The sequence below is a fragment of the Carcharhinus amblyrhynchos genome, chromosome 5, assembly GCF_965287045.1.
Source record: "Carcharhinus amblyrhynchos chromosome 5, sCarAmb.v2.hapA, whole genome shotgun sequence".
Classification (NCBI taxonomy): Eukaryota; Metazoa; Chordata; class Chondrichthyes; order Carcharhiniformes; family Carcharhinidae; genus Carcharhinus; species Carcharhinus amblyrhynchos.
The window spans coordinates 26916116-26988204 of record NC_137328.1 but is presented as its reverse complement, the minus strand read 5'-3'; positions in this window follow the sequence as shown (position 1 = coordinate 26988204).

Genomic DNA, 72089 nt, shown 5'->3' with positions numbered 1-72089 from the left:
CAATGAACTTGAGAGTGGGAAGGGAAGAATCCAATTGTTATGGAGTTCATGGGTACCAATAACACAGATAGAACTAAAGAGGAGGTTCTCTTGAGTTAGTATGATGAATTAGGGTCAAAATTTCAAAAAACAGAACCACAAAGGTAATAATCTCTGGTCACTATATGAAGTATTGGCAAATTGACAGAGCTGAAAGTTTGGTAGATTGGTAGATTTTGATTCTTGGGGCATTGGCATTAGTGCTGAACAAAGTGGAAGCTGTATCATAGAGATATGTTCTTCACCAGAACTACATTGTGACCAGTGCTCTGGCAAATCATATAATTAGGGCAGTAGTGAGGGTTTAAATTAAATAGCGGGGGAGGGGGAAGGGAGAAAGCGCTCACATAAAGTAATTTGGAAAGTTACAAAGATAGGATAATGCATTAGTGCAATTTAATGATATCCATTACTGTCTTATCAACAGTGGTGCAGCTGCCATGGTGCCCCACCAACTCCAGGGTATCTTACCCCATGGAGTGAGAATGTGAAATTACAGCATTGTTCTGCTAACCTGGCCCTTTGATGTTGAACAATGTATTCTCTGGCAACTAAAAGAAGAAAAGTTGGCATTTTAGCCACTGAGACAAGCACAACATCTATACCAGTGCCACCTGCAAACAATAACTCTTGAGGGTTATTATGCAGATTAGCAAATAGAGATGGGAATCCTTCATTGAGAAGCAGCTATGCCTCTGACAGGGTATGCTGCCTGGCTTCATTGCCACCTACTAGGCAGCCACTCCCTCAGTCTCAAGTAAACTCTCTTATGTTTCCACATATAAGTCCCAAGAGGCACAAGTGATGGAGTATTGACCTTGTCAGGCAAATGAGGGCATTGCCATAATCAGGGCAACCATGGAGCTGCTGCCATCCTATGCAATCTCTGTCCAGCTTAGCACATTCAGTTGGAGTCTCTCCTTCTGTCATTCATTTTTTGATTGTTTGTTTGTTGAAATCTTCAAAAGTGGGAAAGGCAGCAGCTAACCTCACCATCTTTGTCCCAATTTCAGGTCTAGGATTGGCTTGCCAGTGTGTCTTCTGTTGTGTTATTGGCTGGCTTGCAAGATCGCATGCATTTGGCTGCTTGGTAATTAAATAGAAACAGCACTTGCTTCCAATGCCACCAGTGTGACCTTTGCCTTGTGAGAGAATTCAGCCCATAATTTGTAGGAATATTGTCAAATGGATTGATAGCTGCCTGAAAACACAAAACATGGAGATGGAAAAAAAAGTTGCGTTTTTCGATTATCTGATGTGGGGAGTAAGAACAATTTGTTCTACTGTAGCCTCTTACCCTCATGAATTATCAAAATACATCAAAACCAACGACTCAATTTTAAACCACTATGTTATCTATAATATTTTTCCTCAATGCAAATAAACCTTGCAAACTGTGCATGGTTTGTCTCTCTGGGACTTTACTGAAATCTCCATATCTATCAATAGAAAATTGGGAGCATTGTGATTCCAAAATACAACTGTTTGGTTCATGCTGGGTCACTTGGCGAATCAGACAATTAGGAGCCATTCAAAATGTATTATTTAATTGGTCAATTTGGGATGATCTTTCAGAATATCTTGCTGCTTCTCCCAGGTTGAAATGTTGCTCTGTTCCTTGTGTTGGTACCAGCAAAGTAACTGATACATGGAAAAACACAGTTATAATGAGAGTCCTGCCAGTAGGTGGATTTTCACTGAGTGTACAGTTGAAACTTGAAACACGACTTCAGATATCTGGAACCATTAGAGGAGGCTTCGCCAACAGGCTTTCAAAATCCTCAGTGCATGCTGCACAACATGTCTCAAAAAAAAGCTTCACCATAGAGAATGAAAATGAGAGGCTATATGCAATTCAAACTGATACCTTGACATGCACATTCTGTGAACAGGCTGTCGATCTTAGCTCAGTGCTGGCATTCTCTGTCTGATTGAGGAGCTCCTGAGATCAATTTGACCCCAGGATCTTGAGTACATAATTAGAAGCAACATTTCACAGTTACGGAGTGTGGCATTGTCTTTTAGATACAACATTGAACCGAGACACATCAGCCCTCTCAGGTAGATGTAAATGAGCCTGCACAATGTTCAAAAGAACACTGATCTCTCAGCCAACATCTAACAAAAGAAGAGTTTTTGATCATTTCTCTAACTGCTATTGTGATAACTTTGCCCACAGTAATGTGTGTGTAACATTTCCTTACTTTACAAAAGTGTACAATCAAATGTATTTCAATGTATTACTTTGGGATGTTGTGAAATTGTAAAATCGTCATTACCTTTTCATTTAATTGGCTCTGGGGCTATTTTACTCTGATATGTTATACTCAGCATGCAATGGACTACAGTTTGGATTCCTAATTTATCATTCTGAATTTCAATACGTGGCTACAAGTTAACTTTTTTGTGGTTTATGATGGAGACAGGCATCATTCATCAATTGCTTGTTTTGATCACGGAAGCCAGCCAAAACCTTTCCTCTCTACCCCTATTGAAGAGATTTTTTTCCAAAAATATTTGTGGATTCGTCCACAAGGGGAGAATTTAATGAAAGCCCGAACTTGCTCACCTTCAGAGATCAGCAAGGAACATGTTGAAACAGATCAATTTTCCAGCATTATTTGCTGATATTTCTGTGGTTTTATCATATTAAGGATATAAGAGCATAAGAGCAGGAGTAGGCCATTTAATCCCTCAAGCTGATTCTGCTATTCAATTCAATTGCGGCTGATCTGTATTTTAACTTGCTTTACCTATCGTTTTATATCCCACAAAACCCTTGCTTAAAAACAAATCTATTAATCCTATTTGTAAAATTTTGTATTGATCGCGATTTAAAAGCTTTATGGGGGAAGAGAGTTCCAGATTTCTACCAGCCTTTGCATGAAGAAGCCGCCACTCTTGAACAGCTTCACTCAGTTTTATGGTTGGGCCTGCTTACTTTGGATGCTCCACAAGAAGAAGTAGTTTCTCTATTTACCCTTTCATATCATTTAGTCATCTCAAAGTTAACACCGCTTTTCTTTTTATGAGGAAATACAAGTGTAATCTATGCAACCTGTCATCATAATAGGATTCTGGTGAATCACTTCACTCCTCCCCGCAGGTCAATTTATTCTTCCTGTGGTGCAGTGTACAAAACTGAACAAGCTCTCCCAGATGCGAGCTGGAATTTTTCAGCTGTTCACATCAACGGGATTCTCTGGTCCTGCTGCAATGAACGGAGATTTGGCTGAGCACCAAGTTCTCCGTCCTTACTTGCAGTGGCAGTGAAGCATGAACAGCCAAAAACTTGAGCTCCCTACTACAGTAACATAACTTCCATCCCTTTGTATTCAGTCCCTTTGAGATTGACATTCTGTTGATCATTTTAATTATTTTGTACCCTTACCCTCATTTTTAGTGATATTTGTACCCCTTCATGCTCCTTTACAGTTCCTAGCTTCTTGCTATTTAGAAAAGTTGTTGATCCATCATTTACAGATTCAATTGGAAGACTTCACATTTGCCCACACTGAGCTTCATCTTCAAAAGTTTTGTCCACTCATGCATTTAGTATATCAATCTTCCTTTGCAACATTGTGTTCTTATCTACTCTATTCACTGCACCATCTCCATTTGCATACCAGCAAACTTGAATTTAAGGCTCTTTATTTCTTCATCAAACTCATTGGGAAATGCAGTAAAAATGTGTGGTTTAGTACAGATCCCTGGGAAGGGACCACCACCAGACACACACTGTCAAATGCAGTACATTATCCGGTACCCTTACCCTCTTAACTGATATTATCTATTTCTCAACCAAATTCTCACTCTCATGAAATGATAGTCTCCAATGCTAATTGAAACACTGATTGAAATCCTGGATGTTAAGTATTCCTAGCATTGGTATAATGTATCTACTGCAGCTAAAATATGTCTCCACTTTTATTTGCACCTTTTTAGGATCAAAATACACCAATAGAAATATTTTGTTGTAAAATACCTTTGTTGCCCAAATTTACAATTACTGGTTACAGAGAGTTTTATGGTAAGGTTGTATATTATTTCTTTTATTCTTTCAGGTGATCTGAGCATTGTTAATAAGGCCAGTATTGATGCCCTTAAAATGAGTGGCATGCTAGGCCATTTCAGAAGGCAGTTGAGAGTCAACTACGTTGCTATGCATCTGGAGCCAGACCAGGTAAGGATGGCAAACTTCCTTCCCAAAAGGGCATTAATGAACCAGATGGGTTTTTACAACAATTGACGCTGGTTTCACGGTCATCATTGGACTCTTTGGGTGGAATTTTCCCATCTCACCTGCCATGGGAATTGTAGCAGGTGGGACATGGACCATACAAAGGACTGGTGACTTTGGCCAGGGTTTTCTGGTTCAAAATCCTCCCCTTTGTTTCAGCTGTTAGGGTGGGTTCGAAACTTGGGTTATCAGAGATACCTTGGATTTCTGGATTACAAGCAAAGTGAGAATATCAATATGTCACTGCCTCACCTTTTGAGTAAATAATTTTGGCCAGCTAGTTTCCTAAGCTTGAAGCTGGATTTTTACTCTGGCTTCTCTTTAGAATTTATTTTTATCATTCATGTGAGGTCGCCACACGTTATGGTGCTGACTCTCGCTCTGGGCTGTAGCATTCTTCAAGCTGTACTCATTAAAGAAATTGGTCTGTCATGCTGCCTGACTTGTTTCAGCCTTTTTTTTAGTTTGCTCACCCTTTTGAAACCTGGCTAGATCTTTTGAACCTTCTTTTCATTACGTCTCATAATAGACCTCCATGTGCTTTGGTAGAGTCCTTTAATGCTATATAGTGGATCTTTCTGCTGCCCTTTAGCTTCCAAACCTGCATTGGAACTTCATAGAAAACCTCTAAGTGGTTATTCAAGGTCTCAAATTTAGATATACTTCTATGAGCTCAGACTGCAGTTTTTTAGGGATTTTGGAGTCCTCCACCTTCTGCCATCATAGAATCATAGAGTCCCTACAGTGCAGAAAGAGGCCATTCAGCCCATCAAGCCTGTACCTGCAATCCCACCCAGGCCCTATCCCTGTAACCCCATGTATTCACCCTGCTAATCTCTATGACACTAAGGAGCAATTTAACATGGCCAATTAATCTAACCTGCACATCTTTGGACTGTGGGAGTAAACCGGCGCACCCAGAGCAAACCCACGCAGACGTGGGGAGAATCTGCAAACTCCAAACAGTGATCCAAGGCCAGAATTGAATCCGGGTCCCTGGCACTGTGAGGTGCCACTGCTAACCATTGTGCCACCTTGTTGTTTGGTTGTAGGTTCTCTCATGGAGCAGTCCCGAGAATTGTATGGTTCCATATAATTGTTTATTAATAACACATAACACACATTTTTACAGAATGCACACTTAACTATGCACTATCTCTATGCTAACTCTTACCAGACTCCTCCCATATTCTCCTACTCCCATGTGACTCCCTACTTCATCATGTGGGCGGGACTGTTTCTTCAGTCCCACATTGGAACCCCAACACTACATATTTTATGATCTAAATATTCAGAAATCAGAGGAACAAGAGTGACTCAATCGGGCATAAGGAATCCAGTGGTCAATTTGTCAAAACTGAAACAGAGCACTGTCACAGAGGAAGAGTTTGCAGGAGTTTACTGGATGTAAACAGTACTATATACTGCTACGTTGAGATAACAATGTTGCAATTGGTTAGCACCCCTTCCTTGCTCTTGTGTTAGGTAGTCATGGTGTGGGAAGGGGCAGCGCTCCGAAAGCTAGTGGCTTTTGCTGCCAAATAAACCTGTTGGACTTTAACCTGGTGTTGTGAGACTTCTTACTCCTGGTAAGTAAGCAGAGTCTTCAGGACCCTGCGTTTCATTAACAATAACATGGAATACCAAGCTAGACTAGTGTCCTAGTGGTTATTAGTGCTTTCACAGTGCAATTTCAATCCACTGATATCCAAGCAAGAAAGACCTGTGTGCTATTTTTAGCATAATTTTTAAATTGTTCCTGTGTTAGATTCCTATAGAAACATAGAACATTACAGCACAGTACAGGCCCTCCGGCCCTCAATGTTGTGCCGAGCTATGTCCAATCCCAAGATCAAGCTATCCCCTCCCTATAATTCTGGAGTGCTCCATGTGCCTATCCAATAACCGCTTGAAAGTTCCTAAAGTGTCCGACTCCACTATCACAGCAGGCAGTCTATTCCACACCCCAACCACTCTCTGAGTAAAGAATCTACCTCGGACATATATCTCCCACCATGAACCCTATAGTTATGCCCCTGAGTAACAGCTACATCCACCCAAGGATGGACCTGTGATCATTTCACAGAGGCAGTAATCCACTTGAGATGCATTAATCATAGCAGTTTGGTGAAGGAAGACATCAGTATTTCTTGTCTGCCACAGTGCTATAGAGATTGACTTGGTCGAGATATTGTATACTTCAGAGGCTGAAGCGTTTAAAAGGGTAAAATTTATTCTCTCTGACAGAAAGTGTGTCCCTGGGTTTACAGGTAACAATGTGCAGCTGCTCACATCCAGGCTCTATTTCTAGTTCTTTAGAATTGCAGGTTGAACACTGGACGTTGACTTATCTCCATTTCTCACACTAATAGCATTGCCCTTGATTAATCAACAGGGACACAATCATTTATTAAATACTTTATTAATCCATTTTGAAATATAATCATCAAAACAATTATTGTCAGCTCCACAACCAATGAAATTTCTGAAAACAGGTGTTGTACCTGTTCATTCTCAGATACTTTTGACTAGTTTGCTTATTCCAAGGTTTTACCCCAGTGCCCTTATTTGCAAGATGGACTAAGGACAGACACAAGTAAAGGTTCAACAAGTTTATTAATAAAATAACACTACTAACCCTCAAATTACCCACATAAAATAAAAGGATACCCCAGATTCAAGTATACTACCCGCAAAGATGGTTTGGTTAAACTGCTGGCTTGATTCTCTGAGTCCCTCTGGTCTGTCGTCACAAAGGTGAGCCTCAATGGTAGCTTCTTCCTTCCTTCCTTCTCTGGTTAGTCTTCTGAATGGTCAAGGGTGCCTCCCTCTATGAGTCTTCGCTACTGGTGTATCTGAGATGTGTCCCTTTATCTCCCTGCCTGCTTACCTTTCCAGAAACTTCCCTGGCTTCCAGCCAATGAGGTTGCAGGAGGGGGGTCCAATACTCAGTGGGTTTCTTGATGTCTGCCTGACAGGACACCAGGGTGCACCCCCCCAAGTGTCCATCTCCATGCTTTTGCTTACATGTAACCTGTATCAGATAAGGTAACTGCAGGAACTCTCGGTGACAAAAAGCCTGGCCCGATCTGGGCTTCCAACAATAGGCTGGTGCATTTCAATGGGGTGCAATGATCTTAGGAGCTAAGTATCAGTGGAGTGCAATGACCTTTGATGGGGCAGGCCCAGGCATGTTTGTGTATTTGTACAATTGACCTGCCCAAAGTTTGATTGTGTTTGATTTCAATATGCCCAATTCTTTAATTTAGGATATCCAATTTAGTCAGCCTAAAAACTAGGCCCTGATTATGTTATCACAAGAAAAGGATGAAAGATTCACCAGGTTCACTAGCGAACTGGGTTTCATCATAATACAGAATAGTTGGTAGGACTAGGAATGCTTTAGCAAGAATACCATCTCAAATGAAAGTGACCATAATCCACTAATGAGTTCAAAATTTGTAAGTTGCTTGCTTAGTGTCACGGAGAGATTTATCATATTGTAATGAAGTCTTCCTTCTAGAGGAAGGCTAGACAGGAAAGGTCACATTAGATCCTGATTAACAACTGTGCAGAATGAGACAGAGACTGCTTCATTACTCAAGGCAATTTAGATGAAATAACCACAGAATCTAACCAATATATTTGTTATAAATTGTATAGCCCTCTTCCCTTCCACCATCAATCTCTTAAATTTCTTTAGTCCTTGTCATAATTCACAGAACAATGGATAAAAAATGGAAGACTTTGCAACAAAATTACAAGTTGTAGATTGTTTGCTGACCTCAAGGCAGCAATCAAGGTTATGAGAAGAACCCTGATAAAGTTGTTATATTTTTCCATCATCCCATTCTTGGGCATGATCAAGCCATCCATAGCTTAGCAATTATGATTCAATTTGCCTCCATGTCAGCACCCAGCTTACATAGTGGATGTATCAAGTTTAATGATTTTTGGAATTTGTTGATTGGTGTAAATGATGTTAAATCCATCCATGGTCATTCCCTAGATAGTCCATGGCAAACAGATAGTTGGATCTGTATTCCCCTGACAACTGTAATATTGAATCCTCACTTCAGCATTATACCATAAAGACTTGGCATCTCTTCATTTAAAACCACTTCTCACCAAGACAATAGCTGTTATACTGTAAATATTTCTTCAGATAGCCATTTTGAAGTGCTACATTTCTCACAAGTTCAGTTATATCTTTTTGTGTGATCACGAAAATACCGATTAACCTTATTTAGTGCAAGATAGGAAAAGTTTGTCTGTGTTCAATATGTAGACAAGAGCTGTAATCTTCCCAAAAATGCACAGGGTGATGACTCAGGTGAGAAAACCAGTAACTAGCAGCCATTAGGGGATTTGCAACCATGGTCAAAGGGGCCATAAGATCACAGCCCTACACTCTCTATTGAATCGGAGAGAGAAGGATACAGAAATACTTAAAAGTGCCAACATGTAAAAAGATCATTCAATCCATCAACCATATTAATGTCCAGGGTACACATTCTATAGTAAATATAGAACGGGAGGTAAGAGAGGAGGGGGAGTTGCGCTTTTGATGGGGGAAAACATTACAGCAGTACTGAAAGGGGATATATCTGAGGGTTCAGCCACTGAGTCTATATGGGTACAACTGAGAGATAAGAAGGGGGAGATCGCTTTGATAGGATTGTACAATCGGCCCCCAAATAGTCGGCGGGAAATTGAGGAGAAAATATGTAAGAAGATTACAGATAGCTGTAAGAAAAATAGGGTGGTAATAATGGGGGATTTTAACTTTTCCAACATTGAATGGGACAGCTATTGTATTAGAGGGTTGGATGCAGAGAAATTTGTTGAGTGTATTCAGGACTAATTCCTTATTCAGTATTTGGATGACCCGACTGGAAAGGAGGCAAAACTTGACCTCCTCTTGGAAATAAGGAAGGGCAGGTGACAGAAGTATTAGTGAGGGATCACTTTGGGACCAGTGACCATAATCTTATCAGTTTTAAGATAGGTATGGAGAATGATAGGTCTGTCCCAAATGTTAAAATTCTAAACTGGGACAAGGCCAATTTTGATGGTATCAGGCAGGAACTTTCAATAGTTAATTGGGGAAGTCTGTGGGAAGGCAAAGGATCGTCTGGTAAGTGGCATGCTTCCAAAAGTGTGTTAACCAGGGTTCAGGGTACGTGCATTCCTCTTTGAGTGAAAGGCAACACTGGCTGAAGTAGGGGACCCTGGATGATTCGGGATATTGAGGCCCTGGCCAGAAGAAGGAGGAGACTCATGACATACATCAGCAGCTCGGATCAAATGAATCCCTTGAAGAGTATGGGGGGTGTAGGAGTAGAGTTAAGAAAGAAATCAGGAGGGCAAAATGGAGACATGAGATTGCTTTGGCTGACAAGGCAAAGGAGAATCAAAAGAGCTTGTCCAAATATATAAAGGGCAAAAGAGTAACAAAAGAGAGAGTAAGGCCTCTTGAGAATCAACAAGGTCATCTGTGTGCAGATCCACTAGAGATGATATCCTAAATGAATATTTCTCATCAGGATTTACATTTGAGAAAAGCATGGATGTCAGGGAACTGGGGGAAATAAATAGTGATGTCTTGAGAAGTTACATATTACAAAGAAGGGAGTGCTGAAAGACTTAAAGTGCGTCAAGGTAGATAAATCCTCGGGACTTGAATAAGTGTATCCCAGGACATTGCGGGAGGCTAAAGAGGAGATTGTGGGTCTTCTTGCAGAGACATTTGAATCATTGATAATCACAGGTGAAGTCCCTGAAGATTGGAGAGTGTCATTCTTTCTTCAAAAAGGACAGCAGGGAAAAGCCTGGGAACTCACATCTGTGGTAGGTAAACTGTTGGGAAGTATTTTGAGAGACAGGAGCTACAGGCATTTAGAGACTCAAGGACTGACTAGGGACAGTCAGCGTGGCTTTGTGAATGAAAAATCATGTCTCACAAATTTGATCACATTTTTTGACAGGGTAACCAAGAAGCTTGGTGAGGGCAGTGCAGTTAATGTTGTCTACATGGACTTTAGCAAGGCCTTTGATGAGGTACCGCATGGTAGGTTGTTGCATAATGTAAATCTCACAGGATTCAGGGTGAGGTATCTAAGCAGATTCAAAATTGGCTTGATGACAGAAGCCAGAGTGGTTGTAGAGGGTTGTTTTTCAAACTGGAGGCCTGTGACCAGCGGTGTGCCTCAGGCATCAGTGTTGAGTCCATTGTTTTGTCATTTATATTAATGATTTGGATGAGAATATAGGTGGCATGGTTAGTAAGTTTGCAGATGACACCAAGATGGGTGGCATAGTGGACAGTGCAATCTTGGATTGCAACGGGATCTGGATCAATTGGGCCAATTGGCTGACGAATGGCAGATGGAGTTTAATTTAGATAAATGCATTTTGGTAGATTGAACCAGGGCTGAACTTACTCAGTTAATGGTAGAGCGAGTTACAGAACAAAGAGATCTAGGGGTACATATTCATAGCTCCTTGAAAGTGGAGAGAGTGGTGAAAAAGGCATTCAGTATGCTTGATTTCATTGTTGAAATTGTACAAGTCATTGGTAAGGCCACACTTGGAATACTGTGTACAGTTCTGGTCACCCTATTATAGGAAAGATATTATCAAACTAGAATGAGTGCAGAAAAGATTTACTAGGATGCGACCGGGATTTGATGGATTGAGTTATAAGGAGAGACTGGATAGTCTGGGACTTTTTTCTCTGGAACTTAGAAGGCTGAGGGGTGATCTTATAGAGGTCTATAAAATCATGAAGGGCATAGATCAGCTAGAGAATCAATATCGTTTCCCAAATTTAGGGGAGTCTAAAACTAGAAGGCATAGATTTAAGGTGAGAGGGGAAAAATACAGAAGTGTCCAGAGGGGAAATTCTTTTACACAGAGAGTGGTGAGTGTCTGGAACAAGCTGCCAGCAGTAGTCACAGAGGAATGTACAATTTTGTATTTTAAAAAGCATGTAGACAGATACATGAGTAAGATGAGCATAGAGGGATATATGAGCCAAATGCGGGCAATTGAGACTAGCATCAGGGATTTTGAAAAACAAAGGGTGGAATGGACAATTTGAGTCGAAGGGCCTGTTTCCATGCTGTAAACCTCTATGACTCTTGCTGAGATTTTCCAGCATTTTCTTTTTTTGTTTCAGATTCCAGCATCTGTAGTAATTTGCTTTTAATCACGTTAATGTGATGCTCCAACCTTCTGACCTAATGACATTTATCTGCCCAATTTCATATCACTCCATTCCCTTTTCTCCCCCCAACTATCCAATCAAATGCAAATGTAATTTTGCTTATCCAGCAACATAAGAACTGAATTCGCAACAATCTGAAAGAAGAGGTTTTTCCTGCACTTGTTCTAAATTGTTTACTTTAGTATCTATGGATCAGTAATTTTAGACTCTTCGATGACTAGAAACAGTCTTTTTTTATCTACTGTCTTTGATTCTTTCATTACTGCAAACACTTCAATCATCCCCTAATCTGTGTTGATCAAATGGAAAATCTGAATCTGTAAAAGGTGGAGAGGAAAACAATAAGAGGGAAAAATACACCTAACCTCAATCTCACCATCCTGCCTTCTGCAGATGATTCTGTCCATGACAGTATCAGTAGGAGTGACCACCGCACAGCCCTGGAGACAAAGGCCCAGATTCACATTAACGATACCCTCCACTGTGCTGTGTGGCACTACCATTGTGCTAAATGGGATAAATTTTGAACAGATCTAGCAATCAAAACTGGGTAGACGTGAACAACTGAACATCAACAGCAGTGGCAGAGTTCTACTCAACTGCAAGCTGTAACCTCATGGCCGAACATATGTCCCATTACCACCAAATCAGGGGTTAACTCTGGGTCATTGAAGAGTGCAGGAGGACATGCCAGAACAGCATGAGGCTAAAATTGAGGTGTCAACCTGGCAGTTACAACACAGCACTGCTTGTGTGCCAAACAGCATACGCAGCAAGTGATAGAGCTTCGTAATCCCACAATCAATGGATTAGATCTAAGCTCTAGTCTTACCTGACTCAATCCTGGTGGACAATTATAAAACTAAAATGAAAAAAGACGTTCCACAAATATCCCCATCCTCAGTGATGGAGAAGCCTAGCGCATCAGTGCATTAAATAAGGTTGAAACATTTGCAACAATCTTCAGCTAGAAGTGCTGAGTGGATGATCCATCTCAGCCTCCTCCGGAGATCCCTAGTATCCCCAAGATACAGTCTTCAACCAATTTGAGTCACTTCATGCAAAGGCACTGAATACTGAAAAGGCTATGGATCTTGACAATACTCCAGCAATAGTGCTGAAGATCGTGCTCCAGAACTTGCCGCATCCCTAGCCAAATGCAGCTATAACAATGGCATCTACCCAGCAATATAGAAAACTGCCCTGGTATATCCTTTATATAAGAATCAGGACAAATCCAGCCCAGCCAATTATCACCCATCAGTCTACTCTCAATCATCAGTAAAGTGATGGAAAAGGTCATTAATGGCACTACCAAATAGAAGCTACTAAGCAGAACTTACTCAGGAATAAACTGTTGATGGACACTCGGTTTTGGTTCCATCAGGGCCACTCAGCACCTGATTACAGTCCTGGTTCAAACATGGACAGAAGAACTGAACCCTAGAGGTGAGGTGGGATTGCCTGCCCTGACGTCAAGGCAGCATTTAACCAAGTGTGGCATCAAGGAGCCCTTGCTAAACTAGAGTCATTGGGAATCAAGGGCAAAGTCCTTCACTGCTTGGAGTCATACCTAGCACAAAGAAATAAAGATGGTTGTAGTTGTTGGAGATGAATCACCTCAGCTCCAGGACATTTCATTTTATGCAGAAGCTCTTCACAGTAATATCCTAGGCCAACCATCTTCAGCTGCTTCATCAATAACTTTTCTTCCATCATAAAGTCGAAAGTGGAGATGTTCGCTAATGACTGCATAATGTTCAGCACCATTTGTGACTCCTTTGAAACTGAAGCAGTTCATATCCAAATGTAACAAAACCTGGACAATATCCAGGCCCCTGTGACAAGAAACATTCAGACCACCCAAGTGCCAGATAATGACAGTGACAACAAAAGAGAATCTAACCATCACTCTGTAGCCAGCGAGCTAAATGGTCAACCAAGAAAAGGACACAACTATAGCATGATGGGAAATATGGGCATCTTCCAGACAAGAAGCTTTTAAATCCAGGCTGAGTTTGGACTGATCAGTTTACCTGCGACAAATGGCTCATAAATACTGGACTTAGTTGTTTTCAAGGGAGAAGCTGTAACAACACCTCCGAGATAATAAAGTAAGTCTAATCTATCAAATGGACAGAAACTAATTTGGATGATTCACCTATAATTAAAGCCTACAAGCAGGACTGCATGTGTTCAAGTTAGTTTCAAAGGAATATAGATTGGAATTTTGGAGAAGAAAAAAACAGAAACAAGAGAGAAGACAGAACAGAACAGGACAGAGCAGAAGAAGGAGCCTCAATCTGTATGCTTGATGAAATCTGATACCTCCCCGTGTTTGACCAGCATGAGAGGTTAAAGATGACCCGACAGCTCCATAAATATAAATGCTCTATGTTTGTATACATGTTATAGTAGATTCATAGAAGAATAGAAGAATATAAATGTGATAAGTTGTGAGAGGCAATCTTGTAAGCAGTCATAAATATTGAATTTTGTTACACTTTCCTAAGAAAGACATGATTTGATGTAATGTTTCTAGCAATTAACTGGAGAATGCGTCTTGATTAACAGGCCCTTGACTTTGAATGGCATTACCACAACTGAATCTGCTATCCTTAACATCTTGTTGGGTTACAATTGACAAGAAGCGGAATTGGATTAGTCAAATAAAAAGTATGGCTACAAGACCAGGGCAGAAGTTAGGAATCCTGCAGTGAGTAACTCACATCCTGATTTCCCAAAAAGCCAGGCCATCATTTACAAGGCACAAGCCAGCAGTGTGGTGGAAATCTCTCCCCTTGCCTGGATAAGTGCAGCTCCAACAACACTCAAGAAGCCCAACACCATCTAGGACAAAGCAGCTCACTTGATTGGCACCCAATCAACAAACATTCACTCTCTCCAGCACTGAGGAACAGCGACATATGCACCATCTATAAGATGTACTTACTAAGATTATTTAAAAGCACCTTCCAATGCCACAACCACTACAATCTAGAAGGACAAGGGCAGCAGACACATGGGAACATTACCAACTGGAAGCTCCCCTCCAAACCACCCACCATTGTAACTTGGAAATTTATTGTTTTATTGTTGTTTGATCAAAACCCTGGAACTCTTTCCTTAACAGCACTGTGGGTATACCTAAACTTTATTGCCTGCAGTGGTTCAAGAAGTGGACATGCTGGTGTTGGACTGGGGTAAACACAGTAAGAAGTCGCACAACACCAGGTTAAAGTCCAAGAGGTTTATTTGGTAGCAAAAGCCACTAACTTTAGGAACACTGCCCTTCGTCAGATGAATGGGAGTTCTAGAGCTCCCACTCATCTGACAGAGGGGCAGTGCTCTGAAAGCTAGTGGCTTTTGCTATCAAATAAACCTCTTGGCTTTAACTTGGTGTTGTGTGACTTACTGTGGTTCAAGAAGGCAGCTGACCACCACTTCATTAAATGCAATTAGGGATGGGTGATAAATGTTGGTCCAGATAGCAACACCCACATCCCAAGAGTGAAAATATCTCAACATTTCAAATTTGTAACTCCATAGATTAGGTAGGAACCTACTGAATCTGCAATTTAACATCTCATAGAATCCCTACAGTGCAGAAGGTGACCATTCGACCCATCGAGTCTGCACCCGGGTCCCTGGCACTGTGGGGCAGCAATGCTTACCATTGTGCCATCGTGCCACCCACAAATGAAAGTGGGGATGAAAGTTTGGATGAAAATGTGGGGACTGTAGAGTGGATGAATAAACACAAAACTGGTCAGGGTTTGAGAACTGACAGTGGGAAGGGGAGAAGCTACTTGCCCTGTTCCATGTAGGTACCAATGACAAAGGTAGAACTAGGAAAGAGGTTCTGCATAGTGAGTATGAGGAGTGTAATAATTCGTGTTCACGAGTTAAGGAAAAAACATGTTTAATTGCACATAAAGACTATGCAGAGTCTTGTAACCTTATGGTTGCAGCCAGCTCCTAAGAGTTTTCTGGAATAGAAACTGAACTCACTGGAGTGATCCCCTCCCCTTCTCCCCAGTTAGTTCTCTGGGTCACGCAGATTGATCCTTAAAGGGACAATCACCATCTAAATCCTTTTATACAAATGTCAATATTCAATTTCCAGAGTCCAAGATAATCAAAGATTTAATCTGGGAATTTAGTGAATCATAAAATAAGTCTTTCAGAGAGTTCCTGAATCTTTGTGGAGCAGTGTAATTTCTCTGTCTGGAACACCTACACAGGATTGCTGTCAGCCAAAACCACAATGACAGGTTTCTCTTCAGGCTCAGGTAGTTAATTTTTTCTGTTTCCATGGAGATGTCGGCTGTGCCTGTCATATGATGACCAGGTACTTCAGTGCTTGGACCATCAAGTACATTCCTGGACGGCAATATAGTTCCTGATGGCAGTAAAGACTACTGAGGCAACTCCAGGCTCTCAGATGATCTGTGTGTTCCTGAATGATTCTTCCTTCTACATTGATAAGACAGGGGTCCAGTTTTGGAAACGGCGACTCCAGGGACACAACTCTACCCACTTCCAAAATTCCTTATATACACAGCTTCATCCATTGACTTACATGAATCATAGTTTGTCTTCTGATGGCTTTGGCTGGTCTCTACTCTCCCTGGCAAATTTGGAAACATGAAGCTCAGTTTCGTTCTGAGGTGATAGTTCATTCACAGCTCTCATGTTGGGACTCCCATTGTTGCATGTGAAATGGTCCTATAGCACAGAAGGAATCTGAGATTCTGGTTTCGAGGAACTTGTTTGCTTCTTTAGGTTTTATTTGTAAATGTTTGGGCAGCTTGTTTAGCTAGTCTGTTGAATGCTAGATGATAAGATAGAATCCTAATGTGCGCAAGAATGGTGATATTCTGGAATTCAGTACTCTTGAGTGCAGTATGACTTTAAGTATTGTGTGGCTGGATAAACATTGGCATAATTTTGCAACTGTAGCTTATGACATTGGAAATTTCACTTCAAACACGTCCCTCCACTTTTAATGAAAACAAGTTTTCCTTACTGTAGCTTTTCCAGGTCAACTGTTGCCACAGCAGTATATGAATACTTTTGTTCCACCAGGCACCACATTAAAAAAAAACTGTAAAATATAGATTGAGTTATCCTCAATGTTTGTCTTGGGTTGCTTTATGAAAAAGCTACCTTGAAGTTGGGGCCTGATAATGGGCCATCAGCAGCAGAAGAACTGTATACAAGCACAACCTGTACCTCATAGCCCAGCACATCCCCGACTCAACCATTCCCATCAAACTAGGAGACTGAAGAGCACAGAGGGCATTCCAGAAGCAACATCAAACATATCTAAAAAAAAGAAGGTGCCAATCCCCTGAAGCTGGTGTCATACAAATGAAATTACTAAATCACTAAAATGATAATTGTGCAACATTATTTTTTGTATTTGAGATGTTTCAGAGTAGAAATTTACCAACTCCCTTTGTGACTGTGATTTGAGTTTGAGATGTTTCAGAGTAGAAACTTACAACCAACTCCCTTTGTGACTGTGATTTGAACAAGTGAACAAACACAGTTGACAGATTTCTCAAAAGGAATATTGTTTCCTCAGACAAACATTGTGGGATACCCTGAACAGCAGGTGTGTGTTGATATGCGAGCAGCTTAAGGCACCCAGCTGAATTTTCCATTCTATTATTAAAGACCTTTTGTGTCTATTTGCCTTTGGTTGACAAGAATCTCCAACTTCTTTCTAGTTCATTTAAACAGAGGAAAAATATAATAGGAATAACTGAATTACAATTGCTGCAGAATATTCTGCCAACTTTCATACTGAAATGAGCTTTCCCAAAATAATGACCGAAAGTGCTTGGGAAATAACGAGAACCAGTTATGCCCTAGCTCTGAGAGCAAACTGACAGCATGACAGGAGATGATTTTCAGACAGCCCCCACAAGACAGTTGATCTGACTTGATGCAAAGATTCTGTATGAGAGGAAGCTCAATGTCAGGAAAGCACCACATGTCTACAATTTCAAGTAATAAGAAATTTGTATAACATAAGCAGTCAATGGGGACCATAACCAGGTTTAGCATCTCAAACAGCATGATGTGAGCTGCATTAAAACATCACTAGTCTCGTTAATTGTTGACTTTGATGGCTGATAAATGCAGCATTAAGTAATTTGAATCCATCTACAAGTAGATTAAATAAATTTATGTCTTATTTTGGAATGTGACATTTACAACTCTCCTAAGACAATGTAGTTTCATTAGGTCCCAGATTCCGCGTAATTTCTCTGAAACACAAATTAGGATCAAAATACAATTGAATGCTTTTTATGCTTTTATCTTTTACAGTGTTTATTTTCTCATAAGGTTCTTTTCTAAGATAAGGAGGGAGTATTTAATCTCTATTAATGTTAACTGCTTATTCAGTATTGCGTATGTCATATTCAAAGTCTTTATTGAGCTTATATCCAATTTATTTTATTTCTGTCACACTTTGCCAGAGTGAAATAAACATGGAGACCCTGAAACTTGAATTTCCTTTAAGCACTGTCGTCTTACTGTGTTGGCCAAATTAAGTAGGCAGCTGTCGTAAAGAATTTAGTTAATTGGATTTATATGTTGTGAAAACATCTGCCTAGAGCTATTTATATCGATCTGCAGACAACTGGAAAGCGTTATCTTTGCGCTTGTCTGATTGTTTACATTTGCCGCGGATGGGAGGTCAGTTCATGCCCACCTTTGTATCTATACTTTTCAGCTGAACCAGTGAGTGATGTCGTGTGGCAGTTCAGATGTTCAGGGTGGCACAAGTAAGATTATTCACAGCATTGGTATGCCAACCAACCATGGGAAATATTTTCAATAAAAAGGAAGCAAATTGGAATCTGAAATGAAAACAGAAAACACTGGAAATCTATGTATGCCTGCCAGTGAAAATTAAACTATATATTTCTGATGGAAGAATCTCAGCTCAAACGTTAATTTAATTTTTCACCAAGTTGATGAAGGTACAGTAGAATCAGAGGGAGCATTTTGAGTTGGTTGGGTAAAATATGTATGTGGGCTGATTAGTGACAGAAAATTAAAAATATTACATGTAGGATGGAAATACTGACAATTCTTCTCTCCACACTTTGAAGTCCCTTCCCTATTCCTGATGGATCCTTCTGCATAGTATATCACCTCACCCAAATCCCAGGCCTCTCATTCAATGCTCATAAGGCACTCAGATTCATTCTCAGTTTTCTCCCGTCAGGATTACCCCAATGACTTTAGGTCATGATGTGAAGCCTCCTAATGATTTCTAATCCCAAGAAGCATTTCCTCAGCAGAGTTCCAGGAGCTGTCAGCATCCTCAAAATATTACTGGACGAAGAAACTCCATCCTAGGATAAACAGAATTAAACTCAACTTCCGGATGTACCTAGTACAGGGCTTCCCCAGCACTGATTAGTCAATGCTCCTGGTAACGTTACCTGGCATAACATCCTCTATTTAGAAAATACCTGATTCTTTATGAGAATTATGCATTAGCAATTTTGAAAAACCTGAGGGTCCCCTGGGCCAGATGGGATCCCAGGATACTTTGAGAGGCAAGGGATGAGATTGCGGAGCCTTTGGGTCTTCACTGTCCACAGGGATTGTGTCAGAGGGCATGAAATGGCTTTGGCTGGTGGGATTAAGGAAAATCCAAAGGCATTTTATTCCTATATTAGAGGCAAGGGAGTAGTTAGAGGGAAAATTGGTCCCCTTAGGGACAAGAGTGGAGAGTTATGTATTGAGTCGGAGGGAATGGGGGAGCTCCTGAATGAATACTTTGCGTCGGTATTCACGAAGGAGAGGGGTTCGGAATCGTGCGGTCTCTTGGAGGGAGCTGAGGATCAGTTGCAGGAGATATCTATTACGAGGGAGGCTTTTAGGTAGCGTAAGGACGGATAAAGCTCCGGGGCCTGATGGTATTTATCCCAGGCTGCTTAGGGAGGTGAAAGATGAAATTGCTGGGCCTCTGGCGCAAATCTTTGTCTCTTCTTTGGACACAGGTGATGTCCCAGAGGACTGGAGGGTAGCAAATGTGGTACCGCTGTTCAAAAAAGGTGGTAGGGATAACCCTGGAAATTATAGACTGGTGAGTTTGACATCGGTGGTAGGGAAATTAATGGAAAAAATACTTAGGGGTAGGATGTATGAGCATTTGGAGCGTTGCGATCTGATTAGGGATACGCAACATGGCTTTGTTAGAGGGAGGTCTTGCCTTACGAATCTGGTGGAATTCTTTGAGGAGGTGACAAAAACGGTTGATGATGGGAGAGCTGTTGATGTCATCTATATGGATTTCAGTAAGGCATTTGACAAAGTCCCTCATGGTAGGCTGGTAGAAAAGGTTAAGGCGCATGGGATACGAGGCCAGGTAGCTAGGTGGATTGAGAACTGGCTGGGTAATAGGAGACAGAGGGTAGTTGTGGAGGGGACCTTGTCAGGCTGGAGGCCAGTGACCAGTGGTGTGCCGCAGGGCTCAGTACTGGGACCTCTCCTCTTTGTAGTATACATAAATGACTTGGAAGAGAGTGTAGGTGGTGTGATCAGCAAGTTTGCTGATGACACCAAGATGGCAGGGTTGGTGGGTACTGAACTGGATTGTCAGGTGATACAACAGGATATAGATAGGTTGGTGCATTGGGCAGATAGGTGGCAGATGGAATTTAATCCTGACAAATGCGAGGTGATGCATTTTGGAAGGAATAATGCAGAGAGGAGCTATGTGATAAAAGGTAGACAGATTAGGAGTATAGACATACAGAGGGACCTGGGAGTGCAGGTTCACAAATCCATGAAGGTTGCGTCACAAGTGGAGAAGGTTGTTAGGAAGGCGTATGGAATGTTAGCCTTTATAGGAAGGGGTATAGAGTATAAAAGCTGCAGTCTAATGCTTCAGTTGTACAGAAAGTTGGTTAGACCGCATTTGGAGTACTGCGTCCAGTTCTGGTCACCTTACTACTGGAAGGACGTGGAGTCTCTGGAAAGGGTGCAGAGAAGGTTTACCAGGATGTTGCCTGGCATGGAGGGGCTGGGTTACGAGGAAAGGTTGGAGAAACTGGGACTTTTCTCCTTGGAAAGACGGAGATTGAGGGGGGACATGATAGAGGTATATAAGATACTGAAGGGAATAGATAGAGTTAATAGTGAGAGACTGCTCCCTAGACTGGCTACAAACACGAGAGGTCATGATTTAAGGGTGAGGGGGGGAGAGGTATAATTTGGAAGTGAGAGGAAGGTTCTTTACGTAGAGAGTTGTGGGGGTATGGAACGTGCTACCGAGTAGGGTGGTGGAGGCAGGAACGTTGGACTCGTTTAAGGTTCAGTTAGATAGACACATGAGTGAAACGAGGATGGAGGGTTATGGTAGGGGCTATTAAATAAGGTTAGAACCTCGGGAGACACCGGAAAAGCAGGCTTGTAAGATTAACGTTTTTGTCTTTTTATTCCACAGGTGGAGGTCCACCTCGTGTCAAACGAGGGGCATGTACACGGTGGGTCGTGCGTGGGCTGCTCTTGGAAGTTCCGGGAGTGGCCTAGTACTTCGTGTCGGTGTGTGTGCTTGTTCCTGGACCGGTAGATGGGCGCCACAACAGCTCGGTGACTAGCACTGCTAGCTGTGCAGATACATGGATTTGGGCCTGTGTCTGTGGGAGTTTGCGCACTCTCCCTGTGGTTGCATGGGTTTCCTCCAGGCACTCCGGTTTCCTCCCACACCCCAAAGATGTGCTCTTAGGCTGATTGGTTTTACCAAATTGACACTATTCTCCCCTGAATCTGGCTAAGTTAGGGGTTCCATTCGTAGACATGCAGGGTAGAATAGGTGTAGGGTGATGCGGCGGTGCGGGCTCGTTGGGCCGATGGGCCTGTTTCCCGTGATGGGTTGTTCTTTGTTCTTTGACTGGAGAGTGGTGAATTTTGTTCCTGTCTCCAAGAAAGGAAATAGGAATAACCCTGGTAATTAATGGCCAGTTAGTCTTCCTTTGGTGGTCAGTAAGTTAATGGAAAGGGTTCTGAGAGATAGGATTTATGACCATTTGGAAAGATGCAGTTTAATCTGGGATAGTCAGCATGGTTTTTGTGAGAGGTAAGTCCTGTCTCAGAAATTTGATTGAATTCTTTGTGGAGGTAACTAAGTGTGTAGACAAAGGTAGAGCAGTTGATGTTGCATACATGGATTTTAGTAAGGCGTTTGATAAGGTTCCCCATAGTCGGCTCATGAAGAAGGTAAGGAGGTGTGGGATAGAAGGAAATTTCGCCGATTGGATAAGTAACTGGCTGTATCATAGATTGGGCAGCATGGTAGCACAGTGGTTAGCACTGCTGCTTCACAGCTCCAGGGTCCTGGGTTTGATTCCCAGCTCAGGTCACTGTCTCTGTGGAGTTTGCACACTCTCCTCGTGTCTGCGTAGGTTTCCTCTGGGTACTCCGGTTTCCTGTCACGGTCCAAAGATGTGTGGGTTAGGTTGATTGGCCATGCTAAGAAATTGCCCCTTAGTGTCCAGGGATGCGTAGGTAAGAGGTATTAGTGGGTATAATATGTAGGGATATGTGGGTAGGGCCTGGGTGGGATTGTGTTGGGTGCAGACTCGATGGGCCGAATGCACTGTAGGGTTCTATGATTCAAGACAGAGGGTGGTGGTGGAAGGAAAATTTTTGGACTGGAGGACAATTACCAGCGGTGTACCACAGGGATCAGTGTTGCCCCCTCTGCTATTTGTGATTTTTATCAATGACTTGGAAGAGGGGGCTGGAGGGTGGCTAAGTAAATTTGCTGATGACACCAAGATTAGTAGAGTACTGGATGAGGTGGAGGGCTTTTGCAGGCTGCAAAGAGACATTGATAGGATGCAGAGCTGGGCCAAAAAGTGGCAGATGGAGTTTAACCCTGATAAGCGTGAGGTGATTCATTTTGGTAGGACAAACTTGAATGCGGATTACAGGGTCAATGGCAGGGTTCTGAGGAACTTGGAGGAACAGAGAGATCTTGGGGTGCGTATCCACAGATCTCTGAAGGCTGCCACTCAAGTGGATAGAGCTGTGGAGAAGGCTTATAGTGTGTTAGCGTTTATTAACAGGGGGTTTGAGTTTAAGAGTCATGGGGTTTTGCTGCAACTATACCGGACCTTGGTGAAACCACATTTGGAATATTGTGTTCAGTTCTGGTCATTTCACCATAAGAAGGACGTGGAAGCATTGGAGAGAGTGCAGAGGAGATTTACCAGGATGCTGCCTGGTCTGGAGGGTAGGTCTTATGAGGAAAGGTTGAGGGAGCTGGGGCTTTTCTTTTTAGAGCAGAGGAGGGTGAGAGGTGACTTAATAAGGTTTATAAGATGATGAGGGGGATTACAGAGTGGACGTGCAGAGACTATTTCCTCGGGTGGATGTAGCTGTTACTAGGGGACGTAACTACAAGGTTCATGGTGGGAGGGATGTCCGAGATAGATTCTTTACTCAGAGAGTGGTTGGGGTGTGGAATGCACTGCCTGCTGTGATAGTGGAGTCGGACACTTTAGGAACTTTCAAGCAGTTATTGGATAGGCACATGGAGCACACCAGAATGACAGGGAGTGGGATAACTTGATCTTGGGTTTGGACATAGCTTGGCACAACATTGAGGGCCAAAGGGCCTGTACTGTGCTGTACTGTTCTATGTTTCTATCTATGTTTCTACGAGAAGTGCCACATGAGATTAGGACAGCACAATGTCTCAGAGCAGCAGGAACCCACTTTATCCCCATGTCTGTGTGCCTTTCCTCCTGCTGCTCTGGTTCTGAATTGATTTATTATTTTTAAATGTACTCGTTTACAGTGAAAAGTATTGTTATTTGCGGGTTGTACAGATAAAGCATACCATTCATAGAGAATGAATCGAGACAGTACAGAAGGTAGTGCTACAGTCATAGCTAGGGTATAGAGAAAGATCAACTTAATGAAAGGAAGGTCCACTCAAAAGTCTGATGGCAGCAGGAAAGAAGCTGTTCTTGAGTCGGTTGGTACGTGGCTTTAGATTTTTGTATCTTTTTCCTGAAGGAAGGAGGTGAAAGAGGGAAGGTCCGGGGTGCATGGGGTATGCTGGCTGCTTTGTTGAGGCAGTAGGAAGTGTACACTAGGGTCAATGCTGTGAGGTTAGTTTGCATGATTAATTGGGCTACATTCACAATCTTTTGTAGTTTCTTGCGGTTTTAGGCAGAGCAAGGGCAATATGAACCTGTGATACAACCGCAAAGAATGTTTCTTATCATGCAACTGCAAACGTTGGTGACAGTCATAACCAACATGTCAAATTTCCTTAGTCTTCTGAGAAAGTAGAGGCATTGATGGGCTTTCTCAACTATACTGTTGGCATTGGGGAATCAGGTTATTGGTGATCTGGACACCTGAAATCTTGAAGCTCTTGACCATTTCTACTTCATCTCCATTGATGTAGACAGGGGCACGTTCTCCACTATGTTTCCTGAAGTCGATGACAGTCCCCTTTATTTTGTTGACATTGAGGAAGAGATTATGTCGCCAGGCCAGTTCCTCTATCTCATTCATGTACTTTGTCTCCTCTTTGTTTGGTTTCCTCCCACAGTCCAAAGATGTGCGGGTTAGATTAATTGGCCATGCAAAATTGCCCCTTAGTGTCAGGGGGATTAGCAGGGTAAATGTGTGGTGTTACGGGAAGAGGGTCTGGGTGGGATTGTGGTCAGTGCAGATTCGATGGGCTGAATGGCCTTCTTCTGTACTGTGGGGATTCTGTGCTTAACTCACCTATGATATACAGACAGAGTGTTGATGCACATTTTGTTTCTGTGACACAAGATTTTCCTTTCAGTGTTCTGAGCCTGAAGCTATGTGGGAAACTCAGATCTGACAGCGACAGGACACTGGGAGCCATTTTTGAAGAGACAGCCCAAAGTGGCCATCTCTAGGAATCGTTACCGATTAAGGATGGTGGTCTGAGGCTGGGAAGTGGATCCACCAGATCAGCAGTGCCACACTTTGATTTGGGAGCTGTGATATAAGTAGGTGAAAGGAAAGGACACTCCAAAGAGGCAGTAGCTGGTAACTCCACAGGACAGCCAACAGTTGCAGCCCTCCGCCAATTGTGGGCTATGAAGGCAGAGTTTAACTTGGACACATTGCAGGCCCATCCCTGGACTGCTGCCATTTCTTGATTGGGCTTTGACCTCAGTGAAGGGGCCTAGGGAAATTTCCATTTGGCATCAGCCAATTTGCTTTAACAAGCCCTTTAAGTTGTCCAAACACGGCTTGTGGATAGTATATGTCATCACCACCTCGCCCTCTGCTGCTCAGTCCAACCAGTTACAAAATGGACGAGGTGGGAAAATACAAGCAAATCACCACACCCAACAAGCAGCAGGAAACATCAAAGCAGGTAAGGACTGTCTCCTCCTCTCATCTGTGGCAGGCAATGTTTTCCAATGTTGAGTTAATAATAAATTAATATCTCATCAGGCCTATACACTGGATTCATCCCTCCACATCAAAAAGTCTATCCGCAGCGACATAATATCAGAATGGCGTGAAGCATGGCTGGTCTTCGAAGGCATGTGTGAGGTGAGCAGTGCTCCAAGGGGAGCTTGGAGATTCGTGCAGTGCTCATGGGGAGAGGGTCATGCCAGGGTAGTGCCAGTTTTGTACCCAGGGTAGTGCCGGGGATGTCAGGGTACAAGGGCAGTTCACCAGGGTGAACTTGCTTGTTCGCTGTGTGCTGATGTGGCCTTCAAAAATGACACCCTGGATCATTGAGGTCTGAGTTGATGGTGAGACGGTTAATGAGATGCTAATGACGCATTGTGGAAACTTTGAGTTTTTTTCTTAGTGCCTCATAAAAGGTGCCACTTCCTTCGACAGCTTCAGTGCTGCTTTTCCCACCCAACATCAATCTTTACCGATATTGGAGAAATTCCCAACCCAGGAGTATGGCCTATGCTGTAGCATTGCTCTGTGATTGGCTCAAATAAAAAGAAATGCAAATCAAAGAGTGGCACACCGGTTGGAATTGCTGCCAGGGACCTGGGTTCGATTCTCGGCTTGGGTCACTGTCTGTGTGGAGTTTGCACATTCTTCCTGTGGGTTTCCTTCGGGTGCTCCGATTTCTTCCCACAATCCAAATGTGTGGATTATGTGGATTGGCCATAGCTTGGGTCAATGCATGGGGTTTTGGGGATAGAACCTGTGTAGGACCGACTGTTGTTGGTGCAGTCTTGATGGGCCGAATGGTATCCCTCACACCATCCTCTGTTCTTCCTTAATAAATTTGCTCCTGAGCTCTTCTGCACAAACACCATCTTCTGCACTCTCCATCTCTATCACTTAAACACAAGACAAATACAACTGAAATAAAATTACTAATTCTACAAATATTACAGGATATCATAACCTCAGGGATCTTCCAAGGCAATTGAGTGTCTTGGGATTGAGGTGAAATTTGTTAACCACGTGCACTTTACTCTTGTGGATTCATTCAAGTGCAATTTGTATGTTAGTTTCTCCGCTGACTTTTTTTCACCTAATAGTGAATAGTGTATGCATATACTACCAAATTGTTTCAAGCCCTAAATGTATTCCTTCTTAAAACGTTGTGGATTGTGGTATTTAATACGTGGGTCTATTCTGCAAGTAGCCTACTTAATATTTTTTTAAAGGAACAATCCAATCACAGATCATAAAACAACTGGGGTTTCAATAGTTCCCATTCATATTACCACATCTTATACTCAGCGTAGACTGAGAATAAGCAATTGTTCGCAGTTTTACACTCCCAGCATGGAGTCACATCCACAATAGCACTGTTCAGAAAATGAGGTCTGTAGTGCTGTAGCTCGTATCGCACCCCTCCCTTTTTTTCATAGGCTCCCTTCATGCAAGGATCACTATTCAGGTTGCCAGATCAAAGAATCACCCTAAAGGGCTTGAGGTGTTGCATCTTAGCTTTGAACTCCTATAATGGTTCATATTCAGTTTCTGCTCAACTTTTATCGAACAATGTCGAGTGTTTACATAGAAATGGTATCATTAATGAAACAATGGTAGCGGGTTGAAAAGGATTCTTGTATTTAATTTCTGCCAGCTGGTAAACAGTCAAAATGGTTATTAATGTGTATAAATGGTAGCTGGCTGAAAGTGGTGGGACTTCTCTTTAAATATGCAGAAAAGGAGTAATACCGAGAGCTTCCTCATCAGCCAATCTAACCTCCATCTGGACAAGGGCCAGACACCCAAGTAAGTGTTAATTGTTTTTGACAGGTTTCCTTCTGCATGAGGAGCAGGAATTTTCTTTTCTCTCATGACTACAATTCAACCTTTGTTGTGGGGTACTGCTTCACCACATTCTTGGCAATGGCCACCAAACTTCCTCATTGAAATGACCAGTCAGGAGCTTTGCATTGACTTTATCAATAGGAATTCATAGATCATAGATCGTAGAACCCTACAGTACAGAAAGAGGCCCTTCAGCCCATTGAGTCCACACTGAACACAATCCCACCCAGGCCCTACCCCCACATTCCTACATATTATGCCTACTAATCCCTCTAACCTCTGCTACCCTGGATACTAAGGGGCAATTTCTTAGTATGGCCAATAAACCTAACCTGCACATCTTTGGACTGTGGGAGGAAACCGGAATACCCGGAGGAAATCCACGCAGACACGAGGAGAATGTGCAAACTCCACACAACATATGGTCAACATACAAATAAACGTATGAAATAAAGTAAGGGCAGGGGTAGGCCACTCAGCTCCTCAAGCCTGCTCTGCCGTTTGGCAAGCTCATGGCTGATCTGATTTTGGCCTCTACTTTACATAGAAAATAAGAAACAGAAAATAGTAGGGAGAGGAGGCTATTTAGCCCTTTGAGCTTGCTGTACCATTCATTATGATCATGGTTGATCATCCAATTCAATAGCCTTATTGTGTCTCCCCCCATTTCCTTTGATCACCTGCACCTCAAAATGTTATTTCTAACTGCTTCTTGAAAACATTCAATGTTTTGGCCTCAGCTACTTTATGATAGTGAATTCCATAGGCTGACTACCCTGTGGGTGAAGAAATGTTCTTATCTGTCCTGAATTATTTATCCTATATTTTTAGATGACATCTGGTTCTGGACACCCCCAGCATTCGGAACATCCTTTTTGCATTTATCCTGTCTAGTACTATTAGAGTTTTATAGGTTTCTGAGATTTCTCCCAATTCTTCTGAACATTTTTGTACATCCCCATATCCTTTGACACCCTTGCCAATCAAGAATCCAGCTAACTCAGCCTTAAAATTATTCAATGACTTTTGTCTCTTTTGTTCTCTGGGAAGAGTTCCACAGACCAGGCTCAGAAAAATTTACTCCTTATTTCCTTAACTGGGAAACCCTTTATTTTTAATCCATGTATCTAGTCTCTCCCATGGAGGAAATTCACCTTTCAAAATCCACACTGCCAATTCCCTCAGGATGTTTCAATAAGATCACTTCTGACTCTTCTAATCTTCAATGGACACAGGTCCAACCTGCTCAAACTTTCCTCATAACACAACCCTTCATCCCAGGAATTAGTCAACTGAAACTTCTCATGCTATTATATCCTTTTTTTTCAGCAAGGAGAACAAAATTGTGCACAATACTGCAGATATGTTCTTAACAATGGCCTGTGTGCCTGTTGCAAAATTTCCCTACTTCTATATTCCATTCTCTTTGCAATAAGTAATAACATTCAATTTGGCTTCCTAATCACTTGTACCTGCTTATGAACGTTTTGTAATTCATGTACCTGGACAGACACATATTCAGAATTCTGTCAGTTCTCACCAATTAAATATGTTGATTTTCTATTCTTTAGATTTTCTCTTAATACTCTATCTACCATTTTTTTGCCCGCTCAACTTATTGGGCAGAATTTTCCCATCTCACCTGCCACATGAATGGTAGCAGCTGGGGCACAGATGATACAAAGACCCATTGATCTTTGGTCCATAGGGCAGGATTTTCTGGTTCTGGGCAAGCATGGCTAAAAAATCCCATCTATCATGTCTGTTTGCAGACTATTTATGTCTTCACGTCTTACTTTCCTATCTTTGTGTCATCAGAAAAGTTAGCAAACATGTATTTTGTACCTTCCTTCCTCAAAGCCACTGATACCGATTGTAAATAGTTGCAGGCCCATCCTAGATTCCTGTGGCACTCCACTAATTACATCCTACTAGTCCTAAAATAATCCATTTATCTATCCTTTCTGTTTCCTGTTAGCTAGCCAATCTTCTGTCCTTGGAACCTTGTCAAATGCTTTCTGGAAATCCAAGTACATCATAGCTATAGGTTCCTCTTTATCCATGTTACTTCCCCAAATAACTGTAATAAATTAGTCAAACACGATTTTCCTTTCACAAAACTATGTTGATTCTGCCTGATTGCATTCAGATTTTGTGTGCCCTGTTAAAACCTCCTTAATAATAGATTGTTGCCAAAAATGAGACATGCTATCTAAACTTGTCATCTTGCACTCATCAGGATTGCTTGTAAGGATTAGTAAACTAACAGCAGAACAAAAACGTATACTGCATGAGAAGAGAGTGCTGATTTGTTGGCAAGTTTGTGGATGTGCTGTCATGTAGACTGTAGCATGAAGCAATTATCTGCCCAGCTCTGTACAAATTCAAACCATGATGTGGAGATGCTGGTGTTGGACTGAGATAAACACAGTAAGAAGTCTCACAACATCAGATTAAAGTCCAACAGGTTTATTTGGTAGCAAATGCCACTAGCTTTCAGAGCTTTGCCCCTCCATTAGGTGAGTGGGGAGTTCTGATCACACAAACAAGGCATATAAAGGCACACGCTCAGTTTACAGAATACTGATTAGAATGCATGTCTTTACAGCTAATCAAGTTTTAAAGGTGCAGACAACGTGAGTGGAGATAGTATTAAACATAGATTAAAGAGATGTGTATTGTTCCAGACAAGACAGTAAATGAGATATTGCAAGCCCAGGCAAGTCATAGGGGTTACAAATAGTGTGACATGAACCCAAGATCCCAGTTGAGGCCGTCCTCATGTGTGCAGAATTTCGCTATCAGTCTCTGCTCAATGACTCTGTGCTATCATATGTCGTGAAGGTCGCCTTGGAGAGCATTTACCCAAAGATCAGAGGCAGAATGCCCATGACAGCTGAAATGTTCGCCAACAGGAACAGAACAGTCTTGCCTGGTAATTGTCAAGCAGTGTTCGTTCATCCGTTGTTGTAGCATTTGCATGGTCTCCCCAATGTACCATGCCTCGGGACATCCTTTCCTGCAGCGTATCAGGTACATAACATTGGCTGAGTTGCAAGAGTATGTACCGTGTACCTGATGGATGGTGTTCTCACATGAGATGGTGGCATCCACGATGATGATCCAGCATGTCTTGCAGAGGTTGCTGTGGCAGGGTTGTGTGATGTCATGGTCACTGTTCTCCCGAAGGCTGGGTAGTTTGCTGCGAACAATGGTCTGTTTGAGGTTGTGTGGTTGTTTGAAGGCAAGAAGTGGGGGTGTGGGGATGGCCTTGATGAGATGTTCATCTTCATCAATGACATGTTAAAGACTGTGGAGAAGATATCGTAGCTTCTCTGCTCCGGGGCAGTACTGGACGACAGAGTACTCTGTCCACCGTGTCCTGTGTTTGTCTTCTGAGAAGGTCGGTGCAGTTTTTCGCTGTGGCGCATTGGAACTGTCAATCGATGAATCGAGCACCATATTCTGTTCTTATGAGGGCATCTTTCAGTGTCTGCAGGTGTCTGTTGCAATCCTCCTCATCTGAGCATATCCTGTGTATACATAGGGCTTGTCCGTAGAGGATGGCTTCTTTAACGTGTTTAGGGTGGAAGTGTGTGCCTTTATATGCCCTATTTGTGATCAGAACTCCCCACTCACCTGAGGAAGGAGCAAAGCCCCAATAGCTAGTGGCGTTTGCTACCAAATAAACGTGTTACAAATTCAAACCAGGCAGGTCAACTCTGATATTGACCATACAACCAGCCCATGTTTGCAAAAATTCAAAACACAGAGATAAATTTTCCAATTTTAAATTTTCCAATGCTGCCTGCTGTAGGAATCATCACAGGCAAAGACAGACAATTTAATATACCACTGAAATGTCCATTGACCTCGGGCAGGAATTGCAACTTTTTAAGCTGACAGGACTGGGAAATCATGTCCAAAGTGTCCAACATTATATGTGATCCCTTGATTGGGCAGTTTCTGTTAAACAATCCCGTTTGTGCTAAAAATTACACTGATACAAATATAAGATTGTCAACCAGTATTGTTCATTGGCATATGCTAGAAAGCATGCATATTCACACACAGGACCCTGTCCTTTGCAGACAAAAGGAATGTGCATACTTTGCACATTTTTCATCTGAAAAAACTTAGGGAACAGCAATTCCCTGGCTCACTCCTCAGGGTAATCGGACCAGAGTTGACCTACCTAGTTTGAATTTGGTCAAAGCTGGGTATCTCTTTTCAATTGTCCATACTGAATTCTCCATGGCAATGCAACCAACGGAGTCCACTTCCCAATCAAACAGCACTCAATGCAGTATAAATTTTGGTTCTCTATCAATTATCAGTTAGGTAATTTCTTGCAAGTACAAGATGAAAAGCTCAGGTAGTACGTCTCTTTTTTTAACAATACTCAAATTCTGTACTACTAAACAAATATTAATAATGCATTATAGAAATTTCTCATGACTGATGTCAGGCTAACTGGCCAGAAGTTTCCTGCTTTCTGTCTCCCTCTTTTTTTGTTGAGTAGAGCTGCATTCACTATTTGTCAATGTGATGGGACCATCCATATCTCAGCAATTTTGAAAGGCATTCAAAACAATGCAGCTACTATCTCAGCAGCCACTTCTTTTAGGACCCCGGCACTTGTACCATCTAGATCTGTGAACATGCAAGTCTTAGCTCTGATAATACTCTCAGCACTGTTTCCCTTGTAATTGTTTTAAGCTCCTTTCACTTGATTCATAATTATTTCTGGGCTGTTATTTGAATTTTCTACAATGAAGATAAACAGAAAATAACTTCCCAATGCTTTTGTCATTTCCTTATTTTCCATGATTAACTCCCCAGACTCTCAATAAAGGGCTAACACTTTGATTTTGCTTTTTGAAATACTGTAGAAAGTATTTTTTGAAATCTTTAAAATCTCTAATTTTTGTCATACCTTCTGTTCTGCCCCTAATCTTCATGAAATTGTATACTTGTCCATTTAATTTGATACAATCTTTAACATCCTTAGTTAGCCACAAATGATGCATCCTTCTCACATCATTCCTTCTCACTGGAATGCATCTTTGCTAAGTAATATGAAATATCACCTTAAATATCATTGGCTATATCGCAACTGATCTATCCCTTAAACTAATACCCCAGTTCTTTTGAACTGATGTCATCCTACCTTTTCCTAGCTTCGTGTCCTTCCAAAATATCAGGTACTCTTGAACCTTCATGAGGAATTAGCTTAAACGATAGAGTGCTCACTTTGCGTGTAAGAGGTAGTGGGATCAATGCCCACATTCTCCACTCTGATTCCAGTTACCATACTGTAAACCTCTATGACTCTAGATAGTTACATGGGTACAATGGATATAGGCCAAATGTTGGTAATTGGAATTAGTTTAGGGGCTCTAAAAAAAAGGGCAGCACAGACAAGTTGGGCTGAAGGGCCTGTTTCCAAGCTGTAAACCTCTATGATTCTATTCAAGCCTCAGCATTTATCGTCTTGCAGCCATATTACTACAATGGTTATTAGACTTAGAACCCCTTAACCTCCTCTGTTCTAAAGGAAAACAACCCTAGCCTACCTAATCTCTCTTTATAGCTGCAATTTTCATATCTTGGCAATATTCTTCTAAATCTCCTTTGCAGTCTCTTCAAAGAAATTATGTATTGTCTATAATGTGGTGACCAGAACTGTATTTCAGCTGTGGCCTATCCAACATTTTATAAGTTTCATAATTACACCCCTGCCTTTGTATTCACTATTTATTTCTATTTAAGCTGACAATTCATCCAATTGGTAATGAATGCTACAGGCATTCAAATGCAAACCTTTCTGTCCTTTTTGCTATTTTTGCAAATTCTGGCCTTACTTGACAGCACACTTTTTCACTTGTATACTGTCCCTTCCTGCCATGTTATGATTTTAATTACCTTTATTGCTATCTTGCCTTTTTTTCTTCCTTAATTGGTCACATCTTCCTTTTCTTGAGCCCTTACCCCGAGTATTCAGGTTAAAGCCCTCACCATAGCTCAGTTTTGAGAACATATCTCCCAGCACTGTTCAAGTGAAAACCACTTGAACAGTACAGTTCCCACTTTTCCTCATGCAACAAAACCCAGTTCTCCCAACCCTGGAACCAGGCCATCAGCTCTCCAATCTCACTTTTCCAACACCAGTTTGTTCATAGTTCAGGTTCTAATTTTCAACTTAGCTACTCATATTTGAATAAGTAGAGCCTCTTTCATGTTCCTATCTACATTAGAACCTACACAGGCCAGAATACTGGATCCTCTCAGCTCCACTGTAAGTTTTTCTTCAGCATAGAACTGATGTCCTGAACCCAGGCACCAAGCAGACAAAGCCTTCTGGATTCTTGTTCTCATTTGTAGAGAACTATGTCCATCCCCCGAGTATACATGTCCCTACTATCACTACTTTTGTATGTATCCCTACCACTTAAATGGGTTTCTTTACCATGGTGCCATGGGCAATTTGTTCATTCATACAAGCTACAAGAACCTCAAATCTGAGGATTTCAATGAATCAGGCTCCTCCATTTCTACTTGCCAATGCTCATATCTGCTTCACTTAAGGTCACATCTCTCTGTCCCAAATTGTGGACCAAATCAGAATAACTCAATTTAACGGATGTGACTGCCTCTTTAGTCAAGTGTCCAGTTAATATTTCCCCTCGAGCCTGCAGCTCAATGACTCTGAGCTGACACTCTTCAAGCTACAGACACTCACTGCAGATGTGTTTGCCTTGGATCATACTGGCATCCACAAGCTCCCACATCCTGTAGCTGTAACATATCAGCTGCCTGCTAAATTTGTCGTGTTATGATATACTAACTAATTATTTGACCAATTAACTTTTAATTAATGCCTTTATTCTTGTTTGTGCTTATTTTCTTAAATTAGTGTTCTACTTGCCCTGATTGAAATTAGATGAGAGAAAAGGAGAAAATATTCACCAGTCAATCACCCACCTGTTTCCCTGCAATGGCATATCTCAGTTTTTCTTTCTGAATGCAGGTTCCTTGAGTTTGCAACTGCTGCTTGATGTCCTGCTATTTCACTGGTTAAAGATTCGCACTCTCCCTTGCTGATGGTCAAGCAGCATGCAAATGAGGGCTGCCATTAATCTTGCCTCCACGTTACAGCTCCCAGACAAAACAGCTATTCATTATGCTGGGCCTTCCAACATGGAGTGAAAAATGACCATGTTTAAAATGCCCTTTGGCCAAGAAACAGCCTGAAAAAGAATTAGGCTTTTTTTTTATTAATGTTTGAATATGAAAGAAAGAATATAATTTATACACTACATTTCATGGCCTCAGAATCATTCAATCCTTACAGTGCAGAACGAGGCCATTTGGCTCATTGAGTCAGCACCAACACTAATAGAGTATCCAACCCAGGCCCACCCCCTGCCCTATCCTGATAACACTATGCATTTATCCCACTAATCCCCCTAATCTACATAGCTTTGGGCACTAACGGGCATTTAGCACAGCCAATCCACCTAACCTGCATACCTTTGGACTGTGATTATCCCAGTCCAACGCCGGCATCTCCACATCATCTTTGGACTGTCCAGATTTTCAATGTCACAATATGCTTCATCGTCAATGAAGTGCTTCTGAAGGACAAAAAGTGTTTGTTATGATGTAGGAAATTCAGTACTTGATTTCGCACAGTAAAGTCCCATAAATAGCAATTGAGGATGACAAGATATTCTAGATTAATGGTGTTGATTGAGGCACAGCAATTAAGCAGTCCAGTAAGAGATCCTGTACATTTACATTCACTGAGAAAGCAGACAGGGACTCAGTTTAACATCTCATCTGAAAGAATGCATCTCTCTGACACTGGACCCATCCTTCAGTATTCTATTGGAGTGGTTGCCGAGATTTTGTACTCAAGACTCTAGGGTGGGATTCAATCAACAGTCATTTGACTGATTCAGGATTGAGAGCTCTACCACTGAAAATACATCATGGTGTTTAAGTGAATCATAGAATCCCTACAATGTAGAAGGAAGCCATTTGGCCCATCAAGCCTGCACCGACAACAATCTCACCCGTAACTCCAGGTATTTACCCTACTAGTCCCCCCAACACTAAGGGGCAATTTTGTATTGCCAATCATCCTGTCCCACACTTTGGATGTGGGAGGAAACTGGAGCACCCGGGGAAAACCCATTCAGACACAGGGAAAACGTGCAAATCTACACAATGAGCTAAGACCAGAATTAAACCCGGGTTCCTCACACTGTGAGGCAGCAGTTATAACCACTGTGACTGAATTAAGACATAAATATCTGACCAATTATGTTCCAGGAAAGAAGAAAAAGGTTTATCTGCTTCACCCCTTCATTTACCATAGAGCAAGAGGCGTTTTTTTTCCCCATGAATGATATCACACTATGTACTAAATAAAACTGCACTTAACAAAGTGTTAGGGATGGCAGAAAACAAAACAGATGCAAAATAATCACTTACTGTGTCTGTGCTGGAATGCAATGAAGTCTCAATCATTTTTTTTTATCCTTTGGATAAAGTAGTTTTGAAGCATTTCCATAGTTGTGAAAATTAAATAATATTTTATGCCTTAACCTAAAGATTCAAAGATGTGTTGGTTAGGTTAATTGGCAATGCTAAATTGACCCTAGTGTCAGGGGATTAGCAGGGTAAATATGTGGGGTTACGGGAATGGGGCCTGGATGGGATTGTGGTCGGTGCAGACTCGATGGGCTGAATGGCTTCCTTTTGCACTGTAGGATTCTATGATTCTATAAAATGACTAAATGGAACAGAGTTTTTGCCTCTTGTGTTGAAAGTTTGTACTCAACAAGGTGAAACATATTAGCAGCAGGAAATCGAAGATTGTCCTCTTTTTATATTCGGTGTGAAATGCTCACTGATAACTGCAAACTATAAAGCAGAAAATACTGGAAAAACTCAGCAGGTCTGGCAACATATGTGAATAGAGAAACAGTTATCATTTCAGGTCAATGACCATCCATCAGTGATTGCAAGGCTGATGCAAACTGATTCAATAAGTAACTTTCAAAAGGATTTTGGATAAAACTTGAAGGGAAAAGGTTTGCAAGCCGATGAAGAATGAGCAAGAGTCAGTGGAACTAATTAGATAGCTCCACAAACAGGGCAAAATGACTCAGATGACTTCCTTCTTTACGTATCATTCTATCATTTTATGATTACCATATACAAACCAGCAGAGAGAGAAGAGAGTGTCTGCTGGAGTGTTACATCATAGGAGAGGCAAGTATAATGTTTTTGCTGCTGCACTAAAATACAGGCTTGGTTTTAGCTTGGCTAAGTGAGTAGGATTTCACTGAAAAAAGCAGTTAGTGTGAAACATGCATGTTTATATAACATTTATCACGCTGTTAGTGGTTGAAAAATGTTCATCGTTTGAAATATACTATATGAATGCAACTTGTTTCATCTTTAACGACAAGGAGCTGATATAGATTTTGTTATGATCGAATATTCTTTGGTGTGGGAGGATAAGAATATTTCATTTTAGAGGCTGTTGAATAAAAACAGGCTTTTTATCTGCCTAAAAGCAGATGTTGGAAATCTGAAATAAAAACAGAAAACGCTGGAAATGCTCAGCAGGTCTGACAGCAACTACGGAGAAAGAAAAAGCAGTTAATATTTCAGATCAATGACCTTTCCTCAGAACTGGGAAAAGTTAAAGATGTCGGCCGGAATTCTCCAGCCGTTCACACCAGCAGAATTCTTTGGTTCTGCCTGCAGTGTACCCCGCCGATGAGTTGCGTGCTGGCGTGGGGTTACATCGATGGGAGTTCCCATTGACAGTTGCAGGAAAAGAGAATCCTGCCACTAGCAAACAATACGCCATCTCCCACCACTCAGCTGGGAGGCCAGAGAATCTTGCCCGTTACGCATTTCGACCAAGATATGGCTGACACAAGGACAAAGGTCTGTGATGGTGTGAGGGACAGGACAGATTGAATGATAAGATAGTTGGTCTGATAAGGCCAAAGGGAATGACGTTGGCGGAAGATGCACAAAATATGTCCATGGAACATACGTGCTCGTCTGAAAATGAAAATAAGGGAAAAATGAAACTTGCAAAGAAAGGGGCTGAATTTCAGTTGGAATCTACATGCAGTAAGTTGGAGCTAGTGACAGTTGCTGAGGAAGGGAATGTGGTTCTGGAAATAGGCTTTCTAAGATACCTGATTGTAATAACTCCAGAAATTCAATGTGGCAAACTGTTAACAAAAGTGTTGATTGATAATAAGAACAATATACACAATGGTACAACAGGCCAATTCCTAATACCACTCCAGCTCCAACTGAAGCCCTCCAGCCCCAGTACTCCTTGCCCTCACTCCCAATTGGCTCAGGTTCATATGCTTGCCTTCCATTGGCTCTGGTCCAGTCACATGACATACAAAGGCTTACCCCTTAAAGGGGCCATGCTACCGCATTATTCCCCCTAACTTCTTGAACTCCCTTGAAATACAAAGAGAAAACAGTTAACAAATAGGCAGGAAAACAACAATATTGCAGAAGGGACATCAGGGGAAAACAGTTCATAATGTCAGCCGGTCAGGAAACTTCCGGATCCTTGTGGAACTCTGTCAGGGGTTCTTCAGCAGTCGACAACACAGGATCCACTGATGGGATGGACATGCTGGCCGTCTCTGAAGCTAAGTCCTTGCCGACTCCTTCTTTATTTCAGCCAGTGAAGCCAAAGGCTGACTCGGTCCTCTGCAAGACATGGAACAATCTTCTTCAGAGGCTGTTACACCTGATCATGATATGGGGCAAACTTGTTCATCATCTGGAGTTGATTACACTTTCTTGCGTAAGTGGTTGAAATGCTTGTTAACTCAACGGCCCTGTGCCTCCACCACACAAGACCCTCTCTTCGACATTACTCTCTCGCGCACCCAGGCAGGTCTGCTACCATAATTTTGTGTCAACATGATTTTGGTTTCAGCCAGCAGCTTCTTTTGGATGGTGGTGAATCATGGAAGGCTATGGAGGCCAGGTCATTGAGTGTCTTTAAGAAAGAGATATATAGGTTCTTGATTAATATGGAGATCAGGGGTTATGGGGAAAAGGCAGGAGAATGAGGATGAGTAAAATATCAGCCATGATTGAATGGTGGAGCAGGCTTATTGGGTTGAGTGGCCTAATTTTGCTCCCATATCTTATGGTCTTATAGATGTTGTTGCCAGTCCCTCAAAATGTCTCCCAATGAAGGCCCAAACGCGCAGTGCTGCGCTGTCAAAGTGTGACCATGAAACTGGAGTCCATCTCTCTTGGCTCTCAAACTGCAGAATGAAATTTGTATCTTTGCAGAACTACAGCAGGTTGTAGTCCTATTTAATCATATTAACTAACTGATCAAAGGCTTTTGTGCCTGGAGCTTCGGGACATGTTAAGCTCCATGTAGCAATGGGAATTTTGTAGGGTTATGGGATAGGGTCGGGGGGAGGGCCCAGGTAAGCGGCTCTATCAGAGAGTCAGTGCACATTCGATAGGCCGAATGTCTTCTTCCGCAGTGTAGGGATTCTATGATTCATAGTTGTAGAGGTTTACAGCATGGAAACAGACCATTCACCCAACTTGTCCATGCCTCCCCTTTTTTAACCACTAAGCTTGTCTCAATTGCCTGCATTTGGCCCATATCCCTCTGTACTCATCTTACCCATGTAACTGTCTAAACATTTTTTAAAAGACAAAGTTGTACCCATCTCCACTACTACCTTTGGCAATTTGTTTCAGACAATCACCACCCTCTGTGTAAAAAAAATGCCCCTCTGGACCCTTTTGTATCTCTCCCCTCTCACTTGAACTTATGCTCTCTAGATTTACACTCCTCTGCCTTTGGAAAAAGATATTGACTATCTAGCTGACCTATGCCCGTCATTATTTTATAGATCTCTATAACTTAACCTGCAACCTCCAATGCTCCAGAGAAAAAAGTCCCAGTCTATCCAGCCTCTCCTTATAACTCAAACCATCAAGTCCCGGTAGCATCCTAGTAAATCTCTTCTACACTTTTTCTAGTTTAATAATATCCTTTCTATAATAGGATGACCAGAACTGTATACAGTATTCCAAGTGTGGTCTGACCAATGTTTTATACAGTTCATCAAAACGTCCCAACTTCTGTATTCAAGGTTCTGACCATTGAAACCAAGCATGTTGAATGCCTTCTTCACCACTCTGAAAAACCTATATACTTGCTATTGCATGTAGACCAGTGAGTTGATGACCATTTCCAGAGGTTCACTATCCAATTGGGACAGAGCAAGTCTCTAATCTTCATCAGCTTTCCAAGACCTAAGAACATAAGAAATAGGAGCAGGAGTAGGCCATCTGGCCCTTCGAGCCTGCCCCGCCATTCAATAAGATCATGGCTGATCTGTCGTGGCTCAGTTCCACTTTCCGGCCCTCTCCCCATAACCCTTAATCCCCTCTCTTATCAAAAACCCATCAACCCGCTTCTTGAAAATATTTAGCGAGGCAGCCTCCACCACTTCAACGGGTAGAGAATTCCAGAGATTCACCACCCTTTGAGTGAAGAAGTTCCTCCTCAACTCCGTTCTAAAACGCCCCCCCTTTATCTTGAGGCTGTGCCCCCCTAGTCCTACTGTCTTTTTTGAGCGGGAAGAGTCTCTCCACCTCTATCCTATCCATCCCATTCATCATCTTATACGTCTCAATGAGATCTCCCCTCATTCTTCTAAACTCCAACGAGTACAAGCCTAGTTTATTCAGCCTCTCCTCATAGCTCAACCCCCTCAACTCCGGTATCAGCCTAGTAAACCTCCTCTGCACTCCCTCCAAGGCCAAAATATCTTTGCGCAGGTGCGGCGCCCAAAACTGCACACAGTACTCCAGCTGCGGCCTCACCAATGCCCTATACAGCCGCAGCAAGACCTCCCTACTTTTATATTCAATCCCCTTCGCTATGAAGGCCAGCATCCCATTCGCCTTCCTGACCACCTGCTGCACCTGCAAGCTGGGTTTTTGCGACTCATGCACAAGGACCCCGAGGTCCCTCTGCACCATCGCCTGCTGCAGTTTTTCGCCACGTAAGTAATAGTCCTTCCTACCATTCTCCCTACCAAAGTGGACCACCTCACACTTGCCAACATTAAATTCCATTTGACATTTCCTGGCCCATTCGCCCAGCCTATCTAGATCCTTCTGCAGACTCTCCACACCCTCCGCACAATTTGCCGTTCCCCCAATCTTGGTGTCATCCGCAAATTTCGACACCCTACACTCGGTTCCCTCCTCCAGATCATCTGCGAAGACCTGCAATGTCCCTAACTGCTGCAGGAACTGCTGTGGGGTTTGCTCCAGAAAGTGACCTTGAGTCGAATCTAGAGATATACCTCACCGGGGTGTGGGTCTCTGCACAGGAGAGCACTGTGATCGTTCTTCATGAGCTCCTTTATCCTTAGATATGCCTTGTGGCTCAGGCTGTTGCTCAGCTGCCTCAACGGCTCTGCTGGTACCCACAAGAAAGAAAGGAGTTGTTTCAGTGGACAAGCTTAAGTTATATCAGAGTACATTTGACTCAGATTTATTGTCAGGATCTGGTGAAGTGATGCTGAGATCCATATTAGGGGAAGCAATGCTCCCCTTCTCCAGAGCAACGACCCTTGTTGTCGTCAGCAAGTTCAGCTTTTTGTTGTGCGCTTGCACGATGGCATATAAAAAGCATGTGATCAGAGGGGGTGAGTTACATGCATGTCCTCTCTGTCTGGTGACCTTCCCCACAAGGGTCAGAGGATGGAGTGTGAGCAACATGACAGATGGCATGGTGGTGATGTGAAAGAATAAGTGGTGATATCTGTCCTCCACTCATGGTTGTGTTAGATCTGAGATAGGAGTCACTCTTTTGATGCCATGATGAGAGTTTGATAGTAGAGGAAAATGAAGGAGGACATACCCTTGCAGAGTGAATGAGATAACTCATCAACTTCCTGCACTGCTTTCCTTTTTGGATGCGTTTGCCAGCCATGCTGACCCCTTGGACAACTCCTCCCGTGCTGGCGAGGTGACAGTTAGTGCTTTGTGGAGCCATCCCACTGGTGCATGCCATGTCTGTGTGCCCAAACTCCGCAGATCAAGGTGGGCCTGGTGGCTGAAGCACGATGCTGCTTTCTCCTTGTAGCAGATAGCTTTTTGCTTCTGAGACATCGTGTTCAGTGTCTTGAGGACTAGTAAGCTGGAAAAATGAGATATATTACTGTTGAATTGGCATTTAAATACAGCGCTGGTACCTTCGAACCAGCCAACTGATGATAGACAGAAGTCTCATCTGAACTGCCAGGTGATTCGGAGAGATACTCGCTCATGCATAATTAATAAGTGCAGAAGGAGGCACAGAGCCACACCATTTCACCCAGCAAAACCGTCCATCTCTGCACAAAAAAGGGAGAAATCTGCCTAAGTATGGTTAACTGGGATTTCTTTTGGACTGTGCTGGTTGCGATCCAAAAACTAGGTAATGAGCTTTCCTGAGAAATTCATGCATGAAATTAAAGATATAAAAACCAGAAAGAATTTGTGAATAACTGAGGCAATAAACAAAAAAGAACAAAGAAAAGTACTGCACAGGACCAGGTCCTTAGGCCCTTCAAGCTGTGCTCACCCCGATGCCCTAAGTAAACTAAAAAAAATCCTTCCGCCCTTACTTGGCCTGAATCCCCCTATTTCCTCCCTATTCATGCATCCATCCAGATGTCTCTTAAATGTTGCCAATGTACCTGCTTGCACCACCACCTCTGGCAGCATGTTCCAGAAACACACCACCCTCTACATGAAAAACCTCCCCTTGTACATTTCCCTTAAACTTTCCCCTCCTCTTGCCTTGAACCTGTGCCCCCTTGTAATTGACACTTACACCCTTGGAAAAAGCCTCTGACTATTCAACCTGTCTCTGCCTCTAATAAACTTGCAGACCTCTATTAGGTTTCTCCTCAGCCTCGTCTTTCCAGTGAAAACAATTCTAGTTTATTCAACCTCTAATGGAAGTGATAGGAAAACTATGAGATAACTGGGGAAGTTCAAAATATAAAGGTCAAAGAACAGAACAAAGATCAAAGAATAACAGAGCACGGGAAACAGGCCCTTCGACCCAACGAGCCCACGCCACCATTTTAACATTATGAGTCATCTCTCCATCCATGACCCTTGTCTATGCTTATGGCATTCCACATTGAGGGAAGACTAATTTATGGACTATTTGTTACACCAATCAGTCTAAGAGCACATCTTTGGGGTGTGAGAGGAAACCGGAGCACCTGGAGAAAACCCATGCAAGCACGGGGAGAATGCGCAAACTCCCACAGGCACTGGCCCAAATCCATGTATCTGCATAGCAAACAGTGATAGTCTCTGAGCTGTCGTGTTGCCCAGCATCTGGTCCAGTTTAAGCACACACTAACGACGTGAAGTACTAGGCTACTCTCGAAACATCCAAGAGCAGCCCTCGTACGACCCATCGCGTGTATGCCCCTTGTTGGACAACAAGGCGGACCGAAGCACCTGTGGATTAAAAGAGAAAAACATCAATAACATGCACATCCTTTTACAAACATTCAAGGGAATCCCCAGAAGCTCAAAAGTAAAACAAGTGACCCAGAAAATATTTTGGAAGGTCCATAGGAATCAATTGATTCCCAGGGACGTCCCAAGGCTTCTGAATCTTATTTAAAACAGTCTCCTATATCCCTCCATCTCCATCCTGCTCATGTGCCTACCTAAGTAATTCTTAAACAACTCCAGTGTGCCTGCCTCCACCACCTTGCTTGGCAGAGCATTCCATACCCCCACTGCCCTCTGTGTGAGAAACCTCCGTCTAACATCCGAATTATACCTTGCCCCCCTCACCCTAAGCCCGTGGCCCCTCGTAATGTACGTTTCCAATCTGGGAAAAAGCTTACCACTGTTTAATCTATCTATTCCCTTCATAATCTTATATACTTCTATTCGATATCCCCTCAGTCTCCACCTTTTGAGGGAAAACAGCCCCAATTTGCCCAATCTTTCCTCATAACCCAGTCCTTCCATACCAGGCAGCATCCTGGTAAACCTCCCCTGCACTCTATCCAGGGTCTCCACGTCTTTCCGGTAATAAGGCGACCAGAACTGGACGTAGTACTCCAAATGCGGCCTAACCAACATTCTATACAACTGCAACATTAGACTCCAGCTCTTGTACTCTATACCCCTTCCTATAAAGGCGAACATACCATAAGCTTTTTTCACAACCTTCCCCACTTGTACTGCCACCTTCAAAGACTTGTGCACTTGCACCCCCAGGTCCCTCTGCTTTTCTATACTCTTAATAGGTCTACCCTTTATCATATAACTCCCCCCTACATTATTTCTCCCAAAATGCATCACCTCACATTTATCAGGATTAAATTCCATCTGCCATTTATCTGCCCAATATACCAGCCTATCTATAGCCCGTTGCATTGCCTGACACTGCTCCTCACTGCCTGCCAGTCCAGCTATCTTAGTGTCATCTGCAAACTTGCTTATCACACTATGTACTCCCACTTCCAAGTCATTTATGTATATTACAAAGAGAAGAGGTCCCAGTACTGAGCCCTGAAGCACACCACTAGTGACAGACCTCCAGCTAGAAAAAGACCCTTCCACTACTACTCTCTGTCTCCTATTACCAAGACAGTTATCAATCCACCTAGATACCAGGCCACGTATCCCATGAACCTTAACCTTTTCAACCAACCTACCATGAGGGACTTTGTCAAACGCCTTACTGAAACCCATATAGATGACATCAACGGCTCATCCATCGTTGACTGTTTTTGTCACATTGGTCTTGGAGATCAACTTTAAAATTAAAACACAGGAGGTCACTAGCCAAGTTAAGAAAGACCAGTCCAGCAAGAATGAGTCATAGAAGTTTACAGCATGGAAACAGGCCCTTCGGCCCGACTTGTCCATGACACCCTTTTTTTTAAACCCTTAAGCTAATCCCAATTGCTCACATTTGGCCCATATCCCTCTACATCCATCATACCCATGTAACTATCTACATGCTTTTTAAAATATAAAATTGTACCTGCCTCTACTACTACCTCTGGCAGCTTGTTCCAGACACTTACCACCCTCTGTGTGAAAGATTTTCCCCTCTGGACACTTTTGTATCTCTCCCCTCTCACCTTAAACCTATGCCCTTTAGGTTTAGATTCCCTTTAGTTTTAGATGCCCCTCATTATTTTATAGACCTCTATAAGGTCATCCCTTAGCCTCCTAAGCTCCAGAGAGAAAAAGTCCCAGTCTATTCAACCTCTCTTATAACTCAATCCATCAAGTCTCGGTAGCATCCAAGTAAATCTTTTCTAGTTTAGTAGAATTCTTAGAATAATAGAGTGACCAGTATTCCAAGTGTGGCCTTATGAATATCTTGTACAACTTCAATAAGACGTCCCAACTCCTGTATTCAATGTTCTTACGGATGAAACCAAGCATGCCGAATGCCTTCTTCACCACTCTGTCCACCTGTGACTCCACTTTCAAGGAGCTATGAACATGTACCCCTAGATCTCTTTATTCTGTAACTCTCCCCAACGCCCTACCATTAACTGAGTAAGTCCTGCCCTGGTTCAATCTACCAAAATGCATTACCTCACATTTGTCTAATTAAACTCCAGTTGCCATTTGTCAGCCCACTGGCCCAATTGATCAAGATCCCATTGCAATTGGAGGTAACTTTCTTCACTGTCCACACTGCCACCAACCTTTGTGTCATTTGCAAACTTCCTAACCATGCCCCCGATATTCTCATCCAAATCATTAATACAAATAACAAATAACAGTGGGCCCAGCACTGATCCCTGAGGCACACCGCTGGTCACAGGCCTCCAGTTTGAAAAACAACTCTCGACAACCAACCTTCTGTCAAGACGCCAGTTTTGTATCCATTTACATACCTCACCTGGATCCGTGAGATTTGACTTGATGCAACAACCTCCCATGCAGTATCTTGTCAAATGGTTTAATCCTTCTTGCCCATTCCCCCGCCCTGCCCAGACAATGTTCAGATCAAGGGTCTTCCCATCCATAAAGACCAAAGCATTTTCCCTCCATTGCCATGCACAGTAATCAATCCATGACACTAACAACTGCTTCTGGAAAGGAAAAGGGGGAAAATGATAAAAAGATAAAGACAGAGCTATTAAAATGTTTATTCAGATCAAAGTGCTTGGAAGCAATATAAATCATTCAGGATGAATTTCTAAGGAAGAGATCTTTCATTTCTCCACCATAACTTTCAGATTTCTCGAACTGTTCTTTTGAATTTATGTTACAGGAGCAGGAATCTTTGCAAATTCACTGCCAGTGCTCCTGAGATTGTGTTGAGTTTTGTTGTAACCAAAGGCACAGAGAGGTAATAGGAGGAGAATGAAAGTGTTGCTCCACAGGGACATTGGGAAGGGGTACATTGAATAAAAGTGCTTTTCAAAGTAGTTACTTTATTTGAATTTGATCTCTTCAGAGAAGACCACACCGCAAGCAATCAATATAATTTCCTACCTCAGAGGAAGAAAATCAGGAACTGATAGAATTACTGAGCACTTACTTTGCATCATTTTGCATGGTTTAGATGGTGAAAAGTAATCAGTAATCTGAGGAAATCCAAAAAGAAATCAAAGAATAGAACTTAGTAGACTTAAGTGGAAAGAAAAGGTTATGCCTGAGATTTTCTGGCCATTCACACTCTGCTGCCGTTGGAGAATTTGGTGGTCAACCAAGTCTCCATTCCCTGCAGCAGGACCAGGAAACCCCACCGACGTGAACGGCCAGAACATTCTGCCTGAAGTAGAAAATAATGAGAATAAAAACAGACAAATCCCCTGAAGCTTTCCACCACCGGGCAACAAAACAACTAAGTCAATACTTTTGATATCGGAATTGTACCCTTGATTTGTGAAATTGCCATGATCACTCCATCATTTACATTGGGTGGGAAAGAAATTTATTTCAATAAATTTTAATGCGTTTTCATCTTATTAAAGGGTTACCCATCCACATCACCCTTCTTCACTAAATGGGGGAGGGGAGGCAAAAACTTGGGAGACGAAGTATGGTGTGGGAAGTGTGAACTTGTCCACTTTGGCAGGAAGAATAAAAAATATATTATTTTAATGGAGACAGACTGCAGAGCTATGCCACATAGGGTATAAGCTGAAGTATCACTGGTGTGGATCAGCACGTTGGCACAGTGGTTAGCACTGATGCCTCACAGCACCAGGGATGCGGGTTCAATTCTGGCCTTGGGTAACTGTTGGCGTGGAGTTTGCATGTTTTCCCTGTGTCTACTTGGGTTTCCTCCGGATGCTCTGATTTCCTCCCACAGTGTAAAGATGTGCAGGTTAGTTGGATTGGCCATATTTAGTTTCTTCTGAGTATCCAAAAACAAGTGGGTTAGGTGGATTAACCATGGTAACTGCGTGGGGTTACAGGGATAGGGCAGGGGATTGGGCCTGAGTAAGAAGCTTGATGGGCTGAATGGTCTCCTTCTGCAATGTAAGGATTCTATGATAATTTTTCGAGTTGATGAAGAATGTTGATGCATTGAAAAGGGTACAGAAGAGATTTACCTGAATGTTGCCTAGTTTGGAGCATATGGACAATGTAGAAAGGTTGAGCAAATTTGCATTGTTTGCATTGGAGCATTGAATGATGAGAGGGGACCTGATGGAGATTTACAAGATTATGACAGGCTTGGATAGAGTGGAAAGCCAGAGTCTTTTTCCCAGGGTTGAACGGTCAATTATTCGGGGGCATAGGCTGAGAGTGAGGAATGAAAAGTTTAAAAGAGATGTGAGGAGCAAGTTTTTTACACCAAGATTGGTGAATGCCTGGAATGCATTGCTGGAGGAGGTGGTGGAAGCAGATTCTATAACAACGTTCAAGAGGCACCTGGATAGATACATGAATAGGCAGGGAATAGAGGGATATGGACTGTGTAGAGGCAAGAAAATATTAGATTAGAGAGGCATCTTTGTCAGCACAGGATGGTGGGCTGAACGGCCTATTCCTGTACCATTCTTTATTCTTTGGTAACATGTTATTAACTAATTCTATTTCTTACTATGGAACTACATTTATATTAATGCATGTAGACGAATGCTAGAGTGCAGCTTTAGGTACAGAATTTATTTCTTGGTGGAGATTATTGGACGTAGAGATGAATGAGAAAACTAAGACTGAGGGCATGCAATAACAGTGTAGTATAGGCATGGAGAAGTACATGGTTGTTAATGTGACCAGGACAAAATCTTGCTAGAATTAGCATACTCTGCAAAACAAATTATTATGGATGAGTCTGTACCTTTAGGTTGAGATAAGGGAGCCATTTGACCTGTTCTGAAATTTTCCTACATGAAGCCTGGATGGTTTGATTATTGAAGAGCAAAGAAAGGCTTGGATTATTTTTCTAGGAAGAAGGCTCAAGGTATTTATGCTTGGAAGCAGTGGCAGCATTCTTCTGATTTCCCAACGGGTAGACTGAATCCCTCAAAACCCCAGAAAATTCTGTTAAGTATCGGGTTGTAAACAGTTGTGCTGTAAACTGTCCATTTACTTTGCAGGTGAAAGAGTTAGGAGGCTGGATTCTCCATCTCTCCAGCAGTTGGAATTCTGCGGTCTCACTGCAGTGAATGGAGATTTGGCTAATCGCAAAATTCAGTTCTTGCTGGCAGTGGTGGCAAGGCATGAGCAGCCAAAGAATTCCGGCCAGTGTCAGTGATCGGTTATTAGTAATTCTAATTTCATACAAGGCTAATATATTGTTCATTTCAGGTGGCACAAAAGCACTGCTGTCACAAAGCATCAGGCCTCACAGTATCCTGTAAGATCCCCTCTCATTCTTCTAAACTCCAACAAGTACAGACCCAGAGTCTTCAACTATTCCTCATATAACAAGCTCTTCATTCCAGGGATCATTCTTGTGAATCTCCTCTGGACCTGTCCCAAGGCCAGCTCATCCTTCCTTAGATAAGGGGTCCAAAACTGCTCACAATACTCCAAATGGGGTCTGACAAGAGCCTTGTACAGGCTCAGAATTATATCTCTGCCCTTGTATTCTCGCCCTCTCGCCATGAATGCTCACATTGCATTTGCCTTCCTAATTGCTGACTGAACCTTAAGTGTCATTCTATCAGTTATTAGGAATGCCATAAGTGAAAATAACGAGTGAGTATATGCTATATGATTACTCCGTCCACTGATTTCAATACAGGCAACACACAGTTTTTGTGTTTCATGCTCATATAAATCATTCCTGCAGAGTGTAGCGCTGAGCACACTGAGTAGTTGCACACAGAGCAAAAAATGCAATATTTGGGAGGCTTCCTGAGTTCAAGCTAACCTGAGCTACTTAAAGCCACCTTTCACCTCTTAAAAGGAATATACACTTGAGAGGGAGTAAACTCATTCTAAAAGTGAGTTTAGCTGACAAAGTCACAAATATGGCACAACATGGCAGGTTCTAAATTTCTTCAGTGTAGCACTTGATGGCTAGATGCAGAACATGAAATGAAGGAGAATTGTCCATAACATAGAGGTAACAAAAAAACCTTCCAGCCAAACACACAAAGGCGGTGGGAACAGATAGCCACTGCAGTCAATGCAGTGTAGCATCGAAGACATGGATGTAGTGGCACAAAATTTTAAGCCAGGATTTTCTGGCCCATTCTGCCAGTGAGATCTTCTGGTCCCACTGAATGTGGCCCTCCCCTTTGGCAGATTCTCCAGTGGTGTGGCCAGTGAGCAACACACATAATCATTGACTTCAGTGGGACTGGAAGATCCCGCCTGTGGCCAGTGGTGGCATGGAAAATCCCAGCCTTCGTGACCTCACGCAAATAGCCAAATTCAGCGCATGCTTATTCAAATGTTGCATCCTTAGCACTATACAACTAGACTCACACAATGATCCGTTTAATACCCTACATTCACCTTCCAAAGTCTCTAGCAATTATGACTCATACTTCATATTCATAGGTCCATCTTACCTTGAGACAGCACATAAACATGCATCATATCAGTGATAGTAATAGGATTTACACTCGGGAAGCAGGATGGTGGTTTTCAAGTGGTTGTATAGTTCTGTCTCAGGCAAGACAAGAGCGATGGATGTTATCAGTGGTCCCTTGAGAAATAATTGCACAAATGCTTGCTAACAAGCAGAGTCAATCCTTTAGATACTTGCTTTTATTGCTTCTTTGAAAATTTGACAGCTGAACATTTTAATCTGTTATTAAGGACCATTGGCATTTGTATCAGTCAAGGCTATTCAAACTGTTTAAATATTTGCAGAAGTTATTTTTCTCTTTATGGAAGATTCTGCATAATGCATTTATTTCAAAATAAACTTACTACACGGGTGGCACAGCGGTTAGCATTGCTGCTTCACAGCGCCAGGGACCCTGGTTCAGTTCTGACCTCGGGTCACTGTGTGGAGTTAGCATGTTCTCCCCATGTCTGTGTGAGTTCCCCCAGATACTCCAGTTTGCTCTCACAGTCCGAAGCTGTGGGGGTTAAGTTGATTGGCCATGCTAAATTGTCCCTTTGAGTCAGGGGGATTATCATGACAAACACATAGGGGTTCCAGGAATAGGGCCTGGGTGGGATTGTGGTCAGTGCAGACTAAATGGGCCCATTGGCCTCCTTCTGAAATTTGAAAGCATTCAATATATTTAGCTTATAGATTGCTGAAATGAATCCAGAATTTAAGTTGATCCTCCATTATTTAATGGTTCATTGAGTAACAAGGCAGAAAAATCCCATGTTTGAACCCTGTTGTAAATGGAGTTAGCTGATCTTAACTAGGGTAAGATGTTATGATGATTTGCAGTGCCTCTGGGCAGGGCTTCTCCTGTGTCTGATGTTGCCAAAGGCTTTTATCAATACTATGTACATATTCACTTTCTTCATTGAAAGGGCCCAGGGATCTTACTGGACTCATCATTTCTCTTGCTGGCACAAGCAAATCCAGAATGCTCACTGTATATTTTTTACTGTTTCCCAGTACTCCTCTTTTTAACTTAGGGACCATTGACTTAACATATTTTTTTCAAATGGCCTCAGCTGTATAGTAAAGCATTCCTTCTTTCCAAATATGTTAGATTCTCACCTGAAATTTCACCTTTTGCTGGTCAGAAAAAAATCCACTTTTAAAACCACACAGAGCTTTTTTGCATGGTCTTTCTGTGCTAGCGCTTCAATCTTCGATCCTATTGTTGATTTACCTCAACTTTTAATATTCGAAGAGGAGGACCCACAATGTTTTTTTTTCCTGTACTTAAGATGTTTTCTTGATGTTCTCAATGAAACAAAATCTTGACTTGTCACCAATTTTATTTTTGTGATGTCCAAACTATGTTAGGAGTTGTATGTTTTAAAAACAAAATGGTTTGCACATGTAGATTCAAACTAACAACAACAGATTTATTGAAGGACCTGAATTGACATGCTGAGCTTGGTTGAAGTCATTAGGTTACATTTTAGCTTCATTTGAAGCAATTTTTAAAAGTGGTATCTTGGCTTTTTTGCTAAGATGCAAATGAGATCAAACCTCGGAGGAGGAGATAAGCCTACTCCAATCAGCCTGGATCATGTAGATCAAGCCCAAGACAGGAGGTGAGAGCCCTGTCTTGTCAGCTTGGATCAGGAATGTCCCAACTTGTTGAGACTCTGAATAGAACTTGATTTGATTGAATGAGAATAAAAACAAAAAGAAAATAGAAAATGAAACTAAAACAGCAGTCTGTGCAACATCCTAATGACAGCACCATAAAATCATGTGATTAGCTCTTACAGCAATCATTTAAATATTTAACAGTACACTCCTTTGTGCCACCCCACCCTGGCCTCCAGAATCTAATCCCACCCCCACCCTAATAATTCTGATCCCTCCCCAAACTCAAGTCCCAGACACACATGTAAATCCAAAATCTGCTATTACTCAGCTGACGACCAATCTATTTAATCAGCAGTTCTTGATGGAAGGACTTTTTTTACCTAAAAGACAGAGGTCCCACCCTCAGCTTCTAAATGCCACACCAACAGAATATTATTTCTGCAACGCAGCTGTTTTAAAGTATTACAGCAGCCATAAAATTCACTCCCTGAAGTAGGGTGTGGTCAAAACCTTTTAATCTGAAGTAGGAACGTGCCTGCCTGGGCCACAAGATTTCCATATTCCCATTAATGGACCATTAGCATAAATCAGTGATAAGGTTTCAGACAAGAGGCGACATTTTACTTTTCACAAGGTTACAAGATAATTATGAATGAGGAAGGTCTTTCAACACATGGTAATGCGCAGTCATTTATTTAATGATTCCAGATTGTTTCCTCCCTTACTCTATCAGAGTCCATTTTGCACATTAATCACTTAATACAATGCAGAATTTAATAATGTCAGTCCTAAATTTACAGTTCACAAATTTGAATCTATGTTTCTTAGTGCTCCTATCAGTTTATTTAAAGTAATATTTTTGGTTAACTTTTTAAAACACGGAATAATCTTATAAATTTCTATAACAATATATTTTAAAACTTCTTTTTAGGCTGTACATTGGCTCCGCTCCACACTCCAAAAGCCACCAATTTAAATTATCTTCATGTTTACATGCTTAGATAATGCTCCATTTTATTCTGACAACTAATGTCATTATTTCAATTAGAATGGAATTACAATAATGGGTCAAAAGTAAGGCCCCACATCTTCCAGTCTCCTGATGGTTGGAGACCAGGCATAAACTAGAAGATACAGCTAGAGGGCCCCTCCAAAATCCCAACACAATTGCTTGGGAAGTTTCAACTTTCTGATGGGTCTTTTCCCAGCCACCGGAACCCTTCAAACAATCTTGAACTCTGAGATGGTGTTGGGGGGTTTCCAACTTAATCACCTGGCTAGTTAACAAGGAAGTGTTAGATAGGAAAAATCCATGTCAAACTCAGGGGTAACCTCTGACCCTCCTGCAACTCTTCAACTTTCCCCATGGAAAGGATCTCATTGCCTCAAGGATCTGTTTTGGGGCCACTGCTGTTTGTAATTTTTATAAATGATCTGGATAAGGGTATAGCTGGGTGGATTAGTAAATTTGCTGATGACACCAAAGTCGGAGGTGTGGTAGATAGTGAGGAAGGGTGTCTTAGTCTACAGGGAGACTTGGACAAGTTGCAGAGCTGGGCCGAGAGGTGGAGGATGGAGTTTAATGCGGAAAAGTGTGAGGTAATTCACTTTGGCAGGAATAATGGATGTGTAGAGTATAGGGCTAACGGTAGGACTCTGAATGTGTGGATGAACAGAGGGATCTAGGTGTATGTGTACATAGATCCCTGAAAGTTGGGAATCAAGTAGATAGGGTTGTTAGGAAGGCATACGGTGTCTTGGCGTTTATTGGTAGGGGGATTGAATTTAGGAGCCGCAGCGTCATGTTGCAACTGTACAAAACTCTGGTGCGGCCACACTTGGAGTGTTGTGTGCAGTTCTGGTCCCCACATTATAGGAAGGATGTGGAGGCTCTGGAGAGGGTGCAGAGGAGGTTTACCAGGATGTTGCCTGGTATGGAGGGGAGGTCCTATGAGGAGAGACTGAGGGATTTGAGGTTGTTTTCGTTAGAAAGAAGGCGGCTGCGAGGGGACCTTATTGAAACATATAAGATGATTAGAGGTTTGGATAGGGTGGACAGTGATAGCATTTTTCCTTGGATGGAGAAAGCTAGCACGAGGGGGCATAGCTTTAAATTAAGGGGTGGTAGTTGTAGGACGGATGTCAGGGGTAGGTTCTTTACCCAGAGGGTGGTGAGGGATTGGAATGCCCTGCCTGCTGCAGTTGTAAATGCGCCTAGTTTGGGGGCGTTTAAGAGATCCATGGATAGGTTTATGGATGGAAAGGGTTTGGTTTAGGTTAGAGGGTCATTGTTTTTTAACTGGTCGGCGCAACATCGTGGGCCGAAGGGCCTGTTCTGTGCTGTAATGTTCTACGTTCTATGTTCTATGACACTTCACCTCCCCAGTCCCTCTGATTAACCCCTTGAGCTGACCTGATCATCCAACCCACTCTGCCATCTCCCACCCTGCTCACTCTGCCATTTATCCAGCTTGCAATCTACCACCCTACAATCTACCATCCTACACATTCTAACACCCACCACCCTACCACCTTATATTGCCCTGCCACCTTACCATTCTATCAGCCTACCCACTATTCACCATACCGTTCTGTCATGCACATTGCCCTGTAGGCCCCATGGAATCAGAGAGTACCCTTTATTAACAGGAAGGGGCTCCAATTCCTGAACACCTAGATTGTCTGTGACCATCTGGTGAACATCATACATGTGTATGCTGGCCACCCACGGAGGGTGCACAATAGCTAAATCTTGCATAGCTCGAACATCCCTGGGGTCTTGAGGACCACCGCAGACTGCTGAGATGGCTCATGGGGGTCATGGTTGATGATGCCAGTGCAGGGACCTGAGACAGAGGTGGAGACCAGTTATAAGGGGGTCCACATTACCACCTGGCCCATCATTAAGTGGTGCATCAGGCTTCTAAAGATGCTGTTCCGATGCCTGGACCACTCCAGTACAGGTCCTGAGAGTCTCCTGCATCATCGTGGTCTGCTGTGCGCTCCACAACATGGCAGAGGAAGAGGATGAAGGCAACATCCTAGAGGAGGAGTAGGAGAAGGGTGACCAAGCGGACATGCCGGAGGAGGAGGGGAATGTAGAAGAAGAGACTGAGGAGGACCCCAAGAATGGAGGCTCTCCGGAAGAGAGTGTGTGGTCCACCAGCTCCAACACACAATACCCACCCCCCTGGGGAACCTGCAACCTCTTGGCGGGCGTCCCCTGGAGGGCTGAGATTGCAAGGGCCCCAGCCGACTTTCTGGTGTCATGGACACATTTGTGCCACCCTGTCCATCCTGCTGCCCTTGAGACAAACTGGTATCAGGATGTGGGATATTGGAAGGCCTAGGCTCCTAGATATCTCCCAGGTGGAAAGCCCCAGCACAGCCCTAGGCCTTCCTCTTCTGGACACTGGGTTGACGGAGCAGCTGGAGTGAGCTCAAGAAGCCCAGCCATCACCCAGCTCTGCCAGTTGCAGAAGTCCACTTGCATTCACCTCACTATGTGTGAGCCATCGGCGATAGCCTTCTGAAACTGGACCAAGCTCTGCAGCCCCTCAACGATGACCCTTGTGAATGGACCATGCTCCCAAAGCCCACAGACATGGCTTGCTGTGTCTCAAGAGTGCTCCAGAGTTTCTCAGCCATGGCTTGCTATGACTCGGCCAAGCCTTGGACCCAACCATCCATGGCGACTATTTCCATTGGCTTTCCATTGAAGATGCCACCCTTGCAGTGTTGGCCTGTGTAGCACACAGTGCTGGCTTTATCTCTTGCACCTTAAGGCTGTGAGACTCCTCCCAATTGCCTCACAGCTACTGCAATGTTGTTGACACCCCTGACAGCATTCCTGAGCTCTGTTGCTGCAAGTCCAGAAACTTAGGGAGAACTGATCCTAGAGGCCTGGCACCTGACCTGGGCCAGCTGATTCCCTTGCTCCAGCAGACCTCCAGTTGTCCGAAACCTCAGACATTGCCACATCCACCTGATGTACATCAATCGCTGTGTCTTGTGCATCAAACGGTGACCCAGAAGCCACACCACCAATTTTCCTATCTGCGTTGGTGGATTGTTTGGTTGATGCCTGTATCGAGTGGATTGTGGAGGTTTCCCCAGGTCCTTCCTCTGTGGTGACCTCTAAGCTTTGTGGGTCATCTCACAAAGGACAGTGGGAACAGTTGGAAGGCTGGTAACATGGGGTCATCTCCTGCAACAAAGGATATCAGTGCAAGGGAGGGACAAGTATCATGGCAGTATGTCACTTACTTGAGACATGTAACAGGAAATAATGTTTTGCAGATGCTCACTTCCTGGTTGTACGCTGACCTGACTATCATTCACAACCCTGGCCCTCCTACTCCCCTGCCCAATCAAGGGCTCAATCCTCAAAGGGATTGAGGATATGTAGCTTGGGGTGATTATGGACTATGTTCTCTTCTGGGGACAGAATGGGGGAGTAAAAGCTGGATGGCTGGAAGGAACAGAGTATCGGGGGTGTTGGGATTGTGTGCGGGGGAAGGGGTGTGTTGGTCTGTCAAGGCAATGCTTTGGCTGGCAGGGATTGTGTCGCGTGGTATCAGAGGGAGGCAGACAGCCCAGCTCTTCTTCAGCGTATGCTTTGAGTGCCATCTTCCTGGTGTGACTGCCTGTGTGTCCATCTTTTATGCTTATATGCGGCCCTCCCGTGTTAATGTCATACAGCTGCAGGCACTTTGGATGAGTCATGTGCCCAGAGGGTCCGTGGTGGCAAGAATCACATCGAGGCTCTTTCATTGTACTAAGGGTCATAAGGTTATCATTTGTGGCTCTCCAAAAAAACGATGCGAATTCTCATTTTCTCGTTCATTCGGCACCTAGAAAGCTTTTGGTAAGATTGTGCCCATAGAATCAAACAGCACACAATCAGTCCCTTTGGCTACCATGTCTATGCCAACTATCAAATCGCAATCTATAGTAATCCCATTTACCAACACCTGGTCTGTAACCTACTCTGTCTTGACAATTTAAATGCTCATTCAGATGCTTCTTAAATGTTGCAAGAGTACCTACCTCCATCCCTCTCTCAGACAGCGACTGGGTGAAAAAAATATTTCCACAGATACCCTCTAAACCATTTACTTCATATCTCAAACATATGCCGTCTGGTTTTAGACACATCTGCCATGGGGAAAAGATTCTTATGATCTATCCTTCTCTTAATTTTTTATACCTCCATCAGATCCTCCTTCAAGCCTCCCTGCTCTGGGGAAAACAAATCCAGCCTAACTGGTCTCTCCTCATAGCTGAAACTCTCTGTCCCAGGCAACATCCTGGTGAATCCCTCCTGCACCGGCTCCAGTACAATCATGTCCTTTCAACAGTGTGACAACCAGAACTGCATGGAATATCCCAAGTGTGGGCTAACCAATGTTTTATAAACACTTGCTAGAATACAGCAGCAGGTGCCATATAAAGAATCAACATAGAAATCATACAGTGCAGAAAGAGGACCTTCGGCCCATCGAGTCCGCACTAAACAATCCCACCCAGGCCCTACCCCCATATCCCTACATATTTTACCCACTAATCCCTCTAACCTATGCAACCTTAGATACTAAGGGGCAATTTCTTAGCATGGCCAATCAACCTAACCCACACATCTTTGGACTGTGGGAGGAAACCAGAGCATCTGGAGGAAACCAATGCAGACACAAGGAGAATGTGCAAACTCCACACAGACAGTAACCTGAGCCGGGAATCAAACCCAGGACCCTGGAGCTGTGAAGCAGCAGTGCTAACGACTGTGCTACCGTGCCGCCCAAGGGATGGCTTGCCCTAACAATTTTGCATTTTGAAGGATGACTCCCAGAACAGGTGCACTCTGCATTTTTGAAAAGATCTGGTTCCAAGTCTGGGCCAGAAATGCAGACCTCTAGGACTGTGCAAAAAAGAATCAGCCGATTTGAAGATTTGTCTTTTAGATAGACCTTAAGCCTCCTTTCATATTAGTTGATAGTTTAGATTAATTTAGTAAACTGTTGCATTTACCCAGAAATTTATAAGAAGTTATTTTTGTATTTCACTACTTTACAAGAACTGAGTGGGCAAGTACTGCAAAATATTTCCTCCTATGCATTAACATTTAAATATCTATGCCATTTTATGTGGCACTATAGGTGGTAATGTGTTTGATCACAATTTAGAGATTTTTTGTGGAAACATTTTAACCTACAGAAAGGTCAAAAAAAGTATCTACTTAACATCTTGTTATTTAGAATATTTTTTCATCTATTTGGGCATTTGCACAAAAAAGATATATTAACCACTGTAAAATATCCCTTTCATTCAATACAGCATGTCATTGCTCATTGCTGTGTGTAATTGTATTGACTCATCAATTAAACATTTTCAACGTATGTTGTACTCTAAAGGCCATTTAATACCGACATATGACTTTATCAGTAACTTGTCAAATCTCTTTCTGAATAGTGCACGGAATACATTTAATTTGGTAAGGGATTGCAACTAATATTCATATGTGAGACACACATAATGTTGACTGAACTAATAAATTGCAACAATCAATTGAAATCCTTTCTTGAGCTATTTTGAATACTCAATCGAAGGCTTTTCCATATTTGCATTTATCCAGGTATTTAAGCTGGTTGAATATATATTGAGAATGGAGGCTAATAAAATAATCACAAAGTATGCAAAATGTATATGACTGATTTCATCATAAAAAGCAAATAAATATTTCAATTTAATTGACAGGCATTTTATTAGCAAAGGAAGATTTCATCACTACGAAAGGGAGGAAACACAGCAACGTGGTTGCTTCTTAATTGGATGTTTTTTTTCAGATCAGAGAAAACAAAAGCCAGATCTATTAGAAATGTGCTAAAAATACAAACTCTACTTGCTTGTTAGCATTGATGAAAGTAAAATCCACAAAATCAACCCTACTTTAAAAGTCTGCTTATAAAAAATATGGTTCTTTGAATTTCAGCTGGTGTGAAACATTTTCACAGCAAATTGTATTAATCATGACCTGCTAAGTTTGCAGCCCTCATGATTGGGGTCCATTTGAAATGAATTAAATTTAGGGCTGCAAAATTGAATAAATAAAAATTTGATATCACCACTAAGGTTTTCTTTTTATTAAACTCTTGCCAAAACATTTTACTTGTTAGAAAAGGGATAAGTTTTGTGGTATCATTAGTGATATAATTAGAATGGCCTTCACAGCAAGATGATAACAGCTAACTTCTTTGCGATCCTGGATAAATGTCAACACAAAGTGGGTTACTGCTGAGCTGATTCATTTCAGTTTATCTTGTTCTCTGCAGCAAAGGGCATGTTCTTTCATCAATAGTATAGACCCATTTAGGAGGAGAATCAGTTCAATATCAAAGACTTCCTTTTTTTTATTATTCTTCATCTCTCCTCTCTCCCTCGTGAAAATAACTTATCTTAATGTTGTTATGTTTGTTCCTATTTAGCATGGGAACAAGTAGAATTTTTATTTCTTGTTTTCAGATTTTCCAGCACCTATTTGATGTAAGGATCAGACCAATTTGCATCTCTCTGCAAGTAACTTCCTGTTATCAATGCTGGAAAGTGGGTTGTCATGGCAAGGACGTCAAGATTAGTGCAAGGATATTTTTGTGCTACCAGCAGGTGTAAGTTCATTTCATGTTACAAATATACTGTTGTGCATTCAAATGGTTGTAAATTTCAAAAAAACGTACACAAAGTTGAACGATACTACATCCGAGGAATAAGTGTAGAACTGAGTTTGTCAACCAAAGTTACATAGATGTAGCCCCTGCTGACCAATCCAAAACATGTTTTACCCTGGGCTCAGTTTCAATGGTTACTTGCATTGATTGGGCACTTTATTTAAGAGGCAAACAGGAGTGCAATAAGTTGTGACAGATTGGACTTGAAGTGGATACTTCATGCATTTTTGAAAGTTTTGTGGTGATATTTTACCCACCACTTTGAACAGTGAGGCCTTCAATGTAATAAAATGGTGCGTACTGTCAAAGGCATATATCATATCACTGCATTACCAAGAAGGGATCGGCTAAAGTAATGACTGGGGCATCTCTTCCAGCTGTGGATATTTGTATATTGGAAATCCTGGCATGTGACAACTGAAGGCAGGGTATGATGTTTTTAATAGTCTACATTGACAGTGAAGGGCGGCACGGTGGCACAGCGACAGGGACACGGGCTCAATTCCGGACTTGAATAACTGTCTGTGTGGAGTTTGCACATTCTCCCTGTGCCTGTGTGGGTTTCTTCTGGGTGCTCCGGTTTCCTCACACAGTCCAAAAGGTGTGCAGGTTAGGTTGGTTGGCCGTACTAAATTGCTCTTAGCGTCTGGGAGATTAGAAGGGTAAATGCGTGGGGCAACAGGGATAGGGTCTGGATGGGATTGTTATCCTTGCAGACTCAATGGGCCAAACGGCCTCCTTCTGCATTGTAGGGATTCTATGATTCTAAACTGGTGTATAACACAAAAAGAAGCAAAATAGAATGGATGCTGGTATGATGCGATTTTAATTATGAGTTTTCTGAGGAGCTGACAGAGATGATTGATGGCAACAATTTAGTTGATGTGGTGCACCTGGACTTCTAAAAGGCATTTGGTTCAGCGCCACACAACAGATTTGTGATCAAAGCTATTGCTCAATGGAATAAAAGGGACAGTGGAAAAATAGATACAAATTTGCTTGACTGACAGGAGATGGAGGATAGCAGTGAATGGATCTTTTCTGGTTGGAAAGAGATCTGTAGTGGAGTTCTCCAGTGTCAATTTGGGGCCCTTGCTTTGACTGACATATATTAATCACCGAGACATTGATGTACAGGTCACAGTTGCAAAATTTTGGAATGATACAGCACTTGAAATAGTGAGGAGGATAGTAGAGGACTTCAAAAGAATAGACAAATTAATAGAGTGGGCACAGAGAAACCGTCAGAGATGATTCATTTTAGTCGGAAGAACAAGGAAAGAACATATAAAATGAAGGGTACAGCTTTAAAGGGGTGAAGGGATAGAGGGGCCAGAGTGTGTGCATATCTTTGATTGACTATGGTAAATTGACCCTATTCCCGGGGGGATTAGCAGGGTAAATATGTGGCGTTATGGGAATAGGGGCTGGGTGGGATTATGGTCAATGCAGACTCGATGGGCCGAATGACCTCCTTCTGCACTGTAGATATTCTATGTATTCTATATTGCATTTGTGTAAACAATAATTTGGCTTTAACTGAAGTCCTCCATCCAATTCTGGGCACCTCTCTTTTGGAACGATAAGCAGGCATTAGGAAGTGCGCAGAAGCAATTCATAAAAATAATTCTCGCTGAGGAACTTCAACTATGAAGGTAGATTGGAAAAGTTAGAACTGTTTACTTTGGAGAAAAGAAACTTGGGAGGAACTTTGATAGAGCTATTCAAAATCAGGAGTGGTCTGGACAGGGTAGACAGGAAGAAACTGCTCCAACGTGAAAGGATTGAGAATGGAGGCACAGATATAAAGCAAAAGAAGCAAAACTGACACAAGGAGAAACATTTTTAATAAGGAAGTAGTAAGGGTTTGGATGCATCGTCAGAAACAGTAATGGAGGCAGATTCAATTGAAGCATTCAAAAGGAGTTAGACTGTTACTTGAAAATAAAGAATGTTCAGGGTTAGGGCGGCACAGTAGCACAGTGGTTAGCACTGCTGCTTCACAGCTCCAGGGATCTGGGTTCGGTTCCTAGCTGGGGTCACTGTCTGTGTGGAGTTTGCACATTCTCCTCATGTCTGCATGGGTTTCTTCCGGGTACTGTAATTTCCTCTCACAGTCCAAAGATGTGTGGATTAGGTTGATTGGCCATGCTAAAATTGCCCCTTAGTGTCCTGAGATGCGCAGGTTAGAGGGATTAGCGAATAAGTGTGTAGGGATGTGGGGGTAGGGTCTGGGTGGAATTGAGGTTGGTGCAGACTTGATGGGCCAGATGGCCTCTTTCTGCACTGTAGGGTTTCTATGATTACGGGAAAAAGTTAGGAAATGGCACTAGGTGAGTTCCTCAGTTCTGTGTGATCCTGTTTGTTACACAGATAGGTTTCAGCCAAAGCCTCTAACATGAGATCCAGAATGAATTAGTCAAGAGTAAACCAGGTAAGAAGCACTGGAATTTTACAGGACTTAGACAAGTTTTGGGAAAATTATACTCCGAGTGTCAGGTTCACACTGAAAATTGGCAGGTAGCTGTCCAAAAGCAGAGCCAAGTGTTCACTGCAGATTTTCTGGCATTCAGTGCACAGAGAATCTGAGGGTGTAGTTTGGTGTGGCAGGGCAGGGCCTAATAGAGCCAGCAAAAGCCATCTCCTCAGAGATCGGGGCACTATAATCGTTTGGTGAATCTATCATCAAGGAAGAAATAGCAAGACATGTGGATATAAATTGTTCCATTGGCAAGATGCAGCATGGTTTCATGAAGGGCAGGTCATGTTTGACTAATTTGGTGGAATTCTTCGAGAACATTACATGTGCAGTGGACAATGGGGAACCTATGGATGTGGTGTTTCTGGATTTCCAGAAGGCATTTGACAAGGTGCCGCACCAAAGACTGCTACACAAGATAAAGGTGCAGTGTTACGGGTAATGTTTTAGCATGGATAGAGTATTGGTTAAGTAACAGAGAGCAAAGAGTGGGGATATTTCCTGGTTGGTGATCAGTGACTATTGGTGTGCCTCAGGTATCAGTATAGGGACCGCAATTGTTTATGATTTGTTAGATGATTTGGAGTTGGGGATCAAGTGTATTGTGTCAAAACTCACAGATGACATTAAGACGGGTGACAGACCAAACTGTGCAGAGGACGCTGAAAGTCTACAAAGCGATATAGATAATCTAAGTGAGTGGGCAGATGGAGTACAATGTTGGTAAAGGTGAGGTCATCCATTTTGGTAGGAATAAGAGCAAAATGGATTATTACTTAAATAGTAAAAAATTGCAGCATGCTGCTGTGCAGGGGGACCTGGGTGTCCTTGTGCAGGAATCTCAAGGAGTTGGTTTACAGGTGCAGCAGGTAATTAAGAAGGCAAATGGAATTTTGTCCTTCATTGCTAGAGAGATGGAGTTTAAAAACAGCAAGATTATGTTGCAGCTGTATAAGGTGCCTTTGAGGCCACACCTGGGGTACTGTGTACAGCTTTGGTCTCCTTACTTGAGAAAGGATATACTGGCACTGGAGGGGGTGCAGAGGGGATTCATTAGGTTGATTCCAGAGTTGAGAGGGTTGGCTTATGAGGAGAGACTGAGTAGACTGGGGCTATACTAAATTGAACTCAGAAGAATGACGGAGATCTTATAGAAACATATAAGATTATGAAGGAAATAGACAAGGTCGAAGCAGGGAAGTTGTTTCCTCTATGGGTGAAACTAGAACTAGGGGGCATAGCCTCAAAATAAGGGGAAGCAGATTTAGGACTGAGCTGAGGAAGAACTTCTTCACACAAAGGGTTGTGAATCTGTGGAATTCCCTGCCCAGTGAAGCAGTTGAGGCTACCTCATTGAATGTTTTTAAGGCAAGGAAAAATAAATTTTTGAACAGTAAAGGAACTAAGGGTCATGGTGAGCAGGCCGGTAAGTGGAGCTGAGTCCACAAAAAGATCAGCCATGATCTTATTGAATGGTGGAGCAGGCTCGAGGGACCAGATGGCCTACTCCTATTCCTAGTTCTTACGTTCTTATGCTACCTTTAAAGGGCATCTCGATCTGCCTGCGCAAAAAATAAACTCTCCCAATCCCACTGCCCCTCCCCCCACCAACACAGGGATCCCCCCCATAAGCATCGGGGCTACCAACTGCACTTCCCTACCTTCTCCCCCAACTACAGGAGCATTGGAGTGACTATGCAGACATGGGGGCACACTCTCCCCTCTGCCCCCACTTGGACTCAGGCATTGGGCACTCTCCCCCCTGCCCCTCCACCACCACCACCCCCATCCCCACCCCACCCCACACTCCACATGTATCAGGGAGCGCGCCCTCCCCCATCACACAAAAGGGAAACTTCCGCAGTAGGTCTTCCTAGAAGGGCCAGACCTGGCAAGTGCCACCCCAAGTTGGTTGCATCCAACATACCATGCTGCATTGATCTCATGGCCATTTACTTTTCTAATTAGTCTGCCATAGAATCATAGAACTGCTACAGTGCAGAAGGCGAATGTGTAAACTCCACACAGACAGAGACCTGAGGCTAGAATTAAATCCAGGTCCCTGGTACTGTGAGGCAGCAATGCTAACACATGTGCCACCGTGCTGCCATGTGGAATCTGGTAAAAAGCCTTGTTAAAATGCACTTGGGCCATATCAAATATGCTACCTTCAGAGACACCTCCTTGTTACTGCCTCAAAATATTCAATCGCAGAGAATCTTTCCAACTTCTTTCTCAGTCAATTATGTGCCAGAAGCCTGTCATTATAACTGACAGCCTAACAAATATAGGTTTTTTTGTAGACAGCCCATGATGCATTCTAATGATTAGGCTCATTCCAATGATAATAGACATGGATGTTCGTAGGAAATCTAAAATTAATTCAATTACATATTGTCACCAATCATTCTGGAAGTTATTTTTTCAGCACTGCAGTATTTTGCTGCAACAGAAATTTCTGTTGATCCAGTAAAGTCAATTCAATTGAAAGACATGCCACAGCACGGTGACACAGTGGTTAGCACTCTGCCTCACAGCACCAGGGAAATGAATTCAATTCCAGCCTCGGGTGACTATCTGTGTGGAGTTTCCACATTCTGTCCGTACCTGTGTGGGTTTCCTCTGAGTGCTCCGGTTTCCTTTCACACTGCAGATTAGGTTGATTGGCCATGCTAGATTGTCCCTTAGTGTCAGGGAGAATAGCAGGGTAAATATGTATTGTTATGGGGATGGGGGCTGGGTGGCATTGTTGTTGGTACAGCCTTGATTGGCTGAATTGCCTCATTCTGCATTGTAGGGATTATATTCTATTTTATAAAAATATAAAAACTCCAAGTTCATTTAGGAGAACATGGTCAAAAAATCCCAAAATGTGACAACAGGTGGAATTTTCTCATCCTGACCACCGTGAAAATTGCAGCAGGGGGGACAGAAATAGGATAGACCATTTAAAAGTCTGTTGATCTTTGGCATGCCCAGTTGGAAAATCCCACCTAATATTATTCCACATTCACATTGGTGACGATTTTGTACTGATGGCTCATGATTGTTTCTTTCCCTATTCATTATATCAAAAGCTTTCTTAAAGCATATGTTTCATTTATTTTTTCATTTTATTCATTCATTGGTGATGCTGGCAAGGCCAGCATTTTGTTGCCTTTCTATAATTATCCTTGAGAAGGTGGTGGTTGAAGCAATTTTTTGACCATTGCAGCCCACGTGCAACAGGTACACCGACAGCACTCATAAGAAGGAAGTTTCAGAATTTTGACTTTGCAGCAGTCATTGAGTGGTGATATTGTTCCAAATAAGGATATTGTGTTGCTTGGAAGAGAACATGAGGGTAATGTTTCATTGCATTTGAAACTTAATCTTTCTGGGTTATAGATTTTCTGGATTTGGAAGGTGCTGTCAGAGAAGCCTTGAAGAGTTGCTGGAGTGCATTTTGTATATGTTACATGTACAGTATGCTGCTGGTCAAGGAAATGAATGTTTAAGATGATGGATGGGGTTTCAATTAAATGGGCTACATGGTTCTTCTAACACATTAGAGTGTTGCACATGCTGCTGTTTCATAAAATCATACAATCATAGAATTTTACAGCATAGAAGGAGACCATTTGGCCTAATCGTGTTTGCACAGATTCCCAAAAGTATTACCCAACTGGTTCCATTCTCCAGCCCTATCTCTGTAGCCCTCTAAATTCATCACTTTCCAATATGTATCCAGCTCTCTTTTGAAACATCCTATGATTTCTACCTACACCACTCTCTTGGCAGCACATTCCAAATCCCAAAAACTCTCTGGAAGTTTCTCCTTATCTCACTCCTAGCTCTCTTGCTGCCCATCTTGAAATTGTGACCCCAATCATTGACATACCAACTCGTGGAAACACAATATTCTTCTTTACTAGAACAAAACTGTTTATAATTTTGAGTACCTCAATAAGGTCACTTCTGAATCTTCTCTGCTTGAAGGAGAATCAGCTCAATTTCTCTAATCTTTCCTTGTATCTAAAATTCCTCATTCCTGGTATCAATCTAGTAAATCTCTTTTGCACTCTCTCTGGAGCTTTAATAAGGTTCCCAGAACTGAACACAATATTCCAAATGTGGTCTGACCAATGATTTGTGGAGGTGTAGCATCACTTCCTTGCTTTTATACTCTGTGCCACTATTTATAAACTCAAGGATCCTATAAGCCTTCATAATTGTTTCAACTTGCATGGCCATCTTCAGGGAATTTTGCACTTAAGAACATACCTCTGCTCCTGTACCCCCCTCAAATTTGTACCATTGAGCCAGTGTTGTCTCCCCTTATTTCTTCTACCAAAGTGCATTACATCGTATTTCACTATATTGAAATTCGGCAGCCAGGTGTCTGTCCATTTGACCAATTCATCAATGTCCCTCTGAAGTTGTCCTGCATCATCATCAGAATTCACTATTCGCCCCAGCTTAGTGCCATCTGCAAATTTACAGACTGTGCTCTCAACACCCATATCTAAATTGTTAACATAAATCAGAAAAAGCAAGAGTCCCAACACTGATCCCTGTTTCCAATCTGAGAAATGTCCATCTATACCTACCCTCTGATTAAGGCAAAATGCTGCAGATACTTAGAACCTGAAACAAAAACAAAACATGCTGGAAAATCTCATCAGGTCTGCTAGCATCTGTGAAAAGAGACTAGAGTAAGATGTCTCACACCAGGTTAAAGTCCAACAGGTTTATTTGGTAGCAAAAGCCACTAGCTTTCAGAGCGCTACTCCTTCGTCAGGTGAGTGGGAGTTAAAATCATAGAACCCTACAGTGCAGAAACAGGCCCTTCGGCCCATCAAGTCTGCACTGACCACAATCCCACCCAGGCCGTATCCCCATATCCCTACACATTTACCCACTAATCCCTCTAACCTACACATCCCAGGACACTAAGGGGCTTTTTTTAGCATGGCCAAACAACCAAACCCACACATCTTTGGACTGTGGGAGGAAACCGGAGCGCCCAGAGGAAACCCACGCAGACACAAGGAGAATGTGCAAACTCCACACAGACAGTGACCTGAGCAGGGAATCAAACCCAGGTACCTGGAGCTGTGAAGCAGCAGTGCTAACCACTTTGCTACCGTGCCGCCCAGTTCTAATAGTTTTTCCACTATTGATGTGAAGCTGATAGGTTTGTCATTTCTGGATTATCCTTTTCCCCTTCCGTAAAGAATGGCATCTAATAGAACTCCCACTCACCTGATGAAGGGGCAGTGCTCCGAAAGCTAGTGGCTTTTGCTACCAAATAAACCATTTGACTTTAACCTGGTGTTGTGAGACTTCTTACTGTGTTTACCCCAGTCCAATGCCGGCATCTCCACAAATGAGACGAGAGCCAATGTTTCAAATGGTGAAGGGTCATCCAGACTCGAAACACTGGCTTTATTCTCTCTCTACAGATAGTATCAAGACCTGCTGAGATTTTCCAGCATTTTCAGTTTTTTGTATACCTACCCTCTATTCCTTATTTCTTAACCAAATAATTCATGCTGCCAATGACCCATCAATCCCAAACATTTCTAATTTGCAACTTTCCATGTGGCACAATAACCAACCTTCCATGTAGCACAATATCAAATGCCTTCTGAAAGTCTAAAAATACAATATGCACAGCACTACCCTCATCCACTGTTTGTGTCACCTCATTAAAGAACTCAAATTTGTCAGACATGACCTGCCGTTGACAAAGCCATGATGACTATCTAGTATTAACTTACTTTTCTCTAATGTATATTTATCTTATCCTTATGTGGCTGCCATCAGTTTTTCCACTGTTGATGATAAGCTGATAGGTTTGTCGTTTCCGGGTTATCCTTTGCCCCTTTCATAAAGAATGATGTTATATTTGCAATCCTCCAGTCTTTCTGTGTATTAAGCCTGTGTTCAGACAGACCTGAAAAATTTCTGTGAACGGTTCCGCACTTTGATCCCCTACTTCTCTCAGTAAACTAGGACGCATCTCACCAGGGCCTGGCAACATCTCTACCCGGGGTTCTGCCAGCCTTTTTGGCACCTCTTCTTCATCTAACGTTATACTGCTCAGCACCCATATTTTCAACTGGATCATTGTCCACATCTTCTAATTTGGTGAAGACAGAAACAAAGTATTCAGCCGTATCAGCCATACCCTCTGCTTCTGTGAGCAGTTTACCTTGCTTGTCTCTTATGAGCCTCATTCTATCCTTCACCAATCTTTTACTATTAATATGTTTGAAGTACATTTTACTATTCGTTTTAGCACAGCCTGTCATCCTTTTCTCATGTTACCTTTTAGCCCTTCTTATTCAGCCTTAGCATCTGGTGCGGCCGCACTTGGAGTACTGTGTGCAGTTCTGGTCCCCACATTATAGGAAGGATGTGGAGGCTTTGGAGAGGGTACAGAGGAGGTTTACCAGGATGTTGCCTAGTATGGAGGGGAGGTCCTATGAGGAGAGACTGAGGGATTTGGGGTTGTTTTCGCTAGAAAGAAGGCGTCTAAGAGGGGATCTTATTGAAACATATAAGATGATTAGAGGTTTAGATAGGGTGGATAGTGATAGCCTTTTTCCTCGGATGGAGAAAGCTAGCACGAGGGGGCATGGCTTTAAATTAAGGGGGGGTAGTTATAGGATGGATGTCAGGGGTAGGTTCTTTACCCAGAGGGTGGTGAGGGATTGGAATGCCCTGCCTGCTGCAGTTGTAAATGCGCCTAGTTTGGGGGCGTTTAAGAGATCCGTGGATAGGTTTATGGACGAAAAGGGATTGGTTTAGGTTAGTGGGTCATTGTTTTTTTTAACTGGTCAGCGCAACATCGTGGGCCGAAGGGCCTGTTCTGCACTGTAGTGTTCTATGTTCTATCTGTCCTACATTTGAGATGCTTTTCCTGATTTCTATTGTTATTATTCTTTGGGCATTCATCATATGCCTCTTTTATCTTTGTTATTTTATCAACAATATACTTAGTCATCCAGGATACTCTAGCTCTGCATACCCTATATTTATTTGTCATGTGTATGCACCTTGCTCGCATCCTATTTATCTCTTTGAAAGTTTTCAATTTTTCATCCATTGTTTTATCCACCAAAATGCATTGCTGATGAATCTGCTCCACTTAAACTTTCAGACCCCTAGAATTTGCTCTTTTCCAGTCTGGGATCTTAATCTGTGATTTTTATCCATTTCCAAGCTAATATTGAACTTTATTATATTATGATATTTCCCAGCTGCCCCTCAACTCTGATGTTCTCCAATTAGCCTGTCTCATTTTGTAGGATCAGATCCAGCACAGCTTCATCCCTGGTAGTACTGGGAACATATTGTTCCGGAAAGTTTTTTTGCTCGAGCTGCAGGAACTTTTCCCCTTTCATGCACCATACTCTAATATTTCCCCAGTTTACCTGAGGGTAATCAAAATCTTCAATTATCACAACCTTACTTGTCCTGCAGGTTTCCATGATCTGCCTTCAAATGCTCTCTTCTACTTCCTCCCCACGATTTGGAAGTTTATAATAAATACCTAGGAAGATCTACCTTTATCCTTTATCCATATAGATTGCAAATCAGGAACTGCATCTTGTTCAAGATCTATGATATTATCTTTGGCCAAGGCTGCTACACCTCCTATTATCTTTCCCACTTTGTTTCTACTAAAATCCTTCTGAGTAGTCAATCCTGTTCTGGCTCGAGTCATGTTTCTGTCAATTCTATACTATGTCAAACCCCCCAGAGCAATTTCTGCTTCCAGTTCTCCAATTTTGTTCAGTGTACTCATATCTCCCCCAACTTCTGCAGTCCCTTGTCTCCACGCCCCCGCCACTTCCTCAGTCTCTCCTCTCTCCCCACCTTTTTCCTCAGTCCCTTGTCACCCCTTCCTCAGTCCTTTGCTTCCTCCCCTTCCTCAGTCCATTATCTCCCACCCCCATTTCCACAATCCCTTGTCTCCCCACTTCCTCAGGGGGAAGGGGCTGCTGGGTGAGGGGGGAGGTGGTTGGTGTGGAATAGAGTTCAGGCTCACAGAATGGTGATGGTGTCAGATTAGAATGCCCAAGATTGGTGTTCTCATGACCTCTCAGCTCTGGGTGAGGTGGTGTGATAGGGGCCTGTAGGATTTTCAGAGGCCTGAGATACAGAACAAATGGCCCCCAGTGGCTCCACCGACTGCTAAAGGGAAACACAGGGTAAGAGCCAACACGATTTGAATGTGTCAAGTGGTTTAATTGTGATCCTTTACATTGTGTGCCTCCCTTTCCCTAACTACTCTGTGACTGCATCCATGCCAACTCAGTGGTCCTGCATCTTTATCATTTTTGTGGCCTCCGTTCCTTCTAGCTGTTCACCCAGATTGCACATCAGAAATTGATGTGGTCTGCTGCACTCCATGCCCTGTGGCCTGTGATTCCCTTGGCATGCGTCCTCTGGAAGTCCTCGACTTGAAGGGCCCCAGCCAACCTTCGGGTGCCACAACCTTTGGGTGCCATGTCACCCTGTTCTGCCTGCTTCCCAGGAGATGCATTGGTGTCAAGAGGGGGGATTAAGAAGGGCTGCAGATTGTTAGAACTTTCCTGGGGAAGGCCCCGGGATAGGATCCCAAACCTTGGATGTTTGCTTGCCCTGGAGTCACTCCATGGGACCAAAGCTGTTGGACTGGGCTCCAGATGCCTCAATGTTGCCTGGCGATACCAGCCCAGGAGGCCCGCCATTGTCTGAGCTGGCTCCAAAAGCTAGTGGCTTTTACTACCAAATAAATCTGTTGGACTTTAACCTGGTGTTGTGAGACTTCTTACTTTGTTTACCTCAGTCCAACATCGGCATCTCCACGTCTTGATGCTCTGAGCCATGGTCCTCTGTGACTGGGTCATATCCCTGATTGAGTGAGTGATGCTCTGAGCCATCAGTCGTGGTCCTCTACAACTGGGACATGTTCCTTTGTGATTGGGACAGAAGCTATGGTCCTATGTGTCTGGATCAAGCTCTGGACTGCCTCAGCAATGTCCACCTGTGCCTGCGGCATGTCTATATATGACTGGTGTTTTGCACCTTAGCCATGGCCTCCAAAGAGTGAGCCAGGCCTTGAACATCACTCAGACATCTTGTCCCAGGCTTTTCACTACAGTCACAACCTTTGCAGTGTTGACCCCAGCAACTTAAATGCTGTTCCTTCTTGTTAGCCTGAGTACTGATTCCAGACTCTAGCGAATCAGGTGTCAATGGAGCTGGAAAATCAATGAGATTTGAGGGGGGGGGGGGGGGGGGGGGGGTGGTGGGGGGGGAGTGGAACTGGCAAGGCATAGACTGAATAGGGCCTGCTGAGCACTGCTAATGCCAGCAGGAAACTCTCAGAGGGACTTTTCCTGTCCCACCCACCACGGGAATCGTAGCGGGTGGGGGAGGTGGACCATACAAATGTCCATTGACCTTGGGCAGGATTATCCAATTTTGGGATGAGCATGGCCGGAAAATTCCACCCTTAGAGCAGATTCAGGAGAATTGTGACCTTAGTTTAAAATAGAAAATTTTACCCAGTTGCACTGTCCAATTTATCATTCAAATACTTAATTCTAACAAAACCCAAAGTAGGTGACTTTTCTGCTCAAACCACAAGTGTGATAACCAGGATTTACTTTCTAAATTGTAATTCTGCGAGGAATATGTGGCACTTGGAATGTGAATATTCATCACCTAACCTCAGAGGAAATTCCTGTGAATAATTAAATACTACATCTTCCTGAGACTATGGGGTGTATGCAGGGAACAAAGAATTAGACTTCTTTTATTGTTTCAAGGCAATTCTAGGAAATGAGTTTCATTAAAATAAAATACCAATTTTGTATGAAATAGTCTCTTTGGTAATTAAGATGGACGGACTTTATAAATACTTCTTTCATCAGTATTTCTAGCAGGTTGCTTCAGAATGCCAGGGGAGGCCTATAAGTTTCTCCTTCATGTGTGAGGTAATATAACTATCCTTGAATATTTAACTCAAATGATGTGAAATGCAAAGAGCAAAGTCTTGGCACTAACGGATTGAGTAAAAAATTGGATTTCTTGACTTGATACATGACAAGAGACAAAATGTATGTAATAATTTTTTGGCACAGTGTTACGTATCTATGATATAATAACACTACTAACTTAGGAGTGGTATGGTAGCATTTCTGCCTTGTCGTGCCAGGGACCCAGGTTCAATTCCAGCCTCAGGTCACTGTCTGTGTGGAACAAAGAACAAAGAACAAAGAAAATTGGAGCACAGGAACAGGCCTTTTGGTCCTCCAAGCCTGCAGCAATCATGCCGCCTGACTTAAATAAAACCCTCAATGCTTCCAGGGACGATATCCCTCTATTCCCATCTCATTCATGTACTTGTCAAGACGCCCCTTAAAAGTTACTACCTTATCCGCTTCCACTACCTCCCACGGCAATGAGTTCGAGCACCCACCACTCTGTGTAAAAAATCTGCCTTGTGCATCTCTTTTAAATCTTGCCCCTCACACCTTAAACCTGTGCCCCCGAGTAATTGACTCTTCCACCCTGAGACAAAGCTTCTGACTATCCACTCTGTCCATACCCCTCATAATCTTGTGGACTTCTATCAGGTCTCCCCTCAACCTCTGTCACTCCAGTGAGAACAAAGCAAGTTTCTCCAACCTCTCCTCATAGCTAATGCCCTCCATACCAGGCAACATCCTGGTAAATCTTTTCTGTACTCTCTCCAAAGTCTCCACATCCTTCGGGTGGCGTGGTGACCAGAATTGAACACTATATTCCAAGTGCAGCCTCAGTAAGGTTCTATAAAGTGCAAACATGACTTGCCAATTTTTAAACTCAATATCCCAGCTGATGAAGGCAAGCATGCCGTATGCCTTCTTGACTACCTTCTCCACCTGCATTGCCACTTTCAGTGACCTGTATATCTGTACACCCAGATCGCTTTGCCTATCAATACTCCTAAGGGTTCTGTCATTTACTGTATATTTCCTATGTATATTAGACCTTTCAAAATGCATTACCTCACATTTGTCTGGATTAAACTTCATCTGCCATCTCTCTGCCCGACTCTCCAAATGATCTATATCCTGCTGTATCCTCTGATGGTCCTCATCGCTATCTGCAAATCCCCCAACCTTTGTGTCGTCCACAAACTTGCTAATCAATCCAGTTACATTTTCCTCCAAATCATTTATATATATTACAAACAGCAAAGGTCCCAGCACTGATCCCTGAGGAACACCACTTGTGATGTGGAGATGCCAGCGTTGGACTGGGGTAAACACAGTAAAAAGTCTGACAACACCAGGTTTAAGTCCAACCGATTTATTTGATAGTAAACTCACAAGCTTTCGAGGGGACTCCCT